This window comes from Musa acuminata, chromosome BXJ3-8 (genome assembly GCF_036884655.1).
Source record: "Musa acuminata AAA Group cultivar baxijiao chromosome BXJ3-8, Cavendish_Baxijiao_AAA, whole genome shotgun sequence".
NCBI classification, from domain to species: Eukaryota; Viridiplantae; Streptophyta; class Magnoliopsida; order Zingiberales; family Musaceae; genus Musa; species Musa acuminata.
In genome coordinates, this window is record NC_088356.1 from 27,913,836 (window position 1) to 27,985,924 (window position 72,089).

Here is a 72,089-nt window from a genome sequence, read left to right on the forward strand (position 1 = left end):
TATATTAATATAAGAGTTAGTAATGTTGAATCTCAGAGTTTGATGATGAAATCAATTGATAAGTTTACGATATAATTTGTGTTTTGAGTGAAGCAGAACTAACTTCAATTAGAAAAGACAAATTGATTAAAGCAGAAAGAATCGAATGTTGAGCTAGAGTGAACATGTCATAAGATTGAATGTCGGCCGAAGGATGGGATGAAGTGCCGGCAAAAGGACTTCTCATTTAGGACCATAGAAACCCAAATAAAAAAGGCTCATGTTATCTGCAAAATTTTAAAAGCCAACAATAGACACATTGAAAACTAAAGAACGATCGTCCAACTTCTAATTTAGGTTTTAGTTGCAACACAAAAGCCAAAGAATATCAAGAAAATTTAAATTGCTAAGAAAGATTCAAAGAGCATTTCTATCCAGGACCACAATATTGGTGTAAATAGTAAAAAAGAGCAAGGAGACCTTGTTAGGATCAAGAGCGCACTAAGAGGAGGGGGGGGTGGGGGTTTTGAATTAGTGCAGCGGAAAACTTATACGATTTCAGAAAATATTTCGTACATTTGAAGGAAATTGATTCGGAAAGATAATTACTTTAAAACGTAAGTGTAGTGAAAGCAAGATGAGGAGAAGAAGTACTTTGCTATAAAATGATTTGTAGTTAGGGAAGATTGCTCAAAACGAAATGCAAACTAGATTTAGAGTGGTTTGGTCAATCGTGACCTACATCCACTTTTGGCTTCTTCCTCCGACGAGATCGCCGGCGTCCACTAGAGGCATTCTTTCAATAGGCGAAGGCCAACTACCTTTTACAGCTTTTCTCCTTTTGCTAGGTTTCGTAGACAACCCTTGCAAGTTTCACTCCTCTCTTGAATGACTCAACACTTAGAAAGGGAGGAGGAGAACTCTAGCACTTTTACAACCCTTTAACACTTCAAAGACTCAAAAATATATCAAGATTTTGGTGCCCTTTCATACAGAAAAGGGTGGGGTATTTATAGACCCCAATGGAATACAAAAATGGAGCCAAGAAATGTCTCATCCAGGATTTCCGAGGTCCTGACGGTACCACCGTCATTACTGGGCGATACTACCACTTGACATCTATCACTGGGCAGTACTATCGCCTGACAGAGCTCGGAGACTGAGCTCTAGTGGTACCACTGCCTGACAGGGGCGGTACCACCATTGGCAGTAATAACTGCCGACGGTACCATCGTTGGCAATAATAACTGCCAGCGGTACTACCACCTGATAGGGGCGGTACCACCGCCCAGAATTCCTGGGAGACCAAGTCTCCCAAGTGGTACCACTGTCGGCCTTGGCGGTGCCATCGTCAGCCGAAAATTCTAGGTCTTGGTTGGGCCTTGAATCCAGCCCAAACCAGCCCATCTTAGGGCCTAGTTGGCCCCTAATTAAGTTAGTGGGATTACCTCCCAATCTTAACTTAATTTATACTCTAACTACGACAACTAAGACATGATTACTGCAATTTATGTTCCGGTGCGTCAATCATACTTTCGGTGAGCTTCCAGTGTACTTCCGACGAACATCCGATGAACTCTCGGCAATGCTCTGGCGGACTCCCAGTAGGCTCCTGGACTTTGTGATGATCTTCTTGGCGAGTTCCGATAAGCTTCTATAGAAAGCTTCTGGACTTCTTGGTTGGTTTCCACAGAACTTCCGACGAACTATCATGGACTTAGTTGATTTTACTTAGGTCATGCTTCACCCTTGCATGTCCGTCCGCAAAGGTCAGCCTCTCCGAAGCCTCCCATGGTCCCTTAGGACCCACAAAAGAGAAAACGGGTTAGAGAAAATGCCCCACTCGGGATCCACAAGCAAACATTCCAAGAAACACTTCATAGACAATGCAAATTACAAACAGACTTTACAAGCTCTAAATAATTACACAACAAAGGGTCAAAATGGTCCACTACAGACCGAGAATCTCTCACAAGTGTCCACATGACATAACCTTTATTTACAAGCCTAAAGTGGCTACCAAACCCAACTAAAATGGGACTATTAAACCTTCGGCTATTCCTTTACATACTAGGCAAAGAATGAACATACCAAAAGACACGGACATATATAAGCATTACATCGAACATCTTGTTTAGAAGTTTGTCCGTGACATTCTCCTCCACTTATTCCTTCAACGTCCTCGTCGAAGCCTTTGCCGACACTACAACTCTTCGCCTTTGCTGAGTCTTCAATTTTCAGCTCCAACTACAATGCGCCTCCTGGCTCCCAACTGCTCTCCGCTGTTGTTTTTTGAGTAGTCGAACATTTGATCCGCTATGCTGCTTTAACTCACCAATGACTCTAACTCTGGTGTGGGGTTGGCTGAGTTGTGTTGATTCTTGTTGATTCTTGCGGATCCTCCAAATGAAGGAAAAGACCATCCTTACTATGCGCCAGTCTCTCAAATGCCTCATGCTGCTTGAACTAGGTGGATGCTTGTTTGAGCTTTAACAAGCATCGCCTCGCAAACTTTCAAAGCTTTTGGTCCTTTACTCCACAAAATTTGCTCATCGACTCTTCTTTCACTTAGTTGTCACTTCCAAGTAGATTCACATCACTTCCGCTTTCGATTAGTATTCTATTGGGAAATGAGGCAGATACTCTACTCTCAGTAGCACTGATCACCAATGGTGAGGATTTGACAACTATTATCTTCTAATATCTTCGAAGGGTCTTTGAACCTGTGCAAAGCTCCTCTGTTGGATAGATAAGAGAATTAGGGTACTCGGTTTCGTCCATTCTCTTACGGGTTGAAAAGGTAAAGGTTACTTGACTTTGCGTGCCTCCTCGAGGTTGTACTCCATGCATCGAGCTGGTTACTGGCCTTCGCTTACTCTTTGCTCACACTTCTAAAGCACTTGAAGTGTTTGAACTCCTTGCGTTGAGTTAGTTACTGTGATTCACCTTCTCAATGCCATTGAACTTCTGGAATGTTGGAAGTTTTCACCCCAACTTGGAGTAATTCTCTAATAGATTTAGTCGCCTTTGGGATTGTATCGTCTTCTCCATCAACCCTGCCGCATACTCCACTGAGTAGCAAAGGTATAGCACCGTGTACTGCCTGCTTCGTTCCTTGGTCGTGCACTCTTGCATGACCCGAAGTCCTTCACTTTTGGCTATCTTAATGAGAAGCCCGTTAACACCGGTCTTACGAAGTTCATTGGCCTCTGCCCTTTAGCCTTGTCTCGGTACTTTGAGTTTGCCTCTGCATGCTCTATCTCCTTGGCCCCTTTCATGACCAAGCTTTCTCCCTCCATGAGAGCAAGGGATCAATGATTTTCACAGAAGTCCCGTCTCTACGGTACCATGGCGCTACCATGCCCATGGCCCTACTATCTGTCGCCTCGCATCTGCATCCCTTTTCTTCACGATCAGTAGATATGTCTCTATGGCACTCCTCCGAGTCCACCTCCATTCTAACTGATGCTTGATTTTGGGTAGCTAAGTCCCTCTGGACTTATCGTTGCTTCCTCGCCTCTTTTGACCCTCTGCTTCAACACCTCTGTGTTCTCTAGGCAGCTCCCTTTTGGTCGATGGAAAGACAGATTGCAACTCTCATGCATGGCCTCTGCCATCATGTTGTAGGGTTTGCACCGATTCTATTCTCCTTAGCTTCCTTGGTAGCAACGTTCTCTTACTCGACCTTGTCCTCTGACTTGCCGAGCTCCCTTAAGCGAATATGAGCTCTAGAGCAGTCCAACTCTCCAACTGCTTCGACCATACCTCTGTATGATTAAGTCCCTCCCATGGGACTCACTGGTACTTGCATTCGAACTTTTCCCTTGGTGGAACATAGTCCCTATATGCTGATGACCAAGGCTTTTATCCGATGCAAAATTCGATACATGCACGGAAGACCCACCTCTACGGTACCATGGCCTTCACTCCTTGAATTCATAGCCCTTCTTGTCGTCATGTTATTCACCGAAGTGGAGCTTCCAGCAGCTCCTGATCATACCTCCGTGTGCATCGTATTACCACGAACTATTCCACCATGATCCGCTGAACCATGTCCCCTCCTGGTGACATCTTTATTGCATTCTGATCCTTGTGGGTGTTGAATCTCAGATTTTGATGATGAAGTCAATTGTCATTTGTTGTCTAATATATGTGTTGAGATAAGTGTGTAGGATTAACTACGATGAAAGATAGACAAGCAGCAGGAGTTGCGCCGGAGTCAAGTTCATGATCACGTTGGGAGTTCGAGAGTTCGACGGAAGTTCGGACGGTCGTCGGAGGTTCTGCGAGAACAGATCCGAGAAGTCCAGAAGCTTGCCAAGCGAAGCTCGTCGGAACTTGCCAAGTGGATCGTCGCAAAGTCCAGGAGTTTGCCGGAAGTCCGCAGGAGCATCACCGAGGGTTCATCGGATGATCGACGGAAGTTCGCCGGAAACTCGCCGGAAGGAGCGATTGACGCACCGAAGCAAAGCTGCAGAAATTGTCTTAGATTTAATCGTAGTTAGCACGTTGATTAAGTTGGAAAATGGGAGGTGATCCCATTGGCTTAATATTGGGGCAATTGGGCCCCTGAAAGACTGAAATTGGGCCGAATAGAATGAACCATTCGGACCCTGATTGCACTAGGAGGTGCAACCGCCCAGGCCAAGAGGTGGCACCGCCTGGGCTAGGCCTTCCAGCGAGACTGGGCGGTGCAACCTCCCCAGCCGGGAGGTGGCACCGCTTGAGCTCAGTCTTCGAGCTAGACTGGGCGGTGCAACCTCCCTGACAGAGAGGTGGCACCGCCTGAGCTCAGTCTTCGAGCAAGACTGGGCGGTGCAACCTCCCTGGCAGAGAGGTGGCACCGCTTGAGCTCGGTCTTCGAGCTCTGCCAGGCGGTGCAACCTCTCCAGTCAAGAGGTGCAACCGCCTGATCCCAGAATTCCGGGATTTGATTGTTTTGAGCTCCAAATTTGAATTGGGTTGGGGCCTATAAATTCCCCACCCATTCAGCACTGAAAAGATACAGACCTACACCGAAATCTTGATCTTTTCTGTGATTCTAAGAGCTCAAAAGTGTTGTAAAGCCTTTAAGTCTCCTCCTTCTGTTCTTCAAGTTTTCAGTTGTAAAGTGAGGAGAGAAAGGTCTGTAAAGGTTGTCTCCTGAGCCTGTCAAAAGGAGAGAAACTGTAAAAGGGCAGTTTGGCCTTCGCCTATTGAAGGAAGGCCCCTAGTTGACGTCGGCGACCTCGTCGGTGGAGGAAGCCAAAAGTGGAGTAGGTCAAGGCTGACCGAACCACTCTAAATCTCTGGTTTGCGTTTATTTTTTAGCACTTTATCATTACTGCAAACCTCCTTCATTACTACTGCTCTCTGCGCTTTCACGAACAAGTTCTAAGTGCCGTTCTTCCGAATCTGCATTCAGACGTAAATTCGCATTTTCGTACATTACAGTTTACGTTTACGTTTGATTCTGCAGAACTATCTTCCGTGCTTTTACGAATGAGTTTCTTTGCAGTTTACACTTACATTTTGATCCTATTGATAACTGCAAACTGTCCTCTACAATTTTACGAACGAGTTTCAACATTTAGACGTAAAACTGCATTTAGACGTAAATCGGCTTTCCTCGCACAATCATCAGATCTCAGTTCACGTTTACGTCTTGATTTCAACTGCATACTGCCTTCTGCGAGTATACAAACGAGTTTCAAAGTTCAGACGTAAATCTGCGTTTAAGACGTAAATCTGCGTCTAGACGTAAATCTGCGTTTAGACGTAAATCTGTTTTTTGCAGATTACTTTTTGAGCTGTACAACAGCAGCACATTGTCTTTATACTTCTGCTTAAACTGCTCCTAGACGCAAACTGTGTTTAGACGCAATCTGCGCTTAGACGCAATCTGCGTTTAGACGCAATCTGCGCTTAGACGCAATCTGCGCTAAGACGCAAACTGCGCTTAGACGCAATCTGAGTTTAGACGCAATATGCATTTAGACGCAAACTGCGTTTAGACGCTAACTGTGTTTAAACGTAAACTGCACTTAATCATAAGTAATCTTAGAATCGGCTTTTACATCAAAATAGTCTTTATCGAACGAACGCAGCTTTCGTTTTTTAATCGCTGAAAAATATCCGTTGCACTAATTCACCCCCCCCCTCTTAGTGCTCTCGATCCTAACAATTGGTATCAGAGCCCGGTTAACTCTCAAAAGGATTAAAACCCAAGAGAGATGGCTTACGCCGGAAACCAAGAGGGCCATTCCATTACACGTCCACCCATGTTTAATGGGACGGACTACACCTATTGGAAGACCCGAATGAGAATCTTTCTTATTTCTATGGACATTGATCTTTGGAATCTTGTCGAGAATGGTTTTTCAAAGTCTTCTCTTCCAATGATCGATTGGAATGATTTGGAGAAGAAGGCTTTCGCTCTTAATGCAAAGGCTATGGATGCCTTATTTTGTGCACTTGATAAAAACGAGTTTAACCGTGTTTCAACTTGTGAAACTGCGTTTGATATTTGGCACACGCTCGAAGTGACCCATGAGGGCACAAGTAGAGTAAAAGAGTCAAAAATCAATTTGCTGTTACATTCTTTCGAACTTTTTCGGATGAAACCGAGTGAAACCATTGGCGACATGTTTACCCGTTTCACGGATGTCGTCAACGGTCTAAAAGGACTCGGAAAGAGCTTTTCGGATTTTGAGCTTGTTAATAAGATACTAAGATCCCTTCCTAAGAGTTGGGATCCTAAAGTCACCGCAATTCAAGAGGCAAAAGATCTGCGAAATTTCCCTCTTGAAGAACTAATCGGGTCATTAATGACCTACGAAATGACTTGTAAAGCTCATGAAGAGCAAGAAGACATCCTTCCAAAGAACAGGAAGGATATGGCACTCAAAACTTCAGAATGCCACTTGAGAGAAAACTCAAGTGATGAGGACTGTGATGATGACTTGGCACTTCTAACAAGAAAGTTTAAAAAGTTCTTTAAAAGAAACAAGTTTAAGAATGATGCAAAAAATAAACTTGAACCCAAAAAGGACCAAGTAATCTGCTATGAATGCAAAAAGCCGGGACACTACAAGAGTGATTGTCCCCAAGTCAAGAAAAGAACAACAAAGAAGAAGGCGCTCCAAGCAATATGGGATGATTCGAGCGCATCTGAGGAAGAGGAGTCCAACACCGAGCAAGTTGCTCATTACACCTTAATGGCCATCGAAGATGAGGTAACAAATTCAATAGATGCTGATTTATCTTTCGATGAATTATTAAATGCTTTCAATGACTTATTTGACGAATGCAAGAGTATAAGTAGAAAATATAAATTGCTGAAAAAGATGCATGATAGTCTTACTTGTGAGTTTGATAAGTTAAAAGTCGAACATCATGATAGTTTAAATTCATGTATCAAATGTCATGATTTAGAAACTTTGTAAAAAGAAAACCTGCTACTCAAGGACACCTTGAAGAAATTCGAGGTTGGTAGCAAGTCATTAAACATGATCCTTGCAAACAAGGGTCACATTCCAAAAAGGAGCGGAATTGGATTTGTGAGAAGTCCTCACCAAAATCCAACCACCTTCATAAAAGGCTCCATCTTACATGTTCAACACCAAACCAAGTGCAACTTTTGTTGCAAATCTGGACACAAGACACATTGTTGTCCATTCAAGAAAATAAGTCCAAACAAACTAATCTGGGTTCCTAAAGGAACCATGACAAATTCTATGCAACATGATAAGAAATGTAGATATATTTATGAGGCACCCAAAAGCAAATGGGTTCCTAAAGATCATCCCTTCCTATAAAAACATTAAAATTTTAGGCCGGAGCAAGAAATAATATTCTGCTCCTTGACTCTCGATGGTCAGAAACCAAGAATCAAAAAGGAACTCGCAACGCTTAAGTAACAAGTGGAAGTTATGAAATCACAAATACGATTTGGATACAACCTTATTAGAAACATATGATATCCAAATTCACATACCCCCTTGATCTTCAAAACCCGTTAACACTATCATCTACGAATTAATTCTTGTATCATGAAGAAACTAAATATGTCATGATCTTAAAAGGGATACCAAACAAACTATCAACATACGTATGCACGTTAAAAGATCTATCTTGATCGTACAAGAGCTTCTTCCTTAAATAAAAACTCATACGAAATCATGTAACAAACATTAATTGCTCTGAAACTCTCCTCAAGGCAAAGGCTCCCTGATCAAATCATATTAGGTGCTCACTGGCTGCAGGCGGTGGCACCTCTCCAGCTGGCGGTGGCACCTCCAGCTATCACGGGTTGCCAGAGGTTGCACCGCTCCAGCCAGAGGTGCAACCGCCCGCAACTCTGCCTTTTTAAACCCACACTAGGGCCGGCTATGGAACCGACCCCAACTCACTCCCATTTCCTCCTCTACTCTTCCAAGTCTCCTCCATTCCCATTTCACTCCTCTAAGCCTTCCAAATACCTCCCATTTCGGAGCAAAACATCAAGAATCCTTCCTTCTCTTGAAGATCTCACAAAGGTACTCTCTAAGAAGCTCTTAAATTCTGTTTTGTTCTTCATTTACTCTAGCTCATCATCATCCCTCTAAACAGCAGTAGTTATGGGATCTAGAAGATCCTCAAGGGACAAGGGAAAGAGGAGATTAGTAGAAGAGTTTGATTTCACTCTTTTCGATTCGAAATACCATGCTGAAAAATTTCCCTCTTTCGAACTTAGATGTATCAGTAAGGGAAAATACGTAGATCTAAATGAACTAAGAGACTTAGAGACCATCCAATGGTTTGCAAACCTAGGTCTACTTCCAATCTTGCAGATTAACGAACCCATCTATCCTAGGCTTGTTAGATTATTTTACAATAACATACAAATAGATGATGAAGGAAGGATGTCCACCTATCTTTTGGGACAACACATCTCAATCACTGATAGGTTCATTTGTGATATGATAGGCATTCCCATAAAAAGCATAGGACTCTACTTTAGAGGATCATGGGATGATGAAAGTATTGGAACATCCTATGTTGAAGCCTTAGGAACAATCTTTGCCAATCCTAACATAGCATTGGTTCCCAAAAGTTGTGAACATCTATTGCCTTTGAACACTAAGATACTTCATTATATCATGACTAGTATAATTCTTCCTAAACAATACCATCATGATGAAATAAGTCAACTAAAATTAGGAACTATGTACTCAATCATGAAGGGACATGACATCTGTCTTGGCTATCTTATTCAACAAAATATGTTAGAATTATCTAAGAAAGATATGATGCTCCCATATGGTGGTATAATCACTAGAATAATAAAAGCTTATGACATTCTAATATCACCAGAAGAAGAAGTAATGAAAGTAGATCGATTCAGCATAATAAACAAAAATCTACTTCACCGACTAAGATGTTACTATAGAAACGGTAACTGGGTTAGACTCCCTAGAAGGACTGATCACCCTCAATCTGAACCAGAACCGGAAACACCAGTATTTAGGGGTACTCAATCTCCTCCGACCCTTCCCTTTGAGGAAACACATCCAGTTGAGCAAACTCATACATCCATCGAAGAAATTGGGATTCGTATAGATCGATTCGAACAGAGACAAGAACGGATTGAACAAAGACAAGATCAAATCCTATCTGAGCTGCAGCAAATTCATAGTCAATTTGACTCCTTGTTTAGGCACTTTAATTTTCCACCTCATCAATGAACTTATTGAACACCTGTTGTTGTTGTAAAATTCTTATGATACTCACTTCTGATGTACTGGCTGTAAACATCTATTGTGGTAAAAGTTATCTCAGATTTTTATGGTATCATTACTGTTTGGTATGTGATGTGTCCAAATTAAGAATGTTGTGCTTTGAAACTAAAAGTTTTGAAAATCTTGTGTTTTGATTTCATTCGAAGAGAACTAGGAATGTTGATGTGTCCGAACAGATAAATTTGTTAAAATAATTTTCTTTCGGACTATATTGTATGATCAAATCACTTGATTTCCATGATTATATGTGAAAATCTGCAACAAAATCTTGTCCGAATGCATCTTATTTATGAAACAGATTTTCTCGTACACCTTCATGAAAATTGAGTTTCTGAAATAGATTTGATGAAGTGATTCATGTGTATGTATTCCATCCTGCAAAATCTTTACAATGGATTATAACACAAAGGGGAAGAAGTATTTAAAGCAATCTATGTAAAATTTCTCTATAAGCTTGCTATTATTATTTTCTGGTATCATAGTTACTATGCTTTTTGTTGATGACAAAGGGGGAGATATATATGAATTGATAAACACTGCCATGATTAGAAATACTATGAATGATGCTATAAACACTGCTATGATTATGCCATCCTTGCATCACCAAGAGATATATGAACATGTGCTAAAGTTTGCATTATGCCCTGAGTTGATATCTTATCATGTGAAGAAAATGCAAAACTTGCTAGAATATTTCAAATGTGTGCATCATGTAATAAGTTTCACATCTTTATATGATAATGTTCAAACTACATGATGAATAGTTACAAACACAATCATACAAACTTGTTGATGTATGTCAAACCCTGACATCATCCTTGAAGAGATACATCATGATGAGTATCACGATGGGAGTATTGATAAGTTTAACTGATCTAACTTATCAAAACGACACTTGAATTCTTAAGTCTTGAATTCAAGGTTGACTTATCTCAACGATGGCATATAGACAGGGGGAGTTAAGGATAACTCCATTATCAATTGATTGTCATCATCAAAAAGGGGGAGATTGTTGAATCTCGGATTTTGATGATGAAGTCAATTGTCATTTGTTGTCTAATCTATGTGTTGAGATAAGTGTGCAGGATTAACTACGATGAAAGATAGACAAGCAGCAGGAGTTGCGCCGGAGTCAAGTTCATGATCACGTTGGGAGTTCGAGAGTTCGACGGAAGTTCGGACGGTCGTCGGAGGTTCTGCGAGAACAGATCCGAGAAGTCCAGAAGCTTGCCAAGCGAAGCTCGTCGGAACTTGCCAAGTGGATCGTCGCAAAGTCCAGGAGTTTGCCGGAAGTCCGCAGGAGCATCACCGAGGGTTCATCGGATGATCGATGGAAGTTCGCCGGAAACTCGCCGGAAGGAGCGATTGACGCACCGAAGCAAAGCTGCAGAAATTGTCTTAGATTTAATCGTAGTTAGCACGTTGATTAAGTTGGAAAATGGGAGGTGATCCCATTGGCTTAATCTTGGGGCAATTGGGCCCCTGAAAGACTGAAATTGGGCCGAATGGAATGAACCATTCGGACCCTGATTGCACCAGGAGGTGCAACCGCCCAGGCCAGGAGGTGGCACCGCCTGGGCTAGGCCTTCCAGCGAGACTGGGCGGTGCAACCTCCCCAGCCGGGAGGTGGCACCGCCTGAGCTCAGTCTTCGAGCTAGACTGGGCGGTGCAACCTCCCTGACAGAGAGGTGGCACCGCCTGAGCTCAGTCTTCGAGCAAGACTGGGCGGTGCAACCTCCCTGGCAGAGAGGTGGCACCGCCTGAGCTCGGTCTTCGAGCTCTGCCAGGCGGTGCAACCTCTCCAGTCAAGAGGTGCAACCGCCTGATCCCAGAATTCCGGGATTTGATTGTTTTGAGCTCCAAATTTGAATTGGGTTGGGGCCTATAAATTCCCCACCCATTCAGCACTGAAAAGATACAGACCTACACCGAAATCTTGATCTTTTCTGTGATTCTAAGAGCTCAAAAGTGTTGTAAAGCTTTTAAGTCTCCTCCTTCTGTTCTTCAAGTTTTCAGTTGTAAAGTGAGGAGAGAAAGGTCTGTAAAGGTTGTCTCCTGAGCCTGTCAAAAGGAGAGAAACTGTAAAAGGGCAGTTTGGCCTTCGCCTATTGAAGGAAGGCCCCTAGTTGACGTCGGCGACCTCGTCGGTGGAGGAAGCCAAAAGTGGAGTAGGTCAAGGCTGACCGAACCACTCTAAATCTCTGGTTTGCGTTTATTTTTTAGCATTTTATCATTACTGCAAACCTCCTTCATTACTACTGCTCTCTGCGCTTTCACGAACAAGTTCTAAGTGCTGTTCTTCCGAATCTGCATTCAGACGTAAATTCGTATTTTCGTACATTACAGTTTACGTTTACGTTTGATTCTGCAGAACTGTCTTCCGTGCTTTTACGAACGAGTTTCTTTGCAGTTTACACTTACATTTTGATCCTATTGATAACTGCAAACTGTCCTCTACAATTTTACGAACGAGTTTCAACATTTAGACGTAAAACTGCATTTAGACGTAAATCGGCTTTCCTCGCACAATCATCATATCTCAGTTCACGTTTACGTCTTGATTTCAACTGCATACTGCCTTCTGCGATTATACAAACGAGTTTCAAAGTTCAGACGTAAATCTGCGTTTAAGACGTAAATCTGCGTTTAGACGTAAATCTGCGTCTAGACGTAAATCTGCGTTTAGACGTAAATCTGTTTTTTGCAGATTACTTTTTGAGCTGTACAACAGCAGCACATTGTCTTTATACTTCTGCTTAAACTGCTCCTAGACGTAAACTGTGTTTAGACGCAATCTGCGCTTAGACGCAATCTGCGTTTAGACGCAATCTGCGCTTAGACGCAATCTGCGCTAAGACGCAAACTGCGCTTAGACGCAATCTGAGTTTAGACGCAATATGCATTTAGACGCAAACTGCGTTTAGACGCTAACTGTGTTTAAATGTAAACTGCACTTAATCATAAGTAATCTTAGAATCGGCTTTTGCATCAAAATAGTCTTTATCGAACGAATGCAGCTTTCGTTTTTTAATCGCTGAAAAATATCCGCTGCACTAATTCACCCCCCCCCCCCTCTTAGTGCTCTCGATCCTAACAGTGGGATGAACTCGAATTATGATCCCTCCATGTGTGACCTCTGCCAATACATCGCAGGGTCTCTTCCACCTTCAATTTTATTCGCTCCTTTGGCAATCGACCTTCATCCACCCACTCTTGGGTCACACCTAGATGAAGTACCTGTCTAGTACAGTCCATCGCCTAGTAGCTCCCGAAGTCCCCCGACTTCACTGCAATTAGTGCACCATTGTCTGGATCCTGGGCCTCTGCCCCTACCAGCATAATTTTCGCCATGCACTGCTTCATGGCAACTTGAATGGCAACACTGTGGCATATTCTTCAAGAGTACCCGCCTCCGTGTCCTCTTGCCCCATGCCAAGGCCTTCTAAACCCAACTTCACCTTTGCAACTTGAGTCGCCTTAGTTCCTCCATCAAATGCTTTTCCGAGATAAGGTGCATATGCCCATAAGCTCTCTTCGTCTTTGGCACCATGCAAGATGAGTCTGCTCCGGGCAAATGAAGGACCCATGGAACAATATAATCCTACTCTTGCCTCAGCAAGAGTTCATGTCCTTGACCTCTGTCCAAGGAAAGCACTATGCCTCCGCTCCATGTTCCATCTTCTATGCTGGCTCCCTTCATGCGGCTTGGATACTTCGCCAAGTTACACCCAAGTTGCTCCACTCCTCATTTTTGCATTGAGTTGATGGTGGCCCTCGCGCCCACCATTCCATGGGTCAGCCCTCCCTTGAGTCTGATCTTCATATCGACTCTAAGTGTGCCTTCATTTGTGTTGATTTGGGTTACTCCCCCACTTGATCTCGCAATGCATCCACCAATGCATTCTCTCGAGCGAGATCATGCGATGACTCCTCGCCGCTTGCTCAGTCCATTAAGCTTCGTGGAGTTATTGTTTGTTGAGGTACTCCTCCTCAACATGTGAGGTCCGTCCCACATGATTCTTCCTTTGGAGAGCCGAGACTTATTCCTCCTGGATAACTGTCCCGTTGGAGCAATATCTCTCTTCGTTTCGAAGACCACCATCCCCTTGGACTACTCCAATTTGCTAAATAAACTATGCATTGTTCTGCCTCCTGCAAACGCACTTGTTAGATTGCAACTCCACGTCAATACAGCCCTCGCTGCACCACTCTAGGCCTAGCAATATGCTGAATTCGTTGCACACTTCAGCCTCCTACGGACGTATCCTTCACATGCCGAAGAGAAAGTTTCAATGCTCCATGGTGCCAAGTTTCGATCGCCTTAGGATGGCTACAAACATTCCATCGTCCGCATACAAGCCCATGTATGAGTATCGAATTCTTTGAGTTAGCAATTCCCCTCACCTCTGTGAGCTTTGCACAACTCTTACGGTCGCTGAGCAACTCATTCTACCTTGCATGGTCTCATCCTTTACCAAGCGCCTTGCTTGCCTTGAGCACCATCAAGTATAGTTGTCAACATTGAGCCATAGTTCAAACTCAACCATCGCAACCTTTGTACGCTCCGTATTCTTCCAAGCTTGCTTGTTCTCGTGGTGCCTCTTGCGTGAAGGGTTGGCCATTCCTCTGAATGTCAATCTCAGATACCCGCTCCTCCGAGCGACTTCTTTTCCCTATATCTCCATACCCGTTTTCCCCCACACGGTCGTGCGTGTACTGACTGCCCTCAACTCAGCCCCGCTAGGTCCCCCACATTTGCATGCTATGTGTTTTTTTGAGTGTTTATCCCGCTCTGATACCATCTATCATGGGCTTAGCTGGTTTTGCCTAAGTCATGCGGCACCCTTGCGTGTCGGTCCGTAAAGGTCAGCCTCCCCGAAGCCTCTCATGGTCCCTTAGGACCCACAAAAGAGAAAACGAGTTAGAGAAAATGCCTCACTCAGGATCCACAAGCAAACATTCCAAGAAACACTTCATAGACAATGCAAATTACAAATAGACTTTATAAGCTCTGAATAGTTGCACAACAAAGGATCAAAATGGTCCACTACAGAACGAGAATCCCTCACAAGTGTCCACATGACACAACCTTTATTTACAAGCCTAAAGCGGCCACCAAACCCAATTAGAATGAACATACCAAAAGACACGGACATACATAAGCATTACATCGAACATTTTATTTAGAAGTTTGTCCGTGATAGAACGTTTGGACTTCCGATGAACTCTCAAACTCCCAACATGATCTCGATCTTGACTCCGGCGTAACACCTGCTTCAAGTCTTACTACCATCGTAGTTAATCCTGCACACTTTTCTTAATATATAGATTAGATCAAACAAATTATAATTGACTTCATCATCAAAATCCGAGATTCAATAATCTCTTCCTTTTTGATGATGATAATCAATTGATGACGGATTTAACCTTAACTCCCCCTATATATATGTCATACTTGAGAAAAGTCAATTTTGAATTAAAGACCTTTGAAATTCAAGAGACATATTGATAAGTTAAGTTCATTTAAACTTATCAATACTCACATCATGATTTCTATCATGATCTAACTTTTTCAAAATTATGTCAAGGCTTGACATCCATTTTCAAGTCTAATATTTCAAATATTTAAGGATGACAAACATAGCAATTCGCAAGATATCAATTTGTAAAATTATAAGTTAAGCTCTAAATATCTTATCATAATGAAAAAAAATTGACATGCAAACATTTCAAGTGTAAAATTACATACATTTATCATTAATTTATCACATTTTGGTATTTTTTCTCCCCCTTTGTTATCAACAAAAAGGAGAACGATTCAACAATAAATGCAAGTGTGGTAAAAATTCATGTCATATTTCAAATTGTAAAGAAATTCATACAAATCATATTTCAAGCATTCATGACATGATATCATTCAAAAGTTCTCACATTAAAGGTTATAAATATTTAACGAGATGGCTTCCATCATCTTCTCCCTTTTTATTTTTCATTAAAACTTTGCATGAAGAAGGAAAGTAAGGAGGAAAAACCATTGAGAACCAATTTTGAATGGAGTTAACGATAAAAGAGTTTCATTAAATCATGCTTCATTTTTCACAAGGATCAAGATATTTATGTGAAATTAAATCCTTGTAAGTGTTCATCAAAACAAAATTCTTCCTTCGTTAAGAAAGAATTCATGTGAAAGAATTATCATATCAAATCCATTTCTCAATTAAAAATTCACAAGAGATAAATCCATGAGAGATGCATTTGTCAATGACATCTATGTATCAAAAATCATAAAATAAACTTGATATGACATAGACTCATGAAAGCTCCATTCAAGAAATACATTAAGTGAAAGATAGTTCGGAAAGAAAATATACATCAAATTTATGCATTTATAAAGTGTTTTGTCATAGCTTTTCATCACTACTTGCATGAGGCAAAATCATTAGTGCTTTGTAGTACTCAAAGATTAAGAATTCGATGTATGATTAAAACTTCTTAATATTCAATCATAATCATAAAAGTAAACACGATATTGAGGCACACAATCTTATCATCATATAAAATTCGCATTATAAAATTATCAGCACAAAATTTAAATGAGTGATCAAAGAATCAAGAAAGTTCGAAAACGAAATTTAACAAATTCATGCATTCAGACATATTAATATTCTTAACTCTCTTATAATAAAATCAAATTATTTTTCACTTAAAAGGCTTTGTAAAAATATCGACTAATTGATGTTTTGTATTAATAAACTCTAGGTTTGCATCATGATTAGTGACATGATCTCGTATAAAGTGATGCCTAATATCAATATGTTTTGTTCTAGAGTGTTGAATGAGATTCTTTGTTAAACATATTGCGCTTGTATTATCACATTTTATAGGGATATTTTTAAGATGAATCTTATAATCCTCTAAAGTGTTTTTCTTCCACACAACTTATGCACAACATGCACTAGCTGCAATGTACTCTACTTCGGTTGTAGATAGTGCAACCGAATTTTATTTCTTGGAAGTCGAAGAATCAAGTGCGTGTCCTAAAAATTAATATGTTCCTGAAGTGCTTTTTCTATCTAGTCTACATCCAGCAAAATCCGCATAGCATAAGCAATTAGCTCAAAGTTTTTAGATTTTGGATACCATAATCCTAGATTTGTGGTTCCTTTAAGATATCTAAGTATTCTCTTAACTGCTTTAAGATAGGATATCTTAGGATTAGATTGAAACCTAGCACAAAATCCTACATTAAACATGATATCCGGTCTAGTTGCGGTGAGGTAAAGTAAACTTCCTATCATACCCCTATAAGCTTTTTGATCAAAGCTTTCTCCACTTTCATCAATTTCTAACTTAGTGGAAGTGCTCATAGGAGTGTTGATAGCTTTTGAGCTATCCATATTGAACCTTTTTAGCAAATCTAAAGCGTATTTTGTTTGACTAAGAAAGATATCATTACTTAGTTGTTTGATTTATAAGCCTAAAAAGAAGGTTAATTCTCCTATCAAACTTATTTCAAATTCAAGACTCATACTTTTAACAAATGATTCACAAAGAGATTCATTCGTGGAACCGAAAATAATATCATCAACATAAATTTGAACAATAAAAAAATTATTTTCAAAATTTTTGATAAACAATATAGTATCGATCTTGCCTTTAGAGAAATATTTTTAATAAAAAATGAACTAAGTCTCTTATACCAAGCCCTATTAAATCTCGGATTTTGATGATGAAGTCAATTGTCATTTAGTTATCTAATCCGTATATTGAGATAAGTGTGTAGGATTAACTACGATGGCAGTAAGACATGCAGCAGATGTTAAATCGGAGTCAACACCAAGATTACGTTGGGGGTTTAAGAGTTCGTAGGAAGTCCGGACGGTCGTCGGAGGTTCTATGGGAATAATCCAAGAAGTCCAGGAGCTTACCAAAGAAGCTTGTTGGAACTCGCCATGAGGATCGTCGCAAGTCCAGGAGTTTGCCGGGAGTTCATTGGAGCATCGCCAAGGGTTCGTCGGATGTTCGCTAGAAGCTCGTTGGAAGAAGCGATTGACGCACCGAAACACGATCTATAATATTGATGTCTTAATTATCATAGTTAGCATGTAGATTAAGTTAGGATTGAGAGGTGATCCCATTAACTTAATCTGGGAGCCAACTAGGCTCTTGGCAGACCCAAATTGGGCTGAATGGATCAACCCATTTGGTGGTGTCGGCGGTGGCACCGCCTAGGAGACTTGGTCTCCTAGGAGTTCTAGGCGGTAGTATCGCCCCTGTCAGGCGATGGTACCACCGCCAGTTATTACTACCAGCGGTGGTACCGCCCGTGTCAAGTGGTGGTACCGCCTAAGCTCGATCTCCGAGCAATGTTAGGTGGTAGTACCGCCCAGACTGTTGTTACTCAAAGAAAAATAAGGACCATAGAAACCCAAATCAAAAAGGCTCATGTTATTTGCAAAATTTTGAAAGCCAACAATAGACACATTGGAAACTAAAGGCGGTTGGTCATAGGTTATTTGATAGGGACATCGAGATAACCAAACAGATTGGTGTACTGTATACCTGTTCGTATGATAGAGACGGCTGGTCTTATAGCTGCTCGTATAGGGACACTAGGGATACAGTGTAAGTGCTAATTGGAGAATAAGTTCATTAATTGATCTGCTCACGGAATGCTGAATGGTTGATGATACCTCATTATCAAACAATGATTTTGTCATCCTAATAGTGTATATGGTCCTTGACTTGAGACACTAAGGATGCCCTATATGAGTACTCTACTTTTTAATATCGGATTGATAAATCTAGAAGTTCCAGATCAAGTACATCCGGTTATCGAAAGTGTTAACCAACCTTATGAGGGCTATTGAGTGTTGATAGAAGATCATTTGCTCCCGGTATTATAAAAAGAATATCTCATGTGTTCTTGCTCAAACAAAACCCCAGCCAGGGTCATTCGGATTGAGAGAAAAAGAGTTCTCCGGGAGAATTTGATTAAAGCGAGATTCGAGTAGAAACTGTATGGCCCTGATAACACTATGCCCAATATATGATCTTTGAGATTTTAAATAGATGAGGGACTATAGGTATATGGTAACTGACGATAGATAGGTCCAATAGATTAGATTTCTTTGTATCGTCTGGGAACTATGGCATAGTGGCCTAGTACATCCGTAGTCGATGAGTTGAGTGAATTATTTTGGAGATAATAATTCATTGAGCTAGAAGGAGTTCTGATAGGTATAACTCATGGCTAGCTCGATATTTGGCCTAGAGGGTTATACACATATAATAAGTGTTGCAACGAGTAAAGGTTCGAATATAAGATATCCATTGGAGCCCCTATCTTATTGGATATCCAATAAGCCCTTTAATTATTAGATCATATGGATGAGATTCAATAAGAGCCAATGAGAGATAATTGGGTAAAGACTCACTAATCTAAAAGGCTTGGATAGTTGGATGGAGATCCAATACCCAATATGGTACGATCCATTAGGGTTAAGTTGACAAAGGGCTCTATAAATAAGAGAACTAAAAGGCCATAGGTTGGGGTTTTTTGGTTGCCACATCCTATTCTCCTTTTCCCTTCTCCTCCTCACCCTGCAGCCCTTATTTGGGGCGTGTAGATTGTCAGAAGAGGTAGCCCATTCTTAATTACGTGGTGCACATAAAAAAGAGATTTGGATAGCGATTCGAGGAGCATCTTTGTAGCCCCTGCTATGTGAATCACCACTAGAGAGGAGGATAGTTGATCTCCTTCATCCTCTCCCATAGATCTGTAGGAATTCCAAAATATACGATCTCCTTAGGTACAATAATTATCTTCAAACAAAGCCTAGCCTTGGCTATTATATTCTCAGAATTGAGAAGAGAAGAAAAGATAAAAGAGTATGTTATTGCTACCATAGCCTTTGTACATTATAGTCCATCCTTCCTACTATAGCCTTCTTCCTTGAGTTCAAATAGCCAAAGCTCCACATCAAAGCTTCTCTACTTGTTGCTAGAAGTCCTCAAGACCTACTACCTATTATTTAAACATCAAGAGGAGGTTTCAATAGTGAGAGAGAAGAAGATCGAAATTGTCATCGACAATGATACGCAAACTACCAATAGCACTCAAGTGCTATCCAAAGACAATAAATATTCTTACACATCTTATTTGATTATTTTATTCTATTATTTTAAATCTTATAATTAGTATCTTGATTTTATAAATAATAGATGTTATTTACTTTTTATTTTATCGAGTCAACTAATCATTGCATCTAAACTCTATACGGATCACGATAATAATATATTTTTTATTATGCAAAATATCACATAATAAATTAATATTTAATTTGATTATTATAAATTTCACAAGTTAAAATGACCATCTAGGTACATTTATAAAGTTTTGATATTCATCTAACTCCGATTAGACTTGACTAAAATTAAAACGAAATATACGGTGCAAGGCAACAGTGGAGAGCATTGCATAAATAGTGATTGTATACTCGACCAAAAAAAAAAAAAAAGAGAGAGAGAGAGATAGATACAGACTTCGAACACATGATGTGTTTTTGTATCATCACAAAGATTTTGATTGGATTATCATAAATTACGAGAAGACTTAAGTTATTATGAAATGATTTAATCTAAATAAGTCAGATGTTGTCTCTGAACTGATGTATGAAATTAGAGATTCCTTTTTAGTTCTAATGGGGGATGGGAACTGTGCTTACTTTTCTAGCGAAGACTCTCATTGCAGAAACATTGTACTGTTGCTATTTTCCCCTGATTTTGATTGAAGATAAATATGATCATGCATGAGTGCAGATGATCAGGGCATTTCAGAGTGGTCACAAATTAATATATCTTTTCTTATGTAGCAACAACCAAGCTATGCAAATTAATTTTTATCCCAAGAGAATCGACAAAGCTAGAAATAATTTGAACTAATGCCGAGCCACTGGATTTTAAATCTCTATTTCATGTTTCAAATAAGATTTTCTTTTGGAATATCAATATCCTCGGTGTTTTGGACTTCAATATCCATCATCAAATTCTACATATATGAATATTATTCTGTGTAAAATAGTGCGTGCAGAATGTGTTTTGAGTGTACTTGACTAAAATAATAGGGATGAGTAATGAGTGTATTCCTTTTGAGAAAAGCTTAGCTAGTAATAAATAGTGACTTATTGAAATTTTTTTATCCCTTTCTTCGTTTGGTCAAACTGCACCTTAAACTTTGTAGAAATAGTGGGTTCCTTCTCCTTTCCTCCAAGTCTTCCTAAGACATTATACTAATAAAAAAGATAACCCTAAACATCCACTATTATCTTTTTGGCTCCAAAGAAGGTCAAGCCCTAATTTTTTTAGTAGTAAACTTATCTTTCATTTCAGTCATCAAGAAAGCTTAAAAATGCAGATTCAAACTTATATTTCCTTTTCCAGAGTATTGAGATTAAAGCAACTGTTTGCTTTATAAACTTGATTGTATAATTGGTAGGATTAGTATGCATTATGTCATCATCGGATCATTAAATTCAAGCAATTGTTTTATGTATGTGAAATAATTGAAGGAGTAGCATGGAGTAAATCCACCTGCAATCCATCAAACCCAAACACACAAGGGATATGTGCTGAGGAATCCCTTGATCAATGATCAAGGCAAAGGACAATACTTCCTTCCTTGTTGACACAACAATGGTTCCCCTTCCCCACTATGAATATCTTCCCTTGCTCCTCTCATCCCACCCCCCACCCCTCCCATCCTGCTCACCCTCCACATTTCATGGCTTCCATCCATCAACCCAAAGAATCGACCACATTCCTTCTCTTTCTTCTCCTTCTGAGCTTTACAGACCTATGTATTGCCTCAAGGAAGCTATCCTCTCTCTACCAACCTCCCCCTACCATCCTCACCTACCACAGAGGAGCCTTGTTGGAGGGAAACATCCCAATCTCCGTCCTGTGGTATGGGAAATTCTCACCATCACAGAGATCAATTATCACCGACTTCCTCCTCTCCCTGACTCCCCCACACCGCCCCACCACCTTCGCCATCATAACACCCACTGTCTCCAAATGGTGGAGAACAGTCGACTACTACGTCCAAAAGGCCGGGAAGAGGAAGACCCATGTGTTGCTCACCAACCAAGTGTTAGACGAGGGGTACTCCATGGGTAGGCTTCTGAGGAGGTCCGACGTCTCGGAGCTGGCGCGCAGACTGGGCGTCATGGCGGGCGGGGTCGCCCTCGTGCTCACGGCCGCGGACGTGGCCGTGGAGGGGTTCTGCTCCGCTGCCTGCGGGATGCACGGATCCGTCGCCGCGGGCTCTGCTCGGTCCGCGTACATATGGGTGGGCGACTCCGTGAGCCAGTGCCCGGGACAGTGCGCGTGGCCGTTCCACAAGCCAGCCTACGGGCAGCAGGGACAGCCCCTCGGCGCGCCTAACGGAGACGTGGGGCTCGACGGCATGGTGATCAACTTGGCGACGCTGTTGACCGGCTCCGTCACGAACCCGTACGGCGGCGGATACTTCCAGGGCGATCGGGACGCGCCGGTGGAGGTGGCTGCTGGGTGCCCAGGCGTCTATGGCGAGGGCGCATACCCTGGCTATGCTGGGAAACTGAGGGTGGACGTGAAGACGAAGGCGAGCTATAACGTGGAAGGAGAGAAGGGGAGGAAGTATTTGGTGCCGGCTTTGTTGGACCCGATTAGCAACTCTTGTTTGCCTATGGTTTGATTGGATTTGTGTTTGGGTTGAGTTATCTTGTACATATTTGTGTCAGCTACAATGTTGTTATGTATCGCAATTTGCCAGACAACTACACTTTGCAGAGCAGTGAGTGAATCATCATGCTATAGGAACAACATATCAAACAGGAGCTTGTCTCACTGTCTCCTTGTCAACTCCTCCACCAGCCTTTCAAGGTTGACCGAGGAAGAGCCCCCCGGGCCAATGGCTTTTCTTGCCCTCTCTTTCCATTCCAATGCTCTCTTTCTCATCTCTCTCCCTTTGTCCCCTGTCATCACCTCCCTTATGCACCCCTCCACCTCCCCCCTCCTCGCGTTGCTGCCGATCTCCGTACCCATCCCCCATTTGGTGCACAAGTACCTGCAGTTGGTTTGCTGCTCGGCGAAGAATGGCCAGCATATCATCGGCACGCCCTCGCTGATGCTCTCCAGCGTCGAGTTCCACCCGCAGTGCGACAGGAAGACAGCCGTCGCGGGGTGGCTTAAGACCTCCTCTTGGTTGCACCACCCCACCAACAGCCCCCTCCCTTCTACTTCCGCGGCAAACTCCTCCGGCAGCACCGCCGCCTCGCCTCGCACCATGTCGGGCCTCACCACCCACAGGAACGGGTACCCGCTGCGCGCCAAGCCCCACGCGAACTCGAGCAGCTGCTCCGCCGTCACTACCGTGATGCTCCCGAAGTTGACGTACAGGACGGAGCCATCAGCCTGGTCGTCCAGCCATTTTATGCACTCGGTATCTTCCTTCCACAGGTTACCGGAGATCGAGGTGAAGGCGGTGGTGGCGATGGACGAGACGGGGCCGACGGAGTAGAGGTTGGGGAACTTGGAGCGGATCCTGTACAGCACGGGGCCCTCGAGGTCGTCGAAGGTGTTGAGGATGATACCGGCGGCTTGGGGAGCGTCATGCGCGGCACGCCTCGCCATAATGCTCAGCATTACGTCGTCGGGGTCGGTGGTCCGGACGAAAGACGGCAGGTCCCGGAAGCGGATGTTCTCGAGGCCGACGATCCAGTCGATCGGAGTATCGAGATACCCGTTCGTCAAGAAGCTTTCATCTGCGTGAAGGCATATCATCAAATATGATTCTTTGGGTGATGCAGATCGATCATTTGGCTCGAAATCTTACCTTTGAGAGGCGTGTAGCCTCTCCTGACGAGCTCACCAAAGTGAAAGTAGCTCCAACAGCCACATGCACTATGTGTGAAGAAGAGCAAGACAGGAACCCCGAAGTCCTCATCCACGGTGAAGGACATAGCCCCATCGGACACGATGCATGTGACGGGGGGCACGTCGGCCGCGCGGCTCAGCCTCGCCATGAGGTCTCTGAATGGGGCCAGGCAGGTGGCCCTGGTGGAAGCGCACAGCGCCGGCACATCCTGCGTGTTGTTCTCGTCCGACGACGGCGGCAGGCCGTCGGGGATGGTCTCGAAGCGGAAGCCGTCGAGGCCTGCGGTGGCCCAGTCGGGGCCTCGGGACAGGGTGAGGCGGCGGTGGTTGTACTCGGTGTTGACGAAGGTGATGTGGAAGCCCCTGGCGTGGAGTAGCTTGGCCAGCTTCAGGTGCGGATTGATGTGGCCTTGCGCCGGGAACGGGACGACCACCGCGTGGGGTCTAATCTCCGTGAAGGCAGCCATTTCTTTAGGCTTTGTGCTCTATCTTCTTCTCGTGGCCGCCTTGGCTTTGCACATTAAAGCTGTCAATCTCAGAAGAACACAAAAGACAGGCTGGAACTGCAGTACTATTTTACATTATTTTTAGGTATGAACAACATGTCGTCATTTGTGTTGTCAGTTTCATAACGTTTACATATGAATTCATTAGTGCATTTGACGTATAACAAATATAGTAGATTTAATTCATATAATTATTTTATCCTGACACACATAAAACGACGGGGGTGGTGGCGCAGTTGGTTAGCGCGTAGGTCTCATAGCAGAAAAGAGTAATCCTGAGGTCGAGAGTTCGAGCCTCTCTCACCCCACAGTTTTTTAAATCATGCATTAATTATAAATCATGATATTTTATAAATATAAACTATCATTTAATAATTTTCTCTTACAATAATATGAAATCAGATCTTTATTTCTTCGTACTGTCGTAATGTAAAAATGTTTTACTACAGAATTGAACATTTCACTGTACTATGCATAATTACATGATCTATATACAGTACGATATTGCAATCCCTATATGCTTCATAGACTTGTGGTTTACAACAAAAATCCAGCACCGACTTCAGATTACTTCTTCTCAACTGAATCGTAACATCCTCTGGGGCGTCAATAAATTCGCAAACAACACAAGATCTTACTCTGTAGATTCCCAAATAATATTGTGTAGCTAACAAATCCTAGTAAGCAAAGGACTAGAGAACTATGCCTAGTAGATGTCTCTTACAATAGATTCGGTGGTCAGCTGTTGTCGATCTAGTATCCTTTTACCATACAACGAAGAAGCCAAACAAAGAGGAGCGTGGAGTGAGGACCCAGCTCACACCTCTCTCAAGGTGCGAGGAGACGCTCCTTCAGCGGCGGCCAAAGTGACAGGACAAGATCTTGATAGGCAGGATTCCCTTTGGACTCCGTCTTTGATTTTGGCCGTGTAGACTGATGAAAGAAACAAGTTAGATCTCAACGCACACCCAATGACTCATAAGGCATATAATATAATAAGAAAACAAATCTAACAAGAAACAACATTTTTTAAATTTTTGATCCCATCAAAATTACTAGAAGGGAAGAACAATCAGCACTCAATTTTCCCTTTATTTCCTCCGAACAGAAGATGAAAAAGCGAAGAACAAGCACATTCATTCATGAATAAAGATTAAAAAGGAATCCAGCAAACATAGAAAAAGTCCATGGGTTTCTAAAAGTTGGAGTTTTGCTTAATCCGGGAAGGTAACAGTACTAATTGATCCAGAAACTGTTGCTTGATCCGAAAGCAACAGTTTTTTTTTTTTGGGGGGGGGGGGGGGGGGGGGGGGGGTTCAAGTGCTTTCGAGAGACTTCAAGTGCTTGTCAGGGCACATTTATAGTTCGGAGTTGTGCTTTGAGTGAATCCTCCATAGAGTAAGCGGACTATGTCTCCGACTCGAGTATGGTTGTCTCGTGGCACGGCGGGATGCTGAACTCCACTATAAGGGGTATTGGCCCTTCGGGAGCCATCTTAGCTTGTCGAGGGTATTCCTGGGGCATCGACAGGGAGCTCGCAAGGGGTGATCTTGGAGGACACAGGGCGAGCGAGTGTTGGATTGCTGGTCGTAGTGCCGGAGCTACCTATTGCGCCAGCTAGTGCAAGAGAGGGGCGATCACCTACATTATGCCGATGAGTGTCTACACTTGATGGGTGAGACAAAAAGGTGTCGGATGGGACAAGTAGATGCCCCACGTTTGGCCCTGAAGGGGAAAGGTCGGGGTCGTTGAGTAGACACCAATAAAGTCCCGAGGGTTTGCATTGAGGTGGAGGCGTCTACCTATTAGGAGGTGGGAGTTGTCCTTCTTGCTCGAATAAGTTGGGTGCCAGAGGGGGTGCCTCCTCGCTGGAGCGCTCGTTGGGAGGAGTCATGGATGGATGTTCTTGCGACATTCGGGCCCTTTTTCTAGTGCCAAAATATTGTTGCCTTAGTGCCATTGATTGGAGAATCAACATGGTCTAATCCGATCCCGAAGGTGTAGATCCATCCTAGGGACTCGTGCCAAGGTGGGAGTGCGACTCGAGTGAGCAACTGAGATAGCAAGTGGACTCCCAAAGTGTTACAGGCTCTTAGTGACTAACTCACGATCATCTCGAGGAGCAGTTTGTTTATTAAAGGAAGCTTGAGGTTGTCCCGAGGTGCACCTTGGCTTTGCTTGGAAGTGCTTAGCATCGCCCTGAGGTGCTCCTTAGATGCATCGGGGTCTTGCACAAGCAGTCAGCATCGGGGGATGTCCCAACCCGACCCTTTTGATGCTTAATTAGTAGAGTAGGTGGAGGAGATTTAATAGAGCTCAGAAAAGTTTAGATAGAGCTCACTTGCCTCTATTTAGCCCAGGGGCTTAGGATTTATAAATGAACAATTAGTGGTATGAGGCCATTGATGGGTTAAGGTATCTCTTACCCTACTTGAGGATCATTGATGATAGTAGCTGATGAGTGCATCCTCCGAAGGATAATATTAGAATAAGACGACCATGATGATTTGCTTTGCTAAGGCTCTTGGCCCGTCTAGGACAAGCAAGGGATGAACCTTTGCACCGTTCGTTTGAAAGATAGGACTGGGGAAGTTGTGCCATACCATCTGGTTTTAATACATGTGTGCAAGCCTTCCCCTAACTACAATTGAAGATGTCAATGGGCGAAGATGAAAAGTAGGCCTTTATGACATTTTCTTAGGTATTGAGATAGGCAGGGGCTGACAGCTATAGAGGATTAGTGTAAGTCACCTATAATTGTGCTTAAGCGGCTTCCACAGCCTAAGTGATGAGGTGAGTTGGCATTATTGTCATTTTCTCTATCAAGATTATTTTTTGAAAAAAAGAAATATATAGTCATGCAATTGTAAAAAGACTTTTTGAGCAATAGCTCATATTTTATAAGGCTTCCCTCTAGCCATTACCTCCCTTTCTCTTCTCTGTAAGGTTGTCGCCTCTCTCTTTAGGCTATTGCTGCCCACACAACCCCCCCCCCCCCCCACCTCTTCTCTCTCTCTCTCTCTCTCTCTCTCTCTCTCTCTCTTTCTTTGCTATCTAGGACTACCGACTCTTTTACAGTTTCTATGACTACCGACTCCCAGACTCGTAACCAAATGAAGTCTTCTGAATTTGAGTTTAACTCAAATGGACTTCGACTTGTAGTTAAATTCGATCGATCTTGGAATTGAGTTTGAATTCACCCCATCTTGGACTTCAACTTGGACTTTGTATTAGCCGAGTGGACTTGAGCTGAGTCGATAATCTTTGATCATGGCTCCCTGACGATTCAACTCTTCTTGAATCTAAAATTGAAGATGAAAAAACTCTGCTTTGTTTTTTTACAGAATTGATGGCTTCTCCTACAATAATATGAAATCAGATCTTTATATCTTCATACTGTCATAATGTAAAAATGTTTTACTACATTGAACATTTCACTGTACTATGCATAATTATATGATCTATATACAGTACAGTATTAATCCCTATATGCTTCATAGACTTATGGTTTATATATCTTAATGACTGATAGGGATGATTTTATCCCATGCTAGTTCATCTGTCATAAAGGTCAACACCTAAGTAGGGCTCCAAGTTATCAGTCTCAAAATGGTGTCGTAGTATGTCTCGATGTGCCCCACATCAATAACCGGCAATAACCGCCTTTATCTAGATCAAAGATCAAAATGATCAAGTGGCTAATCCTAAACCAGCTAATAAGAAATTCTAAGGATCAAGTATAAAAAGAAACTCATCAGCTCACGCTGGAGGGCACTCTACACACTAACTCAGTCATACAACTTACATTACTATCTTTTCCCCTCCACAAACTTAAGTATCGGAAGGGCTACGCTGGACAACTCTCAGTGCCAGCCAACCCCTGACGCTAGCTTGTCATGCAGGATCGTCGGCCATCCAAAGACGCCCGGACTACTCAGCCCTCTGGGAGGAACCTTACAACTAGGAAGACCCTATTGAATCTCAGATTTTAATGATGAAACCAAGTGATAATGTTTATGATTTGATCTACGTTTTGAGTGACAAAAGAAGCTTCAATTAGGGAGAGACAATTAAAGCAGGAAGAATCATGTTGGGCCGGAGAAAAACATGTCAGAAGATTGGACGTCGAGTCGAAGGATCGATCGACGTATCGATAGAAGGCTTCGGGCCATGGGTTCGAGCATTGGGCAAAGAAGAGCAAAGATTGCACTAAAGAAATCGGAGTTGTGGAAGTCAATTGACCGATTGGGCAATAGGCCGCAAGAGAGGACGATGCACCAAATAATCAAATAAAGCATTAATAAACTAATGATATATTGGACAACACTTGATTCAAGCTTTGTAATAATTGTTTATATCGAAGTAGGTTTTAAGTGTGCAGGATTAACTATGATAGCAAGACATAAAGCAAAATGAAGTCTCAGAGTCAAGAATGAGATTTTGTTAGGAGTTCAAGAGTTCGTCGGACGTTCATCAGAAGTTCTGTTGGAATTGACCAAGAAGTCCAGGAGCTTGCCAACGAAGCTCATCGGAACTCGCCAAGAAGATCATCGTGAGGTCCAGGAGCTTACCGGGATTCTGTTAGAATATTGCTGAGAGATTGTCGGAAGTTCGCCGGAAGCTCACCGGAAGAAACCTAGACTTATAAACTTATTCGGGTTAGTAAATGTCTTAAAATTCATAGTTAGTACATAATTAGGTTAGAATTGGGCTAACTCAATTAGGAGCCAATTAGGCCCAAGTTTGGGCTATGTTGGGCCAAGTAGAAGGTCCAAACAGTGACCCAACAGGTGGCACCATTGTGGTATAGTCTCCGAGACTGTGTCAGGTGGTGGTATTGTCAGACTGGGCGGTGGTACTACCCAGTGTCAATGCTGTAGGTGATGGTACCACCCAGCATAGGTGGTGGTACCGTTAGGACCCCGAAAATCAGGGATGAGACCCTTTTAGGCTCCAAGTTTGAATCCACTTGAGGCCTATAAATACCCCTCTCATCCCTGGTTAATATACATAAGCACATAGAATTTAAAAGTGGGAAAATACTATAGTAAACACTTGAGAGATCCCCTCCTCTAATTCTAAATTTAGAATTCTGTTTAGAGAGGAGTGAGTGCTTGTAAAAGGTTATCTCCTAAACCTGTGAAAAAGGAGAAGAGGGGTATAAAAGGGTAGTTGATCTTCGCCTATTGAAAGAAGATCAGTAGTGTAAGCTGGTGGTCTCGAGTGAAGAGGAATCGGGAGTAGATGTAGGTCACGATGATCGAACTACTATAAAATAGGTTTGTATTTCCTTTTGAGCAATTTACCTTTACTGCAAACTGCTTTACATTCTTATTGCTTTCACTATGCTCTCTTATGCTTTCAAGTTAATATCTTTCCGAAATGAGTTTAATCAAAATGATAGATTTTAGAATTGATGTTTTTACCACTGCACTAATTCACAGCCCCCCTCTTAGTGCTAACTCATTCCTAACAGTTGGTATAAGAGCCACGTTGTTTCTCATTTGGTTTAACACCCAAGAGAAATGACTTTTTTCGGCTTTCAAGAGGGCTTTCTATCGTTTGTCCTCCTATGTTCAATGGGATGGACTACACTTATTGAAAAACTTGAATGAGAGTTTTCTTGCTTTCTATTGATTTAGATTTATGGAATATTATTGAAAATAATTTTTAAAAGTCTTCTACTCCAATGAACGAATGGAATGATTTGGAGAAGAAAACTTTTTCTTTGAATGCTAGAGCTATGAACGCTATATTTTGTGCCTTGAGTAAAAATGAATTTAATCGAGTTTCTATTTACGAAACGACTTTCGATATTTGGCACACTCTTGAAACCACACACGAAGGCACTAATAGAGTAAAAGATTCGAAGATTAATATTTTGATGCATGATTTCGAGTTGTTTCGAATGAAGTCGAGTGAAACTACTATTGACATGTACATATACTTTACGGTTGTCGTCAATAGTTTAAAAGCTCTTAGCAAATATTTTTTAAATTTTGAATTTGTTAACAATATATTAAGATCCCTCCAAAGAATTGGGATCCAAAAGTAACTACAATACAAGAGGCAAAAGATCTCATTAATTTTCCACTTGAAGAACTTTTTAGTTCATTGATAACATATGAAATGACGCACAATGCACATGATGAACATGATGAACAAAACGAACATGAGAACAATCTTCCAAAGAACAGGAAGGATTTGACACTTCGAATACTAGAATACCACTTGAGTGATAACTTAAGTGGTGATGATGATGACTTTGAACTTCTCACTATAAAATTTAGAAAGTTCATGAAACAAGAATTAAAGAAGAAAAATGAACTTAAAAAGAAGACGTTTTTAAAGAAGAAGAAGATGACTTGGGACAAATCGAGTACCTTCGAAGACGAGGGACAAACCGATGAATACGAAGTGGCGAACTTCGCTTTGGTGACTGTCGACAATGAAGTAAACAACTCAAACGAAACTCCTTTACTTTATTTTAAAATTACTTGATACTTTTTTATGAGTTATTTTTAAATTAGTTAGTAAAAAATAAAAAAATATAAAATATAAAAAAATTATATCATCCTTCTTTTTTATTTTAAAAAATGATCTTGAAAATTACATATTTTATGATAAAGGAATAAAATATTAGATTTAAATCTAATAATAATCTTATATATGTTTTTAAGAAGAAATAATGTATATCTTGATGATTTCCGTATTTCCTTTTGATTTTAATTCAAGATGCTTTATGTTCGATGAAACCATGCTTGATGATTTGATGATGTAATAATAAAATGATGATTTGAAATTATGTATGCTGATCATGCATGTAATGATGATTTTATATTTTGAAATTATGCATGATGATTAATCTTTGTCGTAATGAAAGTTGCTTTTCGATTTTAAACATGATGTATGGTTTTCAAGAATGAGATTTTGTGGGGACTTCAAGAATTCATCGGACGTTCATCAGAAGTTCTACTGGAATTGACCAAGAAGTCCTGGAGCTTACTAAAGAAGCTCATCAGAACTCGCCAAGAAGATCATCGTGAAGTCCAAGAGCTTGCCAGGATTTTGCTAGAACATTGCCAAGAGATTGTCGGAAGTTCGCTGGAAGCTCACCGGAAGAAACATAGACTTACAGACTTATTCAGCTTAGTAAATATCTTAAAATTCATAGTTAGTACATAATTGGGTTAGAATTGGGCTAACTCAATTATGAGTTAATTGGGCCCAAGTTTGGGCTATGTTGGGCCAAGTGGAAGGTCCAAACAGTGACCCAACAAGTGGCACTATTGTGGCATAGTCTCCGAGACTGTGTCAGGTGGTGGTATCGCCAAACTGGGCGGTGGTACTACCTAGTGTCAATGGTGCAGGTGATGGTATCGCCCATCATAAGCGGTGGTACTGCTAGGACCTCGAAAATCAGGGATGAGACCCTTTTAGGCTCCAAGTTTGAATCCACTTGAGGCCTATAAATACCCCTCTTATCCCTGGTTAATATACACAAGCACATAGAATTTAAAAGTGGGAAAACACTATAGTAAATACTTGAGAGATCCCCTCCTCTAATTCTAAATTTAGAATTAGAGGAATGAGTGCTTGTAAAAGGTTATCTCCTAAACCTGTGAAAAGGAGAAGAGGGGTATAAAAGGGTAGTTGATCTTCGCCTATTGAAAGAAGATCAGTAGTGTAAGTCGGTGGTCTCGAGTGAAGAGGAATCGAGAGTGAATGTAGGTCACAATGATCGAACCACTATAAAATAGGTTTGCATTTCCTTTTGAGCAATTTACCTTTACTGCAAACTGCTTTACATTCTTATTGCTTTCACTATGCTCCCTTATGCTTTCAAGTTAATATCTTTCCGAAATGAGTTTAATCAAAATGATAGATTTTAGAATTGATGTTTTTACCACTACACTAATTCACACCCCCCCTCTTAGTGCCGACTCATTCCTGACAGTTGTATCAGAGCCACGTTATTTCTCATTTGGTTTAACACCCAAGAGAAATGACTCTTTTCGGCTTTCAAAAGAGCTTTTCTATCGTTTGTCCTCCTATGTTCAATGGGATTGACTACACTTATTGAAAAACTTAAATGAGAGTTTTCTTGCTTTCTATTGACTTAGATTTATGGAATATTATTGAAAATAATTTTTAAAAGTCTTCTACTCCAATGAACGAATGGAATGATTTGGAGAAGAAAACTTTTTCTTTGAATGCTAGAGCTATGAACGCTATATTTTGTGCCTTGAGTAAAAATGAATTTAATCGAGTTTTTATTTACGAAACAACTTTCGATATTTGGCACACTCTTGAAACCACACACACGAAGGCACTAATAGAGTAAAAGATTCGAAGATTAATCTTTTGATGCATGATTTCGAGTTGTTTCGAATTAAGTCGAGTGAAACTACTATTGACATGTACATCTACTTTACGGATGTCGTCAATAGTTTAAAAGCTCTTGGCAAATATTTTTCAAATTTTGAATTTGTTAACAATATATTAAGATCCCTCCAAAGAATTGGGATCCAAAAGTAACTATAATACAAGAGGCAAAAGATCTCATTAATTTTTCACTTAAAGAACTTTTTAGTTCATTAATAACATATAAAATGACGCACAATGCACAAGATGAACATGATGAACAAACCGAACATGAGAACAATCTTCCAAAGAACAGGAAAGATTTGACACTTCGAACACTAGAATACCACTTGAGTGATAACTTAAATGGTGATGATGATGACTTTGAACTTCTCACTATAAAATTTAGAAAGTTCATGAAACAAAAATTAAAGAATAAAAATAAACTTAAACAGGAGAAGTTTTTAAAGAAGAAGAAGACGACTTGGGACAAATTGAGTACCTTCGAAGACGAGGAGCAAATCGATGAATACGAAGTTGCGAACTTCGCTTTGGTGACTCTCGGCAATAAAGTAAACAACTCAAATGAAACTCCTTTACTTTATTTTGAAATTACTTGATACTTTTTTATGAGTTATTTTTAAATTAGTTAATAAAAAATAAAAAAATAAAAAATGTAAAAAAATTATATCATCCTTCTTTTTTATTTTAAAAAATGATCCTAAAAATTACATGTTTTATGATAAAGGAACAAAATATTAGATTTAAATATAATATTAATCCTATATATGTTTTTAAGAAGAAATAATGTGTATCTTGATAATTTCCGTACTGCCTTTTGATTTTAATTCAAGATGCTTTATGTTTAATGAAACCATGCTTGATGATTTAATGATGTAATAATAAAATGATGATTTGAAATTATGTATGATAATCATACATGTAATGATGATTTTATATTTTGAAATTATGCATGATGATTGATCTTTTGTCATAATGAAAGTTGCTTTTCGGTTTTAAACATGATGTATGGTTTTCATATGAAAAACTTGAGCATACTTATATGAAATCAATCACATAAAATGAAACACATAAAAAAAAAATGTATTGTCATTGGAATTAAAATGATAAATCAAACCTTTTATTTAAAGAAGCCTTATGTTTAATGTGTTATATTTTTTGTCATGAAGATTTTTGTGATGAATCTTGTCTATCTTTTGGTTTTAAGTGATAATGCACATTTTGATTTGGCATAAATGACAAAGGCATGCTTGTGTGAAATAAAAAAAAGAAAAATATATTTTTCTTTAAAATTTCTAAATCCCTACCTTATCAAGTTTTCGAAAGGGGAGATTGATAAATCTATTTGTATCATTTTTATGAATATCTTGGACTATGAAAATGATTTTGATGATTTGATGATTTAAATTTGATTGAGCTTTATCTTGATTTTTCAAGATTTATAACTTGAGATTTCTTATGCATGAATTAAGATATTATATTATTTGATCTCCTATGTTTCTTTGTGCCATTTATAATAGAAGAGATTTGTTGAAATAAATCATGTCTTGTGGCATTCATGATTTGATATTAATATATTTCATATCATGATTTTCATATGATACCTTTGTATTTTTGTGATGACTTGAACATTCACACCATTATGTTCTTCCCTTCTTCTTTCTTACTTACAATGACAAAAGGGGGAAAGAAAATAGCTAGCATCTCAAAAGAACCAAATTTGCTAGCTTGAATGATAAACTTAGACATGTTAGAGCTCCCAAATGCATAAATTCTTCCTATACATTTTTCAAATCATGATCTTGATTTCTCAAATTTTAGACTTGAATCTTCTTTTTGAATCAAGATTATTTCCCTATCATTCCTTCTATATACAAAAGAAGAGATATGTCAAAAATCATGACTTGATCTTTCATTTTTAATGATTGAAATAATGATTGGAATATCGATGTAAATTTGTTATTTATCTTTGTCATGCTTTGAAAATTGTTGTAAAGGAAAAAAAATTATAAAATTATATTTTTCTCTTCTTTTTGACAATGACAAAGGGGGAGATAAAATCTGCTAGCTTGCTAGCTGGCTTGCATATTTCAAGAAGCCAAAGTTGCTTTCTTGAACATCTCAAATATTGCTAGCTTACATTTTCTAAAATGATGCATTGCTATCTTGCTAGCTTGCTATCTTGTATTCTTTTTCAAAAACTTGCTAGACTTCATACTTTAAAGAGAAGTAACACTTACCAAATTGCTAGCTTATGCATTGCAAAGGAAGCAAAAAATTATACTTCTCAAAAGATAAAAAAAGAACTTGCTATCTTGAACGTAACCAAAAATTGCTATCTTGCATATCTCAAGAAGCGAAATATGCTAATCTAGCAAAATTTATAAACTTGCAAAACTCAAAATTATTACTAGCTTGCATATAAAATGATGTAAAACATTGCACTTCTCAAAAGAGAAGAAAGAAAATTACTTGCTTGCATGATGACAAAACTTAAGATTATATTTGTAATGCAATAATTTGAAACTTGCTAAATGCACTTCTCCTTTTTGTTGATGACAAAGGGAGAGAAGTTATGAAATAATTTATTGAAATAAGATTGATACTTTACCTTTGTCATGATTTGAAAATTATTGTAAAGGGAAAAAGAATTACAAAATTAATTTATTTCCATCTTTTTGACAATGATAAAGGGGGAGAAAGAACTAGCTATGCATGTTCTAAAATTATGTAAAATTTGCTAGCTTGCATGGTGCAAAATTTGTTAACTTGCTTAATGTAAAACTTGCTATTACTTGCTTGCATATCTAAAACTTGCTAGATTTCCCACCTCAAAAGAGAAGCAAGAATTACTAGCTTGCACATCCCAAGTAGAAGCAAAACTGCTAGCTTGCACCTCTCAAAAGAGAAGAAAGAACTTGCTATCTTGAACATCAATAAAAATTGCTAGCTTGCCTATCTTAAAAAGAAAAAATGTAAATCTTTAAAATTAATGATGATTTGGTGATTATGAATGTTGTAAAGTAATAAAAAAATTTACTAGCTTGTATGTTACAAAACTTGCATATCTCTAAAATTTGCTAGTTGCACTTCTCATTTTTGTCGATGATAATGGGGGAGAAGTTATGTTGATGATCATGCATGGAATGATATATTAAAAAATTAATTATGCATGATTTTATGTTGCTTAGACTCATAATGATTTCTTGATTAAATTTTTTTTGACTTGAATTCAGCTTGAATTCAAGGTTCTATCAATATGGCATATTGATAGGGGGAGTTTGTTTGAACTCGGTCATCAATTGGTTATCATCATCAAAAAGGGGAGATTATTGAATCTCGAATTTTGATGATGACATCAATTAATGTGTTTGTGATCTAATTACTATTTTGAGTAACATAGGGCTAACGTCGATCAAAAAAGGTAAATTGATGAAAGTAGGAGGAATTGGACATTGGGCCGGAGCAAACATGTCAGAAGATTGGACATCAGGTCGAAGGAATGGTCAATATATCGGTAGAAGGCTTCGGGCCGTGAAGATCGGACATTACGCCAAGAAGATCGGATGTTATGAGAAAATAACATGCCGATTGGGCAATACACTAAAGGAGAGGATGGTGCGCCGAAAGATCGGACGAAGCGTCAGATGAACCAATGACGAAGCCCTAGACAACAAGGATTCGCTTGTAATCAATTATGTCTAGATCGAGTTAGTTTAGAGTCTAATTAAGTCGATTTATAATATAATTAAGTCAACTTAATTAGGGGCTAGTTGGGATCATGTATGGATTGTGTTGAGTCAAGTGAAAGGCCCAAACAATGACCCAATAGGTGGCACCATCATGATATAGTTTTTGCTGTGTCAGGTGGTGGTATCATCGGTCTGGGCGATGGTACCGCCTAGACACAGTCTTCGAGAGGTTGTCAAGCATTGGTACTGCCAGTCTAGGTGGTGGTACCACATAGTGTAGGGTGTTAGGTGGTGGTATCGCCAGACTGGGCGGTGGTACCACCTAGTGTTAGTGCTACAAGCGGTGGTACCGCTCAACACAGGCGGTGGTACCGCTAGGACCCCGAAAACCAGGGATAAGACATTTTTAGGCTCCAACTTTGAATCAACTTGAGGCCTATAAATACCCCTCTCATCCTTGGTTAAACTACACACTACTGAGAGCAAAAAAGGAAAGAAAACTCTATTATAATTGTGTGTGAAACTCCTCTCAAAGCTCTAAGAGTTAGTATAGTTTGAGAGAGGAGTAAGGGGGGTTATAAAGGTTCTCTCCTGAACCTGTCAAAAGGAGAATCGAGTTGTAAGGGTGGTTGATCTTCACCAATTAAAGGAAGATCGATAGCGGATGCTGTTGGCCTCGACGGAAGAGGAATCGGTGGAGTGGATGTAGGTCACGATGACCAAACCACTATAAAAATCTAGTTTACATTTCTTTTAAGCAATTTACTTTAACTGCAAACCACTTTACTTGCTTACTACTTTCAATACGTTTACGTGTTGAATCTCGGATTTTGATGATGAAGTCAATTGTCATTTGTTGTCTAATCTATGTGTTGAGATAAGTGTGCAGGATTAACTACGATGAAAGTAAGACATGCAGCAGGAGTTACGCCGGAGTCAAGACAATGATCACGTTGGGAGTTCGAAAGTTTGACGGAAGTTCGGACAATCGTCGGAGGTTCTGCGGGAACAAATCCGAGAAGTCCATAAGCTTGCCAAAGAAGCTCGTCGGAACTCGCCAAGTGGATCGTCGCAAGTCCAGGAGTTTGACGGAAGTCCGCAGGAGCATCACCGAGGGTTCATCGGATGATCGACGGAAGTTCGCCGGAAACTCACCGGAAGAAGCGATTGACGCACCGGAGCAAGCTGCAGAAATTGTCTTAGGAATTATCGTAGTTAGCACACTGATTAAGTTGGAAATGGGAGGTGATCCCATTAACTTAATCTTAGGGTAATTGAGCCCCTAAACAAACCCAAATTGGGCCGAATGGATCAACCCATTAGGACCCTGATTGCTGCGGGAGGTGCAACCGCCCAAGCGAGGAGGTGGCACCGCCTGGGCTAAGTCTCCTAGGGAGACTGGGCGGTGCAACCGCCCCAGCCAAGAGGTGGCACCGCCTGGGCTCAGTCTCTGAGCGAGACTGGGCGGTGCAACCTCCCTTGACAGGAGGTGGCACCGCTTGAGCTCGGTCTTCGAGCTCTGCCAGGCGGTGCAACCGCCTTAGTCAGGAGGTGCAACTGCCTGAGCTCGGTCTTCGAGCTCTGTCAGGAGGTGCAACCGCCCCTGACAAGAGGTAGCACCGCCTAAAGGCTCAGTCTTCGAGCTCTGCCAAGCGGTGCAACCGCCTGATCCCGGAATTCCGGGAATTGACAGTTTTGAGCTCCAAATTTGAACTGGGTTGGGGCCTATAAATACCCCACCCATTCAGCACTGAAAGAGCATGAACTTACACCGAAATTTTGATCCTTTCTGTGATTCTTAGAGCTCAAAATTGTTGTAAAGGCCAAAAGTTCTTCTCCCTCTGTTCTTCCAAGTTCTGAATTGTAAAGAGAGGAGAGAAAATTTCTTTAAGGGTTGTCTCCTAACCCGTCAAAAGGAGTGAATCTGTAAAAGGGTGGTTGGCCTTCGCCTATTGAAGGAAGGCCTCTAGTTGACGTCGGTGACCTCGTCGGTGGAGGAAGCCAAAAGTGGAGTAGGTTAAGATTGACCGAACCACTCTAAATCTCGGTTTGCATTTACTTTGAGCATATTATCTTTACTGCAAACCTCCTCTGAAGCTTACTACTTTCTGCACATATACGATCGGGTTTCAAGCCTTTCACTTTCCGAATTAGCGTTTAGACGTAAATCTATTTTTTCGTACGACCATCATATTTCAGATTGCGTTTACGTTTTGAGCTCTACCATAACTGCAAACTGCCTTTATACTCTTGCTTAAACTGCATCTTGCCTAATCAAGTGATTTACGAATCAGCATTTAGACGTAAATCAGTTTCTTCGTACGAACGTCGTATTTCAGTTTGCGCCTATATTCTGGTTTTCATCATAGCTGCAAACTGCCTTCATAGATTGACTTTAACATCATCTTGCTTAGAATCGGCTTTTACACAGAAATTGTTTTTATCGTTCGAACTCAGTTTCGTTTTAGTCGCAGAAAGTTTTCCGCTGCACTAATTCACCCCCCCCTCTTAGTGCTCTTGATCCTAACAATTGGTATCAGAGCCGGGTTAACTCTCAAATGGATTAAAACCCAAGAGAGATGGCGTACGCCGGAAACCAAGAGGGCCATTCTATTACACGTCCACCCATGTTCAATGGGACGGACTACACCTATTGGAAGACCCGAATGAGGATTTTTCTTATATCTATAGATGTTGAACTTTGGAATCTTGTCGAAAACGGTTTTTCGAAGTCTTCTCTTCCAATGATCGATTGGAATGACTTGGAGAAGAAGGCTTTCGCTCTTAATGCAAAGACTATGAATGCCTTATTTTGTGCACTTGATAAAAACGAGTTTAATCGTGTTTCGATTTGTAAAACCGCATTTGATATTTGGCACACACTCGAAGTGACTCATGAAGGCACAAGTAGAGTGAAAGAGTCAAAAATCAATCTTTTGTTACACTCTTTTGAACTTTTCCGGATGAAACCGAGTGAGACTATTGGCGACATGTTTACCCGTTTCACGGATGTCGTCAACGGTCTAAAAGGACTCGGAAAAAGTTTTTCGGATTTTGAGCTCGTAAATAAGATTCTAAGATCCCTTTCTAAGAGTTGGGATCCTAAAGTCACTGCTATTCAAGAGGCGAAACATCTAAACAACTTCTCTCTTGAAGAACTAATTGGGTCATTAATGACCTACGAGATGACTTATAAAGCTCATGAAGAGCAAGAAGACATCCTTCCAAAGAACAGGAAGGATATGACACTTAAAACTTCAGAAGGCCACTTGATAGAAAACTCAAGTGATGAGGACTGTGATGATGACTTGGCACTTCTAACAAGAAAATTTAAAAAATTCTTTAAAAGAAACAAGTTTAAGAATGACGCAAAAAATAAACTTGAACCCAAGAAGGACCAAGTTATTTGCTATGAATGCAAAAAGCCGGGACACTATAAGAATGATTGTCCCCAAGTCAAAAAGAGAACATCAAAGAAGAAGGCGTTCAAAGCAATGTGGGATGACTCGAGCGCGTCCGTAGAAGAGGAGTCCAACACCGAGAAAGTTGCTCATTACGCCTTAATGGCCATCGGAGATGAGAAACCTATACCATCGCAAGCTAGGAGCAAGAGATGATACCTTGATAGTGGATGCTCAAGGCATATGACCGGAGATCCATCTCAATTCTCTAAGCTCACTAGCATAGACGAAGGCTATGTCACCTTCGGAGACAACAACAAGGGTAAAATCGTTGGCAAAGGAACCATAGGTAACAAATCCAACTTCTTTATTGAAGATATTTTGTTAGTTGATGGTTTAAAACATAACCTCTTGAGCATTAGTCAATTATGTGATAAAGGATACATTGTCAGATTCGAATCTAATGCTTGCATCATTGAAAAACCACACAAAAACATGTCTATGATTGCATTAAAACAAAATAACGTATACACTATTGACATCAATGATCTGTGTAATGAAATGTGTTTTTCGGTTTTGAATGAGGATGCTTGGCTATGGCATAAAAGATTAGGTCATGTTAGCATGAAACTAATCACTCAAATATCATCTAAAGAACTTGTAAGAGGAATTCCTCATATCAAGTTCATCAAAGATAATGTATGTGATGCTTACCAATTAGGTAAACAAATTAAGAGTAGTTTCAAATCTAAGAATAAAATAAGCACCTCTAGGCCCTTACAATTGATCCATATGGACTTGTTCGGACCAATCTCTACATCAAGTCTAGGAGGTAGCAAATACGCCTTCGTCATTGTGGATGACTATAGCAGATATACATGGACCTACTTCTTAAAACAGAAAAATGAATACTTTAGATATTTTACCAAGTTTTGTAAACTCGTTCAAAATGAAAAGGGTTCCATGATTTCGTCAATTAGAAGTGATCACGGTGGAGAATTTCAAAACCATGATTTCCAAGAATTTTGTGAACTCAATGGATACAACCATAATTTCTCTACTCCAAGAAATCCTTAACAAAATGGAGTAGTAGAAAGAAAAAATCGAAATTTACAAGAAATGGCAAGAACCATGTTGAATGAACATAGCCTACCCAAATATTTTTGGGCCGAAGCCGTAAACACCGCATGCTATATTTTGAATAGAGTTCTAGTAAGACCCTTACTCACCAAAACTCCTTATGAGTTATGGAACAACAAAAAACCCAATGTTTTATATTTTAAAGTCTTTGGGTGTAAGTGTTTTATCTTGAATGAAAAAGATAACTTCGGAAAATTTGATGCTAAATCCGATGAAGGAATCTTTCTTGGTTATTCTTCGGTTTCTAAAGCTTTTCGTATCTTCAATAAAAGAACATTAATTATTGAAGAATCTATTCATGTTGTTTTCAATGAGATTTCCGAAATCAAGAAAAACGATTTTGATGATGATGTTAATTTTGATTCCTTGAATTTAAATGAAACCCCGTCTCCAACTAGCAACTTGGATGCATCCACTTCCGAAACATCCTTACCCAAGGATTGGAAGTATATAGATGCTCATCCTAAGGAGCTAATCTTAGGAGACACATCAAAGGGGGTTCAAACACGATCTTCTCTTAAAAATTTTTGTGCCAACGCCGCTTTTCTCTCCCAAATTGAACCCAAATGTGTTGACGAAGCCATGAAAGATGATTTATGGATTATCGCAATGCAAGATGAATTAAATCAATTTAAGAGAAATGAGGTGTGGAAGCTTGTTCCTAGGCCAAATGACCATTTAGTTATTGGTACTAAATGGGTCTTTAAAAACAAGCAAGATGAAAATGGTATCAAACAAGGCTAGATTAGTGGCCAAAGGTTTCAACCAAGAAGAAGGTATCGATTACGAAGAAACCTTCGCTCCTGTGGCTCGATTAGAAGCCATAAGGATGCTCCTTGCCTACGCGAGTAGTAATAATTTTAAGTTGTTTCAAATGGATGTTAAAAGTGCTTTTCTTAATGGTTTTATTTCTGAAGAAGTATATGTTGAACAACCTCATGGATTTGAAAATAATAGCCTCCCTAATCATGTGTTTAGATTAACTAAAGCTCTCTATGTTTTAAAACAAGCTCCGAGGGCTTGGTATGAGAGACTTAATTCTTTTCTTATTGAAAATAATTTCATGAAAGGCAAGGTTGATACTACATTATTCATCAAGAATTTTAAAAATGATTTTCTCATTGTTCAGATTTATGTTGATGATATTATCTTTGGTTCTACGAATGAATCTCTTTGTGAATCTTTTGCTAAAACTATGAGTCTTGAATTCGAAATGAGTTTAATGGGAGAGTTAACATTCTTCTTAGGTTTACAAATCAAACAACTAAGCAATGACATCTTTATTAGTCAAACTAAATATGCAATGAATTTACTAAAAAAGTTTGATATGAATAACTCAAAAGCTATTAACACTCCTATGAGCACCTCCACTAAGTTAGAAATTAATGAAAGTGGAGAAAGCTTCGATCAAAAAACTTATAGGGGTATGATAGGAAGTTTACTTTACCTCACTGCAACCAGACCAGACATCATGTTCAGTATAGGACTTTGTGCTAGATTTCAATCAAACCCTAAGATATCTCATCTCAAAGCAATTAAAAGAATACTTAGATATCTTAATGGTACCACAAATCTAGGATTATGGTACCCAATATCTTAATTGCCTATGCTGATGCAGACTTTGCTGGCTGTAGACTAGATAGAAAAAGCACATCAGGAACATGTCAATTTTTAGGACATGCCCTTGTTTCCTGGTCATCTACGAAACAAAGCTCGGTTGCACTATCAACAACCGAAGCTGAATATATTGCAGCAAGTGCATGTTGTGCACAAGTTGTATGGATGAAAAATACCTTAGAAGATTATAAAGTTCATCTTAAAAATATTCCCATTAAATGTGATAACATAAGTGCAATATGCTTAACAAAGAACCCCATACAAAACTCGAGAACAAAACATATTGATATTAGACATCACTTTATACGAGATCATATTACTAATCATGATGTAATCATAGAGTTCATTGATTCTAAACATCAACTAGCCGATATTTTTACAAAACCTCTAAGTGAAGAACAAATTGATTTCATAAGAAGAGAATTAGGAATGTTGATGTGTCCAAATACATAAACTAGTTAAAATTATTTTTTGGACTTTATTGAATGATCAAATTACTTGATTGCCATTACATAACATGTGTTTTGTCTTCATGATTGTATTTGAAAATCTGTAGCATAGTCTTGTCCGAATACATGAAAGAATTCATCTCATTTTCGGATTCGCTTAACAGTTGGAATGCTAAAAATCAAATTTTCTCATACACTCTTATGAAAAATATTCTTTTTAAATGGATTTGATGAAATGATTCCTGCTTATGAATTCCATCTTGAAATATGGATGATAGTATTTTTACTTGCTAAAAGATGTTTCACACACATATCTTGACTCAAAGATCGTTGGTATCACAAATGGCTTTTTCTACTTCATGCAAAAAGATTATAACAAATAAGAAGGAAGAAGTATTCAAAGCAATCTACGTATCATGCCTTCCTTTATATGCTTGATAACTTGCCCATATTGTTCTCCTGGTATCACATCTACCATGCTTTTTGTTGATGACAAAGGGGGAGAAATATATGAATTGATGCTATAAACACTGATGCTATAATTATGCCATGAATTGATGCTATAAACACTGATGCTATAATTATGCCATGCTTGTATCATCAAGAGATATATGAATAGATACTATGATTTGCATTATGCCTTGTATCGTGTCAAGATATCAAACAAAAAAACTTGCATAGTAATTTTAAGAGTTGATATCTTACCGTGTGATGAAATGCAATACTTGCTAAAATATTTGAAATGTATACGTCATGTAATGATATCAAAATCTTACTTCGCAGTTTTACATGTTGATATCTTACAATATGATGAATTGCTACTATTACCATCATTCAAACTTGAAATGGAAAATTTGAAAATGAATGTCAAGCCTTGACATCATCTTCAGAGAGATACATCATGATAGGAATCATGATGAGAGTATTGATAAGTTCAAATGACTTTAACTTATAAATATGTCTCTTGAATTCTTAAGGTTTTGAATTTAAGAATGACTTATCTCAAGAATGACATATAGACATGGGGAGTTAAGGTTAACTCCATTATCAATTGATTGTCATCATCAAAAAGGGGGAGATTGTTGAATCTCGGATTTTGATGATGAAGTCAATTGTCATTTGTTGTCTAATCTATGTGTTGAGATAAGTGTGCAGGATTAACTACGATGAAAGTAAGACATGCAGCAGGAGTTGTGCCGGAGTCGAGACAATGATCACGTTGGGAGTTTGAGAGTTCGACGGAAGTTTGGACAGTCGTCGGAGGTTCTACGGGAACAAATCCGAGAAGTCCATAAGCTTGCCAAAGAAGCTCGTCGGAACTCGCCAAGTGGATCGTCGCAAGTCCAGGAGTTTGCCGGAAGTCCGCAGGAGCATCACCGAGGGTTCATCGGATGATCGACGGAAGTTCGTCGGAAACTCGCCGGAAGAAGCGATTGACGCACCGGAGCAAGCTGCAGAAATTATCTTAGGAATTATCGTAGTTAGCACACTGATTAAGTTGGAAATGGGAGGTGATCCCATTAACTTAATCTTGGGGCAATTGGGCCCCTAAACAAACCCAAATTGGGCCAAATGGATCAACCCATTCGGACCCTGATTGCTGTGGGAGGTGCAACCGCCCAAGCCAAGAGGTGGCACCGCTTGGGCTAAGTCTTCCAGGGAGACTGGCGGTGCAACCGCCCCAGCCAGGAGGTGGCACCGCCTGGGCTCAGTCTCCGAGCGAGACTGGGTGGTGCAACCTCCCTTGATAGGAGGTGGCACCGCCTGAGCTCGGTCTTCGAGCTTTGCCAGGCGGTGCAACCGCCTCAGTCAGGAGGTGCAACTGCCTGAGCTCGGTCTTCGAGCTCTGTCAGGAGGTGCAACCGCCCCTGACAAGAGGTAGCACCGCCGAGAGGCTCAGTCTTCGAGCTCTGCCAGGCGATGCAACCGCTCCAGTCAGGAGGTGCAAATTTGAAATGGGTTGGGGCTTATAAATACCCCACCCATTCAGCACTGAAAGAGCATGAACTTACACCGAAATCTTGATCCTTTCTGTGATTCTTAGAGCTCAAAATTGTTGTAAAGGCCAAAAGTTCTTCTCCCTCTGTTCTTCCAAGTTCTGAGTTGTAAAGAGAGGAGAGAAAATTTCTGTAAGGGTTGTCTCCTAAGCCCGTCAAAAGGAGTGATTCTGTAAAAGGGTGGTTGGCCTTCGCCTATTGAAGGAAGGCCTCTAGTTGACGTCGGTGACCTCGTCGGTGGAGGAAGCCCAAAGTGGAGTAGGTCAAGATTGACCGAACCACTCTAAATCTCGGTTTGCATTTACTTTGAGCATATTATCTTTACTGCAAACCTCCTCTGAAGCTTACTGCTTTCTGTGCATATACGATCGGGTTTCAAGCCTTTCACTTTCCAAATCAGCGTTTAGACGTAAATCTGTTTTTTCGTACGACCATCATATTTCAGATTGCGTTTACGTTTTGAGCTCTACCATAACTGCAAACTGCCTTTATACTCTTGTTTAAACTGCATCTTGCCTAATCAAGTGATTTACGAATCAGCATTTAGACGTAAATCAGTTTCTTCGTACGAATGTCGTATTTCAGTTTTTGCCTATATTCTGGTTTTCTTCATAGCTGCAAACTGCCTTCATAGATTGACTTTAACATCATCTTACTTAGAATCGACTTTTACACAGAAATCATTTTTATCGTTCGAACGCAGTTTCGTTTTAATCGCAGAAAGTTTTTCGCTGCACTAATTCACCCCCCCCCTCTTAGTGCTCTTGATCCTAACATTACGAACATGCTTTCAAGTCAAGAATATTTTCAGGATTGGTTTTCAACATATGAAATAATTTTTAGAGCCGACGTGATTTTACCGCTGCACTAATTCACCCCCCCTCGTAGTACCGACTCATTCGTAACATTACTGAGAGATCGTCGGAAGAAACCTAGACTTATATACTTATTTAGTTTAGTGAATGTCTTAAAATTTATAGTTAGAACATAATTGGGTTAGAATTGGGCCAACTCAATTAGGGGTCAATTGGGCCCAAGTTTGAGCTATGTTGGGCTAAGTGAAAAGGCCCAAACAATGACCCAATAGGTGGCACCATTGTGACACAATCTTTGAGACTTTGTCAAGCGGTGGTACCGCTAGTCTAGGCTGTATCACCGCCCAGACACAGTCTCCAAGAGACTATCAGGCGGTGATACTGCTAGTCTGGGTAGTGGTACCACCTAGTGACAGGGTGTCAGGCGGTAATACCACTAGACTGGGTGGTGGTACTACCCAGTGTCAATGCTGCAGGTGATGGTACCGCCTAGCATAGGCAGTGGTACTGCCAGAACCCGAGAAACCCAAGATAAGACACTTTTAGGCTCCAAGTTTGAATCCACTTGAGGCCTATAAATACCTTTCTCATCCCTGGTTAACTTACACATAACTGAGAGCAAAAGAGAAAATAAAACAATGTTGTAATTGTGTGTGAACTCCTCTCAAAACTTAAGTGTTAGTCTTGTTTAAGAGAGGAGTGAAGGGGGTTCTAAAGGTTCTCTCCTGAACCTATCAAAAGGAGAATCGAGTTGTAAGGGTGGTCGATCTTCGCCCATTAAAGGAAGATCGTTAGTGGATGCTGGTGGCCTTGACGGAAGAGGAATCGGGAGTGGATGTAGGTCATGATGACCGAACCACTATAAAATCTGGTTTTTATTTCTTTTGATCAATTTACTTTAATTGCAAACTGTATTCATATTGCTTTCACTATGCTCCCTTACGCTTCCAATTTAATATATTTTCGATCCACGTTGGTATCAAATCCATGTTCCTTTCTCATTTGGTTTAACACCCAAGAGGAATGGCTCTTTTTGGATTTCAAGAGGGCTTTTCTATTGTTTGTCTTCCATGATAATAGAGAGATTTTCTCAACTGCATAGCAGATGAGAGATTTCCTCAACTGCATGAGGAAATCTCGCTGCTTAGTTAAGAAAAATCCTCTCTTTCATTATGTATAAATAGACATTATATGACACTAATTGAGATATGCTTTCTCTTTACCTTTACAATTTCACTCTTCATTTTATCACTTTATCATGGTATCAGAGCAGTAAGAAGAGAGGTGCGAACCTCTGCCTTCGGCCAGCAACCATCGCCGCTGCAGCCACATTCCTAAGCGAGACTCCGCGGCCAGTCCTCATCTTCCTCATCGTGGTAGTCTTCGCTGATCTGCCACAACAGTCTGCATACTTGAGGAGATCGAAGGGGACGTTTGTGCCCTTAATAGTTTGCACACTGGGTAGTCCGGTGCTCTCCTCTATGTATACGTACAGCTGTGCCACGCATAGCACTGCGTGGATCACTGTTGTGTGCACGAACTCAAGCCACCGTAGTCACCCACATCTCACCCCCCATCTTCCACTCCTGCCAACGCCTCTACCACCGCTGTCCTCGCCTCCGGCAACATTGTTCTCACTGCTTCCGACGGCATCCTGTGGCAGCGTTTTGATCTTCCTACGAACATGCTCCTACTGGGTCACATCTTTGTCCTAGTGAGGACCTTGTCTTGGTGCAGGCCTACCATTCCTTTCTACTGTTACCGAATAATCTTTGTAGTTCTCTCCCATTGCCTCTGATCGGTGATCGGGGTAGCCACTATGTCTTACTCCACCTTTGCCTCGACTAGCAGCATTTGGAACCTTTCCACACCACTTGCTACATCACTGTATTGCTACCCAGATTCCTAACTATTGATCTGCTACACAAATATCTGTAACTGTCTTACACAAAGCTAGCCTTCTCCTTCAACAAAGATCTCGTTTACTAACAACCTTCCTTAGCTGACACTGATCTGCACCACTACCACCTCTTCGTCCCTGATCATTGTCGTCGCTGCAACCTTTACCTACTTCCATATGTCCTCATCATCTACCTCTGATGCTCCAGTTGTTGTTCCTATAGGGAACCATAGTACTTTCCCACATACAAGCCTTATTTCCATCAATACAGTAACCCTCATCCCCTTCAAATTATCTAAAGGTGGCAACTATGCATCCTGGCATGCTCAATTCTCTAATATCCTATTTGGCTATGATCTTCTAGGCTATGTCAATGACTCCCTTCATTCTCCACCGGCAATGCTAAACATCCTAGGAGCACCTAGTCTAGTACCAAATTCGGACCACAAACTATGGTTACGCCAGGATCGTCTCATCTTCCAAGCAATTCAAGCCTCGGTTGCTGGATCCCTCGCCCCGCTCATATCTTCATGTGACACTACTGCCGAAGCCTGGTGCAAGTTGCAAACCACCCTGGAGAATAGTCCACGCACTCGCATGCTTAGTCTCCTATCCAGTCTCATGACAACTAGATAAGAGGGAAGTCTTGTTATTGATTATCTACACAACATAAAGGTTATCATTAATAACTTGGCCTTGATAGGTCATTCTCTCAGTGATGAAGAAATCACTGTTTATATCCTCAATGGCCTCGACGACGAGTACAATGAATTAGCAACAGTAATATAGGCACGTGACTCACTAGTGTCTTTTGAAGAACTCTACGACAAGCTGACTGACTTTGAGATATATCTAAAGCATGAAGACAAATTGCCAGGACCATCCATCACAGCTCAAGTCAGTCAAAAATCTACGAGGTGGGGCAATCTATATAACGAGACTGTTAACAAAGGTTTGACCAAGATGCCTCATGAACCTATGAGCTCCAAACAAACCATACCTCCTCAACATCATCAATATTCCAATCACAACACCCAAGGTGGCTACTTCACTCCTCAACAATCCTGATGCCCTCACCACCAACAAAAAGTCGTGCCAACTATATGATAAAGTCGGTCACTCTACAAGGTCTATCGATCTCAACCCAGACTCCCTACTGAATCACATTAGCCTCAAACAAATCTCACGACTACTCTAAACACTAGTGATCAAAATTGGATCATGGACTCTCACGCATCCCATCACATCACCTCTGATCTACAAAACTTGTCTATCTACAACAACTATAGTGGAAATGAAGACATCATCATCGGTGATGGTAAAGGAATTCCTATTACTCATACTGGTTCTACAATGCTTAATTCACCTACCATAATTTTTACACTCGATGATATTTTGTGTGCACCTCACATTAAACGAAATCTCATTTCCATTTCTCAATTTTGTAAACAAAATAATACCTCCATTGAATTCTTTCATAACTCTTTTTCTGTCAAAAATTTGAGCACGGGGACATCCTTGGTCCAAGGTCAGAGTAAAGATAATGTTTATGAATGGCCATCTGTTCGACAAATAAAATAGCCTACTGTCTACTCCTCAGTTGCAACTCTAATTGAAGTATGGCATTGTCGTCTCGATCATCCCTCACTCTATCCAAAATAAATTACTTTCTCATTATTCTCTTCCTACTCATAAAAATACAAGTATTATCACTCATTGTGATGCTTGTTTCAGTAATAAAAGTCATAGACTTCGTTTTGACACTTCTTCCATATTATGTTTTACACCATTTGAAATTATTTATACTGATGTCTAGGGCCCTGCTCCCGTCACCTCCTTTGATAAGATTAGATTTTATGTCATTTTTATAGACTATTTTACTAAGTACATATGAATATACCCTCTCCGTCATAAATCAGAAGTTTCAACAATCTTTGCCAACTTTAAAAAGCTGGTCGAAAACTTCTTCTAGTCTACCATTAAAATAGTCTACTCTGATGGTGTCATGCCCCCTCGAATTTAATTCTCATTCAAGAGGTGTGAACCTAACTCAAAATTGATAATATTATAATTCAATAAACAATCCAAGATCCAATCACACATTTGAGGTTACTAAGAAAAACATTCAAGTCATTCACCTCTACAATCCACAATTCACAAAACCTGTGTAGTTTATAATCATACATCATGTCACTAGATGATCCTTAAAATCCAAAAATAACTTAACTAAACCATAACTATATCATAAATCTATAGTTGTGAGAATCTATACAATTACAAATCCAACATGTACCACATGTTTATATCATTCATTACATAATTTTAACTTAACATTCCCAAAATCCTAACATGAGAGGTGCTTTTCAAATATATACAGGATACATCAATATAGATTTGTCATTGATACACACAAAAGGAACTTATACAACAGTAACTTGTGAATATAGATTTGTCATATATTTGTCATTGATCCCCTCGAAGTGATTAAGGAGGGCCGATCCCCTTGAAGTGATCAAGGAGGGCCGATCCCCTCGAAGCGATCAAGGAGGTCGATCCCCTCGAAGCGATCATTATCATCCCCATTTCTCCCCTTTCTTTCACGATAAGACTTTAGGGTCTTATTATTTGGTATCAGAGCCTACGATAAGACTTTAGGGTCTTCTCATTCTCTTCCAGCTGCAGCTGCAGTTGCCACTACCACAGCTGCCTCCCCTTCTCCTCTTCCTCTCTTCTTCCCTTTTCCTTTCTCTTCTTCTTCCTTTCCTTCTCTTCTTTCCCAGCTGCACTGCTACAGTCGTAGCCTCAGCCACGGCCGCAACCTCTTCTTCCTTCCCTGCTCATCTTCCTCTCTTTCTTCTCTTCCAACTGCAGCTACCATCACCGCAGCCGTAGCCCCTTCTTCCCCTTCTCTTCTTCCTCTCGTTCCCTTCTTCCTTCCTCTCCCTCTTTCCCTGCCACAGCTACAGCTGCCACAACCGCAGCCGCTGCTACTTCTTTCCCTTCTCCTCTTCCTTCTCCTTCCTTTCTTCTTCTTCTCTTCTTCTCCTTCCTCCCCTTCTTATCCCTGACGCACAACACCTCCTCTCCTCTATTTCCTCCTGCAGAAAACAGAGGTGCCGCCACTTCACCTGCTTCTACTTCTTCTCTTCCTCTTCTTCTTCTTCTCCTTCTTCTCCTTCTCCTTCTCCTCTTCTTCCCTTCTCCTACCTGACACCCCACACCTTCTCACTACAGCCCATGCCGCAGCCATCCTTCTTTTTTTTTTTTTTTTTTTTAATCTTCTTCTTCTTCTCCTCCCCAACGCCCCACACCTCGTCTCCTCTGTTTCCGCCTGCAGGAAACAGAGGTGCTGCAGCCCTAGCTGCTGCCACCTCTCGCTCCTCTCCCACTTCCCTCTTTTTTTTTTTCTTCTTCTATTCTTCTCTTCTCCCTCTTCTTCCTCCTCTCTTCTTTTCCCTCTTCTTCTTCTCCTCTTCTTCCTTTCTCCTCCCCAACGCCCCAAAGCTCCTTGTTGCAGCCCTTGCCACAGCCACGTCCTCTTTTCTTCTTCTTCTTCTGCTTCTCTTCCTCTGCTTCTCTTCTTCTCCTCCCCGACGCCCCACACATAAACTCCTCTGTTTCCTCCTACACAAAACAGAGGTGCTGCGGCCCTAGCTGCTGCAGCTATCTCTCTTTCCTCTCCATCTTCCCTCTCTTCTTCTTCTTCTTCTTCTTCTTCTTCTTCTTCTTCTTCTTCTTCTTCTTTTGCTTCTGCTTCTCTTTTGTTGGGAAGAAACCTGTTAATGCGGAATAATTCTTTTCCCTCTTTGTGTATCAAAATAGGTTCCTCATCAAAATACCAACTTGATATCAAAATGCTAATATCAATCAGCACAGCATAAACAATAGAGCAAAAAACCAATCACACAGTGAGACCAAATCTTTTTAACGTGGAAAACCCAATGTGGGAAAAACCACGGGACCGTAGTCCACCTCAAACTTCCACTATCAATAATAATGATAACAGGTTTACAGTAGGTCTTCTCTAGAATAACTAGAGGATCAGAATAACATCAAGATCATAGATCTTGACTCAAGGATAGCATATCTTCATCACGTAGGATGGATCTCCTCAAAAGAGAATTCTAGGTCTCACAGAGTATATATCACAGGAAAGTACCTTAGAGAGGGTAAACTGCAGATCAACACCGTTAGGATTGTAGAGTTTACTGCAAGGATTCTCCACATAAAATTTGGGCCGAAACTGACAACGTTTGGCCACCGATCGTCAAGCAGAAAACTCAAAAACCTAATCTTTCTCTCTCTATTTCTCTCTCCTCTTTTCTCTGCACGCCGCACGCTGCAATCTCGCTGTGCGCACACACCCGCTGCAGTTTGCCCAATTTTGCCCTTTCTCTCTTAATTACTGATTTTGGCTCAATAGGCCTAATTGTCCAAGCCCACATATGGGCTGGACCCAACAATTCTCCCCCTCCAGCTCATATGGTGGGCTGTACCAAGCCCGCTCTTCGCCTACATGCTTCAAGCTTCTCCTTAGGCAAAGACTTTGTCAACATATCTGAACCATTCTCATTGGTATGTACCTTTTCCAACTGTAATTCTTTCATCTCAAGCATATCACGAATCCAGTGATATCTCACATCAATATGCTTGGATCTAGAATGGTATGTTGAATTCTTGGAGAGGTGAATAGCGCTCTGACTGTCACAGTAAACAGTATATCCTTCCTGTTTCAAGCCCAATTCCTGTAGAAACTTTTTCATCCATAAAGCTTCCTTGCAGGCTTTAGTAACTGCTATGTATTCTGCTTCTGTGGTTGATGGAGCAACACACTTCTGTAACTTAGACTGCCAAGAGATTGCTCCTCCTGCAAATGTCATCAAGAATCCTGAAGTGGACTTCCTGGAATCAGTATCACCTGCCATGTCTGCATCTGTGTAACCTTCTAACACAGGTTCATCACTACCAAAACATAAACACAACCTGGAAGTACCTCTTAGATATCTTAATATCCATTTCACTACTGCCCAATGTTCATTTCCAGGATTAGAGAGAAATCGGCTGACAACTCCAACTGCATGAGCTATATCTGGCCTAGTACAAACCATAGCATACATCAAACTGCCTACTGCAGATAAGGCACTCTGGACATTTCTTCTTTTTCTTTCTCACTTGTAGGACATTGTTTCGAACTAAGCTTGAAATGACCTGCAAGTGGGGAACAAACTGCTTTGGCTTTACTCATATTGAATCTTTCAAGAACCTTTTCAATGTAAGTCTCCTGAGATAGCCAAATCTTCCTTTTCTTCCTATCATGAAGAATCTTAATGCCAAGTATTTGTCTCACCGATCCTAAGTCTTTCATGGCAAAAGACTTACTTAGCTCTCTTTTAAGCTTTTCAATTTTTCCAACATCATGGCCAACAATCAACATATCATCAACATATAGCAGTAAAATAATAAAATCATCATATGAAAATTTCTTCATAAACACACAATGATCATATGTGGTTCTATCATACCCTTGGCTCATCATAAATGAATCAAACTTCTTGTACCACTGTCTAGGTGCCTGTTTGAGTCCATATAAACTTTTCCTAAGCTTACATACCAGATTTTCTTTTCCCTTGACTTTGAAACCTTCTGGTTGCTCCATGTAAATTTCTTCTTCTAAGTCACCATGAAGAAATGCTGTTTTTACATCAAGTTGCTCAACTTCTAAATTCAAGCGGGCAGCCAAACCAAGAACAACTCGGATAGAGGACATTTTCACAACCGGAGAAAATATTTCTTCAAAGTCAATACCTTTCTTCTGACTGAATCCTTTCACAACTAGTCGTGCCTTGTATCTTTATTGTGAGCTATTATTTTCAGTCTTCAATTTATAAACCCACTTATTCTTGAGAGCTTTCTTCTCTTTCGGCAGCTTTACCAAGTCATAGGTGTGGTTCTCAAGCAAGGATCTCATCTCTTCTTGCATGGCTTTAACCCACTCACTCTTATTCTCATGTAGAATAGCTTCTTGGTAAGTTTTTGGCTCTCCCCCGTCAGTAAGCATAACATACTCATGTGGAGGATATTTGGTAGAGGGTTGTCGCTCTCTAGTGGATCTTCTCAATGGAATCTCAACTGCTTGTGGAGGTGTCTGTTCAGTTGGTTCAGCATCATCAACTGTAGATGTATCATCACTAGTATTCTCACCACAATCTTCTTGTTCATCTCCCCCATGATCATCATGAACTACAGGTGAAGGAACTGGACCCAAACTCCAAGGAATATAAACAGAGGTTTCTGGCTTCTCAACATTATCACCATCATCAAACAATTGATCTTCAAGAAACACAACATCTCTGCTTCTAATAATCTTCTTGTTCACTGGATCCCATAATCTGTATCCAAACTCTTCATGACCATATCCCAAAAAGATACATGCTTTTGCCTTATTATCAAGCTTGGACCTCTCATCTTTGGGAATATGAACAAATGCTTTACACCCAAAAACTCTCAAATGATTATAAGATATATCTTTTCCTCTCCATACTCTCTCTGGAACATCACCTTGTAGAGGAACTGATGGAGAAAGATTTATCAGGTCAACTGTAGTTCTCATAGCCTTCCCCCAAAATGACTTTGGTAACTTGGCGTGGGAAAGCATACACCTAATCCTTTCTTCAATGGTTCTGTTCATCCTTTCTGCCACACCGTTCTGCTGAGGAGTTTTAGGAACTGTTTTCTCAAGCCTGATACCATGGAACTTGCAATAATTCTCAAAAGGACCCCTGTACTCGCCACCATTATCTGATCGAACACACTTTAGCTTTCTGCCAGTTTCTCTTTCAACATTGACATGAAACTCCTTGAAAGCATCGAGTACCTGGTCTTTAGATTTCAAAGCAAAAGCCCAAACTTTTCTAGAATGGTCATCAATAAAAGTAACAAAATAAAGAGCACCTCCAAGAGTTCTAGTTTGCATAGTACAAACATTAGTATGAACTAAATCAATAATATCAGATCTTCTAGATGATGGATATGTCTTAAATGTAACTCTATGTGTTTTTCCAGCTAAGCAATGATCACAGGATTTAAGAGATGTACCTTGCAACTCTGGTAAGAACTGCTTTCTAGCAAGAGTTTGAAGTCCCATCTCGCTGATATGTCCAAGCCTCTTATGCCAAAGATCTATACTTTCACCTTTTCGAATTGCATTAATCTCTCCTTTGTGTAGCTTAGCTTCCATGACATAAAAAGAGTTAATCTTCTTTCCTTTTGCCACAATTAGAGAACCTTTAGTGAGTTTCCATTTACTTTCACCAAAATAATGTGCAAAGCCCTCATCATCAAGTCTACCTGTAGATATCAAGTTAAGACGAATATCTGGAACATGCCTTACATCTTTGATTATCAATTTGCTCCCAATACTGGTCTCCAAGCAAATATCTCCAATACCCACAATCTTAGATGTACCATTGTTTCCCATTCTGACATTACCAAAATCACCAGCACTGTAAGATCTAAAGAAATCACCATGAGAAGTAACATGAAATGAAGCACCATAGTCAATTACCCAATTATTGTCCTGAGCTACAAGGCTAACACAACCTTCATCACAGACAATAGTGATATTACCTTCAGCAGCAACTGTATTGATCTCTTTCTCATTTTTCTTCATTTCATTCTGTTCTCGCTTCCAAAACCTACACTCTTTCTTCATGTGACCTGGCCTATTACAGTGAAAACATTTGATATCTCTTCTAGACTTGGATCTTCCTCTATAACCATATGGATTTCTGCTATGACTTCTTCCACGTCTTTCTTGTTTTTCAGTAACAAATGCACCAGAAGAAGATTCACCCTGTTCTTTCCTTCTTGCATCTTCATTTAGCAAACTGTCTTTAACCATATCTATGGTTAGAGTCCCCTCTGGCGTGGAGTTACAAATAGTCACCACATACGTTTCCCAACTTTCTAGTAAAGAGCTGAGAAGTAATAATCCCTGCATCTCATCATCTATATTCATTTTCATAGCAACCAACTTGTTTGCAAGACTCTGAAATAGGCTTATGTGCTCAACAATGTTACCACCATCTTTATACTTCAAATTTACAAGCCTTCTGAGGAGAGAAATTCTATTTCCCACTGTCTTTTTCGTAAAGAGATTTTCTAACCTTTGCCAAACAACATCAGCTCTGATTTCATCTGAAATATGCTCATGCAAGTTTATATCCATCCATCTTCTAATATAGGCAATAGCTTTTCTATGTTGAACTTCCCATTCTTCATCGTCCATAATAGAAGGTTTATCTTTAACCTTAATAGGCTTATACAAATCTTTGCAATAGAGCAAATCTTCCATCAGACGCCTCCAAGTGGAATAATTTGATGAGTTCAATTTAATCATACCATATGACTGCTCCATTTTAATCACACAAGAAAACTAGCACTAAACAACCTGATGCTCTGATACCACTTGTTAGGAAGAAACCTGTTAATGCGGAATAATTCTTTTCCCTCTTTGTGTATCAAAATAGGTTCCTCATCAAAATACCAACTTGATATCAAAATGCTAATATCAATCAGCACAGCATAAACAATAGAGCAAAAAACCAATCACATAGTGAGACCAAATCTTTTTAACGTGGAAAACCCAATGTGGGAAAAACCATGGGACCATAGTCCACCTCAAACTTCCACTATCAATAATAATGATAACAGGTTTACAGTAGGTCTTCTCTAGAATAACTAGAGGATCAGAATAACATCAAGATCATAGATCTTGGCTCAAGGATAGCATATCTTCATCACGTAGGATGGATCTCCTCAAAAGAGAATTCTAGGTCTCACAGAGTGGATATCACAGGAAAATATCTTAGAGAGGGTAAACTACAGATCAACACCATTAGGATTGTAGAGTTTACTGCAAGGATTCTCCACATAAAATTTGGGCCGAAACTGACAACGTTTGGCCACCGATCGTCAAGCAGAAAACTCAGAAACCTAATCTTTCTCTCTCTATTTCTCTCTCCTCTTTTCTCTGCACGCCGCACGCTGCAATCTCACTGTGCGCACACACCCGCTGCAGTTTGCCCAAATTTGCCCTTTCTCTCTTAATTACTGATTTGGGCTCAATAGGCCCAATTGTCCAATTTCTCTCTTAATTACTTATTTGGGCTCAATAGGCCCAATTGTCCAAGACCACATATGGGCTGGACCCAACATCTTCCTCTGCTTCTCTTCTTCTCTTCTCATCCCCGACGCCCCACACATGAACTCCTTTGTTTCCTCCTACACAAAACAGAGGTGCTGCGGCCCTAGCTGCTGCAGCTTTCTCTCTTTCCTCTCCATCTTCCCTCTCTTCTTCTTTTCTTCTCTTCTCCCTCTTCTTCTCCCCACGCCCCACCGCTCCTCTATTTGTTTCTCGAGAAATAGAGAGCGTGGGAGGCGGTGGGATAAAACCGAAATTTTTGGTTTTTTTTTTTGTAACTTAACATTTTAGTCCTTGAAATTTTTGTATTTACATATAGGTCCTCCGATTTATAAATAAATCTTTATTAATAATTTTTAAAAGTGAGGGATATTACACTCTCCCCCCCTTAAAAGAAAATTTAGTCCTCTAAATTGATCATAGCTCAATCAATGAAAAGATGAGGATTATGATTTCTTTATTTCCTCCTCCTACTCTCAAATAATATAATCAATACAATACAATTACACAATTTTCCAAGAGTAACCGAAATATTCTCCTCCTTGATCCTCAATAGATGGTAACCCGACCTTCAATCAATCTTTAAAAATACTTGTGCACCCGACAATTGATCAAACAAGTCATCACTTTAGAGAATACTCATTTTTTATGGTCACCTAATTCAATTGTCTAAAATTAAGGTAAAGTCTCAATGTTCCATCTATCTTTTTAACTAACACCGGAGCACCCCATGATGAAATATTAAGCCAAATAAAATCCTAATTTAATAGTCCTTATAGTTGTTTTTCTAATTCCACTTACTCAAATGATGTCATTCTGTAGAGAGGCTTAAATATTGGGATTATCCCAATGACCAAATCAAAAGCAAAGTCACGTTTGGAGGTAATTCGGGCAAGTCATCCTGGGATACATTAGGCAAGGAGATAAATCATGTCCAATACTTTCAAAATAAGAGATGGGCTGATCTAATATGCAAAAAGTGATCATTTGTTATATAACAATCCATACTGGTATGATAAAAAGATAGCCAATCCATACCAAGTATAATATCAAAACTCCAAATCTCTATGAGAACTAAATCAACAAAAAGTTCAAGTTCTCCAATAATAATCAGACAAGAGGACCAGATTCAAGTTCGTTATCAAAGAATCTCTAATGATCGTATTTACATATAGCACATAATGTAGTGGATTAGGTTGAATACCCAAGTGATAAGCAAAATATTATGAATCAAATCGTAGACGAGACCCATGGTCAAACAAATATTTGTATTCTTTTATAAACATGCATAATACCTTCGACTACTAATTCAGAAGTTTTAGAATCATATTCAGTGATAGCATACAATCTGACATGGGTTGATGATTTAGAAGGCAGTGACTCTTTCTTCTTGTTCAAGGGCAGTCTTTTATTTTATGATCCAACTTTCCACAAGTAAAATAGACTCCAGTCACCCGAAAACACAAACTTGTTTCATAATTTAACTTGCAATTCACACACGATTGAGTCTTTTGTGGTGACTTCTCATTTCAAATCCAAATGTCTTGACCCTCTTGTTATCACTTTCTGATTCATTTTCAATCATATTTTTATTGGTAAACTTGTCCTTATCATTCTTGTCACTAATCTCCAAAATTTTTTTTCATTATTCCCATTAATGATCAGCCTCTACTTCTAATATAAGGTGGCAAAAGAAATCTTTTGATCATTGAAACAATTTCGTACATCAAATATCTTCTCCATTTGCATCATCTATTTTTCTACCACTAATGAAATTAGGTCTACCATGCTTTCATTACGCTACTCTGATTTAGTATCTTCGATCAACCCTTTCATCCCCCTTAATTAATCAGAAACAAATGAAATAGGAGGACTAAATTTCCACATCATCCTAGATTCCTAAAAGGCATCAAAGAAAATTTTCACCAATCACCATAGTTCACTAGAACTCAATATATTTTGCACGTCAACATATCAAATATTTCAGTGATCCTCAAACCATGCTCTGATACCACCTCTGTCACGCCCCTCAAAATATCTATGATATTAAAATTTTCATCACAAACCAATCCAGGATCCAAACTAACATTTAAGGATACTGAAAAACATTCTATCAAATTCACATCTATAAAACCTGTGTAATTTATAATCATATATCATATCACTCGGTAATTCACATTTATCAACCCAAGCCAACTTGACAAACATGAACAACATTTATAAATCCATAAGCTAAATAAATTATACAATCAGAACTCCAATTATTCACCACAAGTTCATATCATCATGAACTAGACTTAACTTTCTGAAATTTCAAATAAGAGAGATCTTCTAACACTTTTACACAGTATATCCATTTCGATTCATCGATAACATTTCATTACATATAAAATATGCTTATACAATAATAACATAATAACCAATAAGACTTGCCCATAATTCTGAATAGCTCTCCACTGCCTCAGCCCAATTCAAACATCTCAAAGAGTGACAACTTGACCTGAAAGATTTATATAACAATGGAGTGAGCTAAAAACAACTCAGCAAGTGACAAAGCATATTCAGAACAAAAGGAACGGGTTCAAACAAGTAAGATATCATAATGCAAGGCAGAATACAAGAATTCTCAAGGATACCATCTCATTAGATACGAAGTCATATGTGTCATGTCATTCAAAACATATTTGGTTCATAACAAATGGAGCACAGAGTAATTGGAGCATATCAATAGCATAGGAAATGTTCCAGAGCATATCAACGGCATATGGAATATTTCGGAGCATGCCAATAATAGATGAAACATTTCGGAGCATATCAACAACGAATGAAACATTTCGGAGCATATCAATAACAAATGAAACGTTTCGGAGCTTATCAAAGATAAATGAAACATTTCAGAACATATCAATGGCTTATGGACCATTTCGGAGCATTTCAAAGAACGAATACGAAACAGAAGCTCAAACGTCGAATTGACATTGCATTCATTTCATTCTTATCCAAAGCATGTATAGAAACACATAAACAAAGCTCTGGATACCATATCAAACATACAGAAGGTGAAGTGGGACCATAACATAATATGGTACATCCATTTCTGAATGACCACCAAACATAAGTCTCCCACGTCTGGGAGGTCTCCCACATTTGGGAGCTCCATCCACCCACGTCTGAGTGAAGTCATAAGGGCCGACAGAGCATCACAGGCTCTATGCATAACTCCCTTCACCATTTTTGGCAAAGGTTCACAGTATCCCACAAACACCAGAGTACAAAGGGATAATATGAACAATAAATAGCACATATCGGAAACACACGCAGAACAACAAAACGTACATGTGCCTTTACGAGTCAATACGAAGTAAGCAATAATCTTTCACAATTGTATTCAGATTTGAAAGGAAATGAAAGCAAGAGCATTCAAGGATTCCAAGCAATCACATATAACTCAATTCAGATAAGAAGGTTAGATGAATTCAATGTCCAAAGGAATGAAAAGGAATATGCACATATCGAAAGCAAATGCGGAACAATGGGATATACATGTGCCTATATGAGTCAATACGATATAGCATAAACGTTACACAATAGTTTTCAAGAATGCAAATAATTTTAAGGATAAGAGTATACAAGAATTCAAAGCAGTAATATAAAGCTCAATTGAATAAGAAAGCTAAAGGATATTAATTTCCAAAGGAATGAAACCAAAATATGTGAAATCGACCAAAGCTTGATTTCTGGCAGAATTCAAGAGGCACATTGAACAAATGATTCAAACTATCAATCGTGCTGCAATTTACTCAGAAATATATCATTGTTAAGATATTTCAATATACTTTCAGATAAAATAAGCTTCATATGAATTGAACTGTCCAACAGAGAGTTACAAATAATTTGGTAAACAAGGGTCGGAGAACAAAATATCTGTTTGGTAGAACTCATAAGGTCAGATTAAACAGATAACTGATAGGTGTTTGGACTCCAAATCTTTCAATCCATAGATTAAAAGAAAGATCTACGAGTCTAGTTTCTAATGAAATCAATTATGAACAAATCGGAGTTTCTAACATTGACTTATAGGCAACTCGGTATCAAAAGGTCAGAAATTACGATCCCTGTTTTGCAGAATCTATAGGCTCATTTGAAACAGAAGTATGGACAAGCAAACTTACTCCAAAATTTTAAAATAAGCAATCAAAAGAAAGGCTTATGAGTCTATATTCTGATCAAATAAGTTTTGTCCAAATCAGAGGTCAAATACATGAAGTTACAACCATAACAAGGTAGAAAGGTCAGAATCTCAGAAGTTACACAGATTCGAATCGTTACGTCTAAACAGGAGATATATCAAATGTAAGGCTAGAACAATTCAAAGTTCCTCATATTCAAAGTAAATGTAGAGATAAAATTGCAGTAAGAAAAGATCAGGAAAGATTAGAAAGCTTGCAATAGAAAGGATCAGAACACTTACCTTTCAAAGATTTTGATCCGAAGATCCAAAGAAGGTGTCAGCCCAAATCCTTCTACTTTTCCTCCGTGTCCTCTCCCTATTCCATGTTCTACATATATCTTCTCTTTTTCCTCCATAATTGCAGCTCATGCAGAACATAGAGACATAGTCACCTGCTCTCTCTTACTCTCATTCTTTCGTTTTCTTTTTCAAACGCAGCTATCACAGTAGTAGCCACGACCACAGCTGTTGTGACAACCGCAGCCCATTCCACTGTACTACTTCCTTCCTCCCTTCTCTCATTCCTACTTTTTTTTCTTTCCAAAACACTACTGTCGCAGACGCAGCCGCTACCACCGCAGCCGCAACCTCTTCTTCTTTCCCTGCTCTGTTTCCTCTCCTTCTCTTCTAACTGCAGCTGCAACTGCCACTGCCACAACTACCTCCCCTTCTCCTCTTCCTCTCTTCTTCCCTTTTCCTTTCTCTTCTTCTTCCTTTCCTTCTCTTCTTTCTCAGCTTCACTACTGCAGTCGCAGCCTCAGCCACGGCCGCAGCCTCTTCTTCCTTCCCTGCTCATCTTCCTCTCTTTCTTCTCTTCCAACTGCAGCTGCCATCGCTGCAGCTGCAGCCCCTTCTTCCCCTTCTCTTCTTCCTCTCGTTCCCTTCTTCCTTCCTCTCCCTCTTTCCCTACCACAGCTGCAGCTGCCACAGTCGTAGCCGCTGCTACTTCTTTCCCTTCTCCTCTTCATTCTCCTTCCTTTCTTCTTCTTCTCTTCTTCTCCTTCCTCCCCTTCTTCTCCCCGATGCATAGCACCTCCTCTCCTCTATTTCCTCCTGCAAAAAACAGAGATGCCGCCACTTCACTCGCTTCTACTTCTTCTCTTCCTCTTCTTCTTCTCCTTCTTCTCCTTCTCCTTCTCCTCTTCTTCCCATCCTCTACCCGACACCCCACACCTTCTCACTGCAGCCCATGCCGCAGCCATCCTTCTTTTCTTTTTTTTTTTATCTTCTTCTTTTTCCTCTTCTTCTTCTTCTCCTCCCCAACGCCCCATACCTCGTCTCCTCTGTTTCCGCCTGTAGGAAACAGAGGTGCTGCAGCCCTAGCTGCTGCCATCTCTCGCTCCTCTCCTACTTCCCTCTCTTTTTTTTTCTTCTTCTATTCTTCTCTTCTCCCTCTTCTTCTTTTCTTCTTCTCCTCTTCTTCCTTTCTCCTCCCCAACGCCCCACAGCTCCTCGCTGCAGCCCTTGCCGTAGCCACCTCCTCTTTTCTTCTTCTTCTTCTTCTTCTGCTTCTCTTCTTCTCCTCTTCTTCTCTTCTCCTCCCTGACGCCCCACACAGGAACTCCTCTGTTTCCTCCTACATGAAACAGAGGTGCCGACGCCCCCACACATGAACTCCTCTGTTTCCTCCTACACGAAACAAAGGTGCTGCAGCCCTAGTTGCTGCAGCTATCTCTCTTCCCTCTCTTCTTCTTCTTCTTCTTCTTCTTCTTCTTTTCTTCTCTCCTCCCTCTTCTTCCTCTCTTCTTCTCCCCATGCCCCACCGCTCTGCTCTTTGTCAGAGAGCGTGGGAGGCGGTGGGATAAAATCGAAAATTTTGATTTTTTTTTTTAACTTAACAGTTTAGTCTTTGAAATTTTTATATTTACATATAGGTCCCCCGATTTATAAATAAATCTTCATTAATAATTTTCAACAGTGAGGGATATTACAACTTTGAATTGTGACCATCTCTCAGGATTTAATTTTTGATATCTGGGTCATTTGGAATACATATTCTATCCCCAAATCTCAATAGGCCATCCTTTGAAACTTGAAAATTCAGTTTCAATCCTTTTTCTACTTCATTCCTTAAGCAGTTTAAACGTCGATCTCGTAGTTGTCCTTCTTTAATTTGTTGAATGAGATCAGATTGCACTTGGATGGTGGCTATTAATATCATTGAGTCTTGCCCTTTTCTCATAACATTCAAATCATAATTCTATTCAAATAACTTCCATTGCTTCACAACCAAAGTCACCATAAAACTTATAGATTTTTTACTAAGGGCATCTGCTACAACATTAGCTTTACTCAGGTGATAACGAATAGTACAATCACAATCCTTTAGAATTTCTATCCATCTCCATTACCTTATGTTTAACTCTTTTTGAGTAAAAATATATTTTAAACTCTTGTGATCAGTAAAGATTTCAAATGTTCGCCCATACAAGTAATGCCTCCAAATCTTTAGAGTAAAAATAATTATTACCAATTCCAAATCATGAGTTGGATAATTCAGTTCATAACTCTTTAGTTGTCTAGAAGCATAAGCAATCACTTTCCCTTCTTGCATCAAAACACATCTAAGGCCCTTTCTTGAGGCATCAGTATAAACTATAAATCCCTCATCACCACTTGGAATAGTGAGAATAGGGGCACTAGTCAATCTCCTTTTTAACTCTTGAAAACTTTTCTCATAATCATCACCCCATACAAATTTCATATTCTTTTGAGTGTGTTTGGTGAGAGGTTGAGCGATTCGAGAAAATCCCTCCATAAATCTCTTGTAATAACCTGCCGTGCCCAAGAAGCTTCTAACTTCTGTTACATTTGTTAGTACTTCCCACTTAACTACAACTTCCACTTTCTTTGGATCAACAGATATGCTCTTCCCTGAAATCACATGGCCTAAGAAAGCAATTTCATTCAACCAAAATTCACATTTGCTAAATATTGCATACAACTTTTTTTCTCTTAGTACGAACAATATATTTCTCAAGTGTTCCTCATGCTCCTAATTAATCCTTGAATATACTAAGATGTCATCAATGAATATAATACATAATCATCCAAGAATGACTGAAATATCGTATTCATCAATTCCATAAAAGCTGTAGGGATATTAGTTAAACCAAAAGGCATTACTAAAAATTCATAGTGATCATATCGAATTTTAAAAGCTATTTTTGGAATATCCACCTACATGATCTTCAACTAATAGTAACCTGACCTTTGATCAATATTGGAGAATACTTGTGCACCCTGTAATTGATCAAACAAATCATTAATTCTGGGTAGGGGATACTTGTTCTTGATGGTCACTTGATTCAATTATCTATAATCAATACAAAGCCTCAATGTTCCATCCTTCTTGTTAACTAATTGCACCGGAGCACCCCATGGTGAAACACTGGTTCGAATAAAACCCTTATCTAATAGTTCTTGTAGTTGCTTTTTCAATTCCTCTAGATCAAGTGGTGCTGTAAAGAGGCTTAGATATTGGGGTTGCCTCGGGGACCAAATCAATAGTAAATTCACTCTCTCTATCTAGAGATAAACCAGGCAAATCATCTAAAAATACATCAGGAAAGGAGGTAAATCATGCCCAATACTCTCAAAATAAAAGATGGGATGATCTAGTATGCAAAAAGTGATCATTTTGTATAACAATCTATACTAGTATGATTGGAAGATATTCAATCCATACTTAGTATAATATCAAAACTCCAAATATCTAGGAGAACCAAATCAGCAATAAGTTTGTGTTCTCCAATAGAAATCAAACAATATGACCAAATCGAGTTTCTTATCAAACAATCCCCAATAGCCGTATTTACATATAGCATATAATCCAGTGGTTTAGGTTGAATGCCTATGTGATAAGCAAAATATTACGAATCAAATCATAGATGAGACATATGGTCAAACAAATATTTGCATTCTTTCAGAAACATGAATAGTACCTTTGACCACTAATTCAGAAGCTTTAGAATCATATTCCGTGATAACATACACTCTGACATGTGATAATGATTTATGAGGTAGTGATTCTTTCTTCTTGTTCAAAGGGTGGTCTTTTATTTTATGATCCAAATTTCCACAAGCAAAATAGACTCCAGTCACCTACAAATACAAACTTATTTCATATTTTAACACGCATCATACACAGGATTGAATCTTTTGTGGTGACTTCCTTTTCAAATCGATGTTGTCTTGACCCTCTTGTTTTCACATTCTTATTCATTTCTAATCTTTTTTTTTTTATAAAATTGTCCCTGCTATTCTTGCCCTTGATCTCCAGAAATTCTTTTGATCATCAGAACAATTTCGTACATCAAATATCTTCTCCAATCACATCATCCATTTTTTTCTGCTACCAATGTATTAGGTTCACCATGCTTCTACTGCACCACTCTGATTTAATATCCCCGATCAACCCTTTTATCACACTTAATTAATCAAAAGTAGATGAAGTAGGAGGATAAATGTCCTCGTCATCCTAGATTCCTAAAATGCATCAAAGAAAATTTCTACCAATCACTATAGTTCACTAGACCTCAATATATTTTGCACGTCAACATATCAAATATTTCAGTGATCCTCAAACCATGCTCTGATACCACTCTGTCACGCCCCCCCGAATTTAATTCTCATTTAAGAGATGTGAACCTAACTCAAAATTGATAATATTATAATTTAACAAACAATCCAGGATCCAATTACACATTTGAGGTCACTAAGAAAAACATTCAAGTCATTCACCTCTACAATCCACAATTCACAAAACCTGTGCAGTTTATAATCATACATCATGTCACTAGATAATTCTTAAAATCCAAAGGCAACTTAACGAAACCATAACCACATCATAAATCCATAGTTGTGAGAATCTATACAATTACAAAACCAACATGTACCAGATGTTTATATCATTCATTACATAATTTTAACTTAACATTCATAAAATCCTAACATGAGAGGTACTTTTCTAGTATTTACAGGATACATCAATCTAGATTTATCATTGATACACACAAAAGGAACTTATACAACATTAACATATCAAGTATGAAAGATTTGCCCCAAAATCTTCTAGTTTTTCCATTGCCTCAACCCAAACTACATATTTTAGCGAGCGATAAGCTATCCTGAAAAATTTATATATCAACGGGGTGAGCATATAAAGCTCAGCAAGCAACTAACATATCCATAGCAAAGAGGACAATTTTCAAACAAATAAGGTATCAAAAATACAAAGTAGAGATACAAGAAGCATGTGTTGTTTGAATATAGAATTAGGATGTCATTTCGTTCGAAGCATGTTTTGTTTATATAATCGAGGAAAGGTAATTGGAATATATCATTGACATAAGGAGCATATCCATGGCATATGATAATTTCAAGGCATAACAAAGACTTATAATATTTCGGAAACATATCAAAGAACAAAACATGAATAGAAGCTTAAATGTCACATGACATTGTATTCATTTCATTTTTATCCAAAGCATGCATAGAAACATAGCCAAAACTTTAGACATCATATCAAACACATAGAAGATGAAGTGAGATCATAACATAATATGGTCCATCAATTTCTGAATGACCACCAAACATAAGTCTCCCAAGTTTGGGAGCTCCATCCACCCAAGTCTGAGTGAAGTCATAGGGGGCCGGTAGAGCATCGCGGGCTCTAAGCATAACTCCCTTTACCATTTCTAGCAATGGTTCACATTTATCCCACAAACACCAGAGTACAAAGGGATATTATGAACAATAAAATTAGCATATATCGAAAGCACATATAGAACAACAAAATATATATGTGCCTTTCGAGTCAATACGATGCAAACATAATCTTTCACAAATGTATTCAGATTTGAAAGAAAATAAAAGCAAGAGCATACAAGGATTTCAAGCAATCACATATAGCTCAATTGAAATAAGAAGGTTAAATGAATTCAATATCCAAATAAATGAAACTGGAAGAGGCACATATCGAAAACAAATGCAGAACAATAGGATGCATGTGCCTAGACAAATCATTGTGATGCAAACATAAACTTTAGATGATAGCTGCAGGTGTACAAATAATTAAAGGAAAAAGTATACAAGAATTCAAGACAATAATGTAAAGTTCAATTGAAGTAAGGGTTTTTGCCACAATCAATTTCCAAAGAGAAGAAACAATAAGAGGCAAAATCGACCAAAGCTCGATTTTGGTAGAATTTGAGAGGCAAATTGTATAAATTATTTGGATAGTCAATTATACTCCAATTTATACAAAATATATGTCATTAGAAAGCTTTATTAATCTAGTTTTAGGCAAATTAAGAGTTACAAGAATTGGAATTTACAACAGGGAGTTACCGATAATTTCGTAGCAAAAGGTATGAAAACATTAGCTCTATTTTACTGAATCCATAGGATCGATGAAAATAGATGTTTTAGTTTACAATTGTACTCCAAAAATTTCACATTAGGTACATACAGAAAGAATATTGAGTTTATCTTCGAATAAATCATAATTTGCATGAATCTGAGTTCCTAACAGAAAGTTATAAGTAGTTAAGCAACAAGAGGTCAGAAATTACAATCCCTGTTTTTTAGAATTTGTAGAGTTAATTGAAACATAATTCTTAGTAGATATTTAAACTCTAAATCATTCAATCTTGGTATCAAAATAAATATTTTTGAGTCTACTTTTCATTGGAATAGGTTTTGCCTAAATCAGAGTTTAGTACAAAAAGTTAGGACCGAAATAATGTACATATGTCAGATTACCGAAAAATTACAGATTTATAGCTTTGTATCAAAACGAATGAAGGTCTGGTTCTTAGCTAAAATCTCTCAAATTTTACAGAATAAAAATGGAAACAGAGATCAAGGTTACTGTGGGATGGGGTTAGAACACTTGCCTTAAAATAGTTTGAATCCCAAATGTGGGAAAATTGATGAAAAATCACAAGCACTTCTTCTTCTTCTTCTTCTTCTTCTTCTCTTCTCCAACTCACGTTGGCTGCAGCTCTTAAGTTTTTTTTTCTTTAAGTTAAATCTGAATTTTTTCATATATCATATCAAACTTCTAATATTTACTCTTAGGTCCATAGCCATAAACTTTTAATGTAATATCATTTAATATAAAATAATTATTAAATAATCCTCATATTTACAAATAAGTATTTACTAAATTTTTAAAAATGAGGGTTGTTACACTCTCCTCTCCTTAAAAGAAAAATTTAGTCCTCTAAATTTATGATACCTCATTCCACGAAAAGATGAGGATAAGCTTTCTTCATTTCTTTCTCAAGTTCCCAAGTTGTTTCCTCTCTAGAATGATATCTCCATACCACTTAAACTAGAGGGATGATGTGATTCCTCAAGATCTTTTCTTTCTTATCAATAATTTGAGTTGGCTCTTCCATACAAGACAAGTCTTTATCAATCACAATTGGCTCATACTTAATGATATGAGAGGGATCAGATATACACTTTCTGATCATTGAAATATTAAATATATCATGGATATGACATAACGATGATGGCAAGACAATCCTATAAGCGACATAACTAATCCTCTCAAGAATCTCAAAAGGTCCAATAAATCTTGGGCTTAACTTTCCTTTCTTCCCAACTCTTACAACTCCTTTAGAAGTGGAGACCTTTAGGAGTACAAAATCCTCGACTTGAAACTCAATATCTCGTCTTCTGTTATCAGCATAACTCTTTTGATGACTCTGAGCAGTCTTTAACCTTTTTCTTATAACTTGAATTTTCTCGGTAGTCTCTTGTACTTTGTCTAGTGCTAATAACCTTTTGTCACTAACTTCTTTCCAACATATTGGAGTTATGCACTTTCGCCCATATAAAGCTTCATAAGGAGCCATCTGAATACTTGAATGATAACTATTATTATAAGTAAACTCAATAAGAGATATATCTTTATCCCATTCACCTTTACAATATAAAACATAGGCTCGAAGCAAATCCTCAAGTGTTTGAATGGTTCTTTCTGATTGACCATCAGTTTGAGGGTGATAAGCAGTGCTAAACTTGACTTTAGTGCCCATAGATTCCTGTAACCTTCTCCAAAATCTAGATAGAAATCTGGAGTCTCTGTCAGAGATGATCTCCTTTGGAACACCATGAAGTCTTACTATTTCATTGATATATAAATCTGCAAGCCTATCAAGAGAATAAGTCATATTGATCGGTAGGAAATGTATAGATTTCGTTAACCTATCAATGATAACCCAAATAACATTATGCTTTCTAGAAGTTCGGGGTAGTCCTGAAACAAAGTCCATGGTAATACATTCCCATTTCCATTCAGGAATATCTAAATGTTGCAACAAGCCTCCAAGTCTTTGGTGTTCTGCTTTGATTTGCTGATAAGTCAAACATTTTGAAACATATATTACAATCTCTTTCTTCATGCCTTCCCACCAATAATGACTTTGGAGATCTCTATACATCTTAGTGCTACCAGGATGCATGGTGTACTTTGAATTGTGACCTTCCCTCAGGATTTGATTTTTGCTATCTAGGTCATTTGGAACACATATTCTATCCCCAAATCTCAATAGGCCGTCCTCTGAAACTTAAAAATTCAGTTTCAATCCTTTTTCCACTTCATTCCTTAAGCAGATTAAGTGTCGATCACGTAGTTGTCCTTCTTTAATTTGTTGAATGAGATCAGATTGCACTTGGATGGAGGTTATTAATATCATTGAGTCTTGCCCTTTTCTCATAACATTCAAATCATAATTTTCTTCTAATAACTTCTATTGCTTCACAACCAAAGTTACCATAAAACTTATAAATTTTCTACTAAGGGCATCTGCTACAACATTAGCTTTACCCGGGTGATAATGAAGTTAAGATCAAGAGCACTAAGAGGGGGGGGGTGGGGGTGAATTAGTGCAGCGGAAAACTTTCTGCGATTAAAACGAAACTGCGTTCGAACGATAAAAATGATTTCTGTGTGAAAGCCGATTCTAAGCAAGATGATGTTGAAGTCAATCTATGAAGGCAGTTTGCAGCTATGATGAAAACCAGAATATAGGCGCAGACTGAAATACGACGTTCGTACGAAGAAACTGATTTACGTCTAAATGTTGATTCGTAAATCACTTGATTAGGCAAGATGCAGTTTAAGCAAGAGTATAAAGGCAGTTTACAGTTATGGTAGCGCTCAAAACGTAAACGCAATCTGAAATATGATGATCGTATGAAAAAATAGATTTACGTCTAAACGCTGATTCGGAAAGTGAAAAGCTTGAAACCCGATCGTATATGCGCAGAAAGCAGTAAGCTTCAGAGGAGGTTTGCAGTAAAGATAATATGCTCAAAGTAAATGCAAACCGAGATTTAGAGTGGTTCGGTCAATCTTGACCTACTCCACTTTTGGCTTCCTCCACCGACGAGGTCACCGACGTCAACTAGAGGCCTTCTTTCAATAGGCGAAGGCCAACCACCCTTTTACAGTTTCACTCCTTTTGACGGGCTTAGGAGACAACCCTTACAGAATTTTCTCTCCTCTCTTTACAGCTCAGCACTTGGAAGAACAGAGGGAGAAGAACTTTTGGCCTTTACAATAATTTTGAGCTCTAAGAATCACAGAAAAAGATCAAGATTTCGGTGTAAGTTCATGCGCTTTCAGTGCTGAATGGGTGGGGTATTTATAGGCCCCAACCCAGTTCAAATTTGGAGCTCAAAACTGTCAATTCCCGGAATTCTGGGATCAGGCGGTTGCACCTCCTGACTGGGGCGGTTGCACTGCATGGCAGAGCTCGAAGATTGAGCCTCTGGGCGGTGCTACCTCCTGTCAGGGGCGGTTGCACCTCTTGCCAGAGCTGGAAGACCGAGCTCAAGCGGTTGCACCTCTTGACTGATGCGGTTGCATCGCTTGGCAGAGCTCGAAGATCGAGCTCAAGCGGTGCCACCTCCTATCAGGGGAGGTTGCACCGCCCAGTCTCGCTCAGAGACTGAGCCCAGGCGGTGCCACCTCCTGGCTGGGGCGGTTGCACCGCCCAGTCTCGCTGGGAGACTTAGCCCAGGCGGTGCCACCTCCTGGCTTGGGCGGTTGCACCTCCCACAGCAATCAGGGTCCGAATGGGTTGATCCATTCGGCCCAATTTAGGTTTTTTTAGGGGCCCAATTGACCCAAGTTTAAGTTAATGGGATCACCTCCCATTTCCAACTTAATCATTATGCTAACTACGATAATTCCTAAGACAATTTCTGCAGCTTGCTCCGGTGCGTCAATCGCTTCTTTCGGCGATTTTCCGACAAACTTCCGTCGATCATCCGATGAACCCTCGGTGATGCTCCTGCGGACTTCCGGCAAACTCCTGGACTTGCGACGATTCACTTGGCGAGTTCCGACAAGCTTCTTTGGCAAGCTTATGGACTTCTCGGATTTGTTCCCGTAGAACCTCCGACAACTGTCCGAACTTCCGTCGAACTCTCGAACTCCCAACGTGATCATTGTCTTGACTCCTGCGCAACTCCTGCTACATGTCTAACTTCCATCGTAGTTAATCCTGTACACTTAAAACAAAACTTCGATCGAGACAATTAATCCTAAGCAATTAACCAAGTTGTCCGGCATGTCATTGGTCCCTCGATGCTTCGTCCGATTCTTCGGTGCATCGTCCTCTCCTGCAGCCTATTGCCCAATCGGCCAGTTGACTCCGCAACTCTGATATCCTTGGCACAATACCCGTTCTTCTTGGCCCGATGCCTGAGTCCATGGCTCGAAGCCTTCTGTCGATACGTCGACCGATCCACCGGCCCGACGTCCAATCTTCTGACATGTTCTTCTGGCACAACATGATTTTCCTGCTTTAATAGTCTCATCCTGATCGAAGCATCCTGCGTCACTCAAAATGCAGATTAAATCATAAACATATATCAAGTAGTTTCATCATTAAAATACGAGATTCAACAAATGAATGGTACAATCATAATCCTTTAGAAGTTCTATCCATCTCCGTTGCCTCATGTTTAACTCTTTTTGTGTAAAAATATACTTTAAACTCTTGTGATAAGTAAATATTTCAAATGTTCGCCCATACAAGTAATGCCTCCAAATCTTTAGAGTAAAAATAATTATTG

At 39.7% G+C, this 72,089-nt stretch overlaps 2 protein-coding genes and 1 non-coding gene across 3 annotated transcripts; 2 read left to right on the forward strand and 1 right to left on the reverse strand.

The window, feature by feature from the left end:
- The first annotated feature begins 21,494 nt into the window (after positions 1-21,494).
- LOC135645210 (protein PHOSPHATE-INDUCED 1-like) lies at positions 21,495-22,608 on the forward strand. The gene has a single exon (XM_065163377.1). The coding sequence runs from the start codon at positions 21,520-21,522 to the stop codon at positions 22,471-22,473; it is 954 nt and encodes a 317-aa protein (XP_065019449.1). The 5' UTR covers positions 21,495-21,519; the 3' UTR covers positions 22,474-22,608.
- On the reverse strand, positions 22,480-24,208 carry LOC135645209 (7-deoxyloganetin glucosyltransferase-like). Its single transcript, XM_065163376.1, has 2 exons — positions 23,614-24,208; positions 22,480-23,542 (listed from the first exon to the last, which is right to left on the reverse strand). The coding sequence occupies exons 1-2, from the start codon at positions 24,119-24,121 to the stop codon at positions 22,623-22,625; spliced, it is 1,428 nt and encodes a 475-aa protein (XP_065019448.1). The 5' UTR covers positions 24,122-24,208; the 3' UTR covers positions 22,480-22,622.
- A 173-nt stretch (positions 24,209-24,381) lies between these two features.
- On the forward strand, positions 24,382-24,468 carry TRNAM-CAU (transfer RNA methionine (anticodon CAU)). Its single transcript is given in 2 exon segments — positions 24,382-24,419; positions 24,433-24,468. It is a non-coding gene; the product is annotated as a tRNA-Met (tRNA).
- Positions 24,469-72,089: the final 47,621 nt, after the last annotated feature.

Coding starts and splice junctions, on each gene's coding strand:
- LOC135645210 (XM_065163377.1), top strand. CDS start 21,520: ATGGCTTCCATCCATCAACCCAAAGAATCGACCACATTCCTTCTCTTT.
- LOC135645209 (XM_065163376.1), bottom strand. CDS start 24,121: ATGGCTGCCTTCACGGAGATTAGACCCCACGCGGTGGTCGTCCCGTTC. Junction 23,543..23,613: donor AGGCTACACGCCTCTCAAAG/GTAAGATTTCGA, acceptor GCCTTCACGCAG/ATGAAAGCTTCTTGACGAAC.